This window comes from Homalodisca vitripennis, chromosome 7, assembly GCF_021130785.1.
Source record: "Homalodisca vitripennis isolate AUS2020 chromosome 7, UT_GWSS_2.1, whole genome shotgun sequence".
NCBI lineage: Eukaryota > Metazoa > Arthropoda > Insecta > Hemiptera > Cicadellidae > Homalodisca > Homalodisca vitripennis.
Window position 1 is genome coordinate 90963888 of NC_060213.1, and position 72089 is coordinate 91035976.

A 72089-nucleotide genomic window follows, 5' to 3' on the forward strand; every position below is an offset into this window, starting at 1 on the left:
GAGTCCACAAAGTCATTACACATGTTAAAATAAATTTTACTATAAAAAAAAGCACAGAAAGTTTATTAACATATGAGTAAAAGTACTTTATACAGTTTATCCTAGTTCGCCAATGGAAATTTTAGACGTCCAAGCACACTTTGATCTCCACTTATACTTTTAGATATAATATATATCTATGTGATATCCGAATGTGATAGATATAATATATCTTTATTAGGTCAATATAAAGTTCATTTCCTTAACATTATGACCATAACGTGATGAGTTATAACTTTATTACCAGAAATACATTTTATAGATCATACGAATTTAAATATATGTTTCCTTTTAGCAAAATAAACTGTAATAATTTCTAGAATTATTTTATATAATAAGGACAAAGTAATGTATTGTGATACTATGAAAATACTTTATCTATTAATCTGAATATTAAGTAATGATACATTTATATTAAAATTATTTGTACACTTGAAACGTAAAGCAAGTAATATACACAGATGTCACTTTGTGGTTACCTAACGTTATAATACTGCTAGCCAATACGTCTAGTATCTCTTACTATCTACAACCACCGAGGTGTACATATGCCAAGAATTATCAACTGCATTTCTGTAGGTAGTTACAGAACATACTTTCCTAGATAAATATATTTTCAATCATCTTCCATCCAATTCTGATTAAAAGTTATGAATAGACATTATTTTTATATTTTTAATTAATATTCCCTAACTATTTAAAGTTGTTCGAATCTAAATTGAAAGTTTAATAAAGTTTTATATAAATTCATAATTTTAAGTAACATATCAATGTTATGAATATATTTATAAGCTCTGATTTCTAAAAGCCCTATTTTATTCGAAATAATTATATCTAATTTAATGCTGATTATTTACAGAGGTCTTGGGTCTTTTATGTGGCTCAAAAGATCTTTTAAATTATAGTTTTATGCCTATCTAATAATTATAATATTAAACATATATTGTATACTTTCATTCAGAATTACGTTATAGATCACATAAATACGCAAACAGTTTTTATACCTCTAGAATAAAGTATGATACCAAGGACGCTTATATTAATTTCTGATCTAATAGTTTCCACGGCCAAATCCACCTTTTTATTACTGGGACATTAAATGTGTTGTTACTAAGCCTGCTAAAAATAACGAAAGAAATGTAAATGGCAAATAGAGACATAATTATTTATATAAACATAGTATAATTTGTTGATTGGTAATATTCATAACGAGAGATAACATTATTAATCTACAGGTAATTGTACATCATTAGCATTAGCAACTAAATAAATAATCATAGCAAATGAGCAATAACTAACAGCTATGTTACAGATTAAAATTTTCAATAAATAGAGTAAATTAAATTGACAGCTTATGATGTTACTAATCCAACATGAAAATGGCATTGATGTTACTTAAACGTAATTTAAACATTTAAAAACTCATACACAAAATACTAAAACTGTAAACATAATTGTACGTTTAAAACTACTAATAATGCTAAAATTTAGTTAATAATACTAATAGTACTATTAACATATTAATAGCAAAACAAAAACTGTTCTATAAGATAATCGGTTAATTTGAAATTAAAATAGGGCCTATTTATGTGCTTCGTTTTTAAGCTTAGATTTAAGTTTTTATGGTCTTACAACTTTCTAACTAACAGCAATATTTCTGTCCTGGAGCGTGTAATTGATCTCGTTAAATACATTGCTTTCACAATTGTTTTACATAGACAAACAGATATATTAAGGTTTTTAAAAAATACAAAAATATTAAAATTACGTATTATCGCCTTTCCATGTATTTAAAAAGGAAATGGAAGTATTCTCTCTCTGCTTCTCGCTGGTGGTTCAGGATCTCCTGGAGAGTAACCAAGCAGAATGAACTTAAAGCCTTAATCTTTCCCATCTCCTTTATTGATTAAAATAAATATGTGACAATAATTTTGAATTATTTAACATATGCTTTTATAACTTAATCTTTGTTTAGCCTATTACTGTATAAGTACATATAAGTAATACATATAAGTACATATAAGCTTTCTTATCTTTCCCCCGAAACCCGGCCTCAATAATGCTTTCAGAGTCTGTCTGCCTAAATAATAAACGATAATTTTCATATTCTGAAATTCCTTTCAATAAACATTAAAATTATCTCAAATTTCATGAACAGTGGTAGAACTGGTAGTTCATCCTTAAGCTTCTTTTCCATTTTAGTAAGTAATGAATCTGTCACATTACTGTCTATTAACAGGTAAAACGCCACATTTAGTTTATTACACTCTCAGAATAAGAACAAAAAATTCTTCTAACTCCAAACGACTTTAGGCATTGAAGATATTCTATTCAATAAATAGCTGAAGTAACATTCCAACCCACCATAGTACAAAATATATTTCCTAGAACAAGAAAACTTTATTTTCTTTAAATTATGACTGAGAGAAGAAAAAACTGCTACCAATAGAATAAAGGTTGTTTTATAACGCTATGTGCATTGATCGTATAAATCATGGAAAATCTTATGTTTGAGAGAAAAAATTAGCATAACTAGGACACAGTATTTATTTATCGATTCAAATCCAAGAATAAGTTAAATTTCTTATTTTAAAATGTAATAATTTTAAAAAATAACCTGTATTGTTTGTGAAGATAAAAAAAGTTATTGAGGTTGAAATTTTCAGAAGATCCTCGGTATTGATTTTCACTCTACCAATCGCCTGCGAATATTAAAATGTAACGCAATCACGTCGTGTCTTGATAGAAAAACAAAGAATAAATATAAACCACGCTTATATTTATGAAATGCAGTTGCTACTCCTACAAGAGCTGTGCTAGTATCAACCGTCCAAAGTTCTACAAGATTGCATTATATTCTACTTCCTAGAACTTATACTATATTTATTCAACCTCCAGATGTCTTAAAAGGATTAAATTTAACAAAAATAATTCTCATAGTATCCAACATTTTCGATGCAGATCTACCACCCATAGAGACTGAAATAGCTTTGCAATTCATAGCATAACTCAATTTCGTTACTTTTTTCTTACTTTCATTGAAAGAATGTAACATTCAAACTCACACGCATCGTCACGTAAATAGAAAAACAAAAACTTCTAAGCAGAGCCAAGAAGAACATTGAAATGTTAAGTTTGCTAAAATGCCTGTAACTTTAATAAAAATATATCCACATTTAATTATGTACATATAAGTTACATAAGTGATGGGATATACATCTGATTAACGAGACAAAACTATTACGTTAAGGTTTACTTCATACAGCAAGAGCATCAGCGGTTAAGTGCTATAAATAACAATAGCAAACAGTAGCCTGAGGCTGTTTATCTCTGGACTGAAATGTCTAAGAAATAGAATAGTAATACACATCTACTTTAATAAATATCACAAAATACTTCAAATTCCTTTCAAATGGTATTTATATTATCACTTTCATATCTCAAGTCAAAAAAGAAATTTGCATCCTTATTAGTTTTATAAAACATTATTCTGGCTTTAAATTTATTTCAATTATACATACTTCCATCATAATAACGTAAAAACACAATAGAGTATCTATGATTGTACATAAACATTTTTGTCATAATTCAGACTAATCTAAAAATTTAAAGTTATATCATACTTAAATTAAACTCATATACGAAAATCCTTCGTAATATGCGTATCGGTATTTCGGATAGACATGAATACACACAGTTATTTAAGTTAACAGTTTTAAATAAACTTTCAGGAGTCCATAGAACTTTTAAACGATCCATTATTTCATAACTAAAATGTTCGGTCTCGTTAATTGTTATTTTTTATTAGTATTACAAATATGTATTGAAATTATAGTCTACGGATTCACAAGGTGTTACAAATGAATATATAGATTAATACACTTTGGTATTCTTAATTTGTTGTAAACCTTACTAAAATAAATGTATATCGGGTGTGTGTTTACTAAATAATAATTATTACTTATATTTAAAAGTACTTGTAATTTTACATATACGTAATTAAAATACGTTTTTAAGAGTTCTAAGGTTATTAGATATTAAATAATTACTTAAAGCATACAGTTGAAATAACTAGTTTTTTGTATGTTATTTAGTAAAGAAATGTTGAAATTTTTTAACATGACTTGTAAGAAACTTAAAATAAAAAAAAAAAAATTTTTTGCAAACAAACTTAAATAAAATGGTTTTTTAATGAAATAAATGGGCACTTTGTCACGTTCGATTCTACAACCAAATAAAGGTGGGCGGGCCAATGGCACTGATAAGATTGATTGCTTCCTTCCGTTCTATCAGTCGGTAGAAATCAATACTGACGCATGGCGTTTCTGGAGAAACATTGGGGTTATTTCAACGTTTGGTCGAACCTTGTAATAAACTTTCATGAGTTATAAGATCCATAAACGGCTCATTATTTCGGTGTCAGAACTTACATTCGGTCTCGTTAATCGTCACGTTTTGACAATAATATATCTACGTAACAAATTAAGAAACTATTTTATAAACAAAATTCCATGTAATTACTGATTTTCTAAAACGAAAAATTTTATTTTGTAATAAATATAGGTATTCTGAACTTGTATAAAAACCATACGAAAATAACAGCATATAAGGCATTTTAACTCTATAATAAATAAGTTAATGTTTAAAACTCTAGTAATGTTAAACACGCAATTTAAATATGCTTTACCAGTTTGGCAATGTTATTGTATAATTTAATAAACTGTTCCCAAAAGCATATAATATTACTTATATAGTTTAAATAAAAAATTTTATGATATTTTATTTAATTTAAAAAGTATTCCACTTTTCTGTGGATGTATATAACTCTTAATAATAACCTTTATTGCCAATAAACCGAAATAAAGGGTGTAATTATTACATTTTATAGGATATTTAGTAAATAAAAACAATGTAATACTTTGTTAAGTGGAATTTTACAACGTAACTAGGATTCGCGAGGCACTATGATAGCTGTGATGATTTATTATATTTGCTTCCGTTCTATCAGTCAATAGAATTTAATTAAAAACCAATTCCTACACTATTAACAATAGTTATTCACTACACATGTGATTTGTATGCTACTTAATTTGAACTTATGTGACCAATTTCGACTGCAGATTAAAAATGTAAATTACAACAAATGATTGTCATCCAATTAGTTTAAAACTTGATTATCAAAACTGTTAAAAATAGTTATTCACACATAGAAACACAACCTTTTGATTTGTATGCTACTTAGGTTATTTGAGGCCTGTTATAATTATAGTGAATTATTTATAGCAGCATATGATTGTTCTGATATAATTCAAATTGAAAACTAAATATAAATATTATCATACTGTAAACAAAAATAATTTGAGATCTTTGTATATTTTGGTATAAATCTATCAAAAAGTGTCCACATAGAATTATACACTCCTATTAGGTGTAAAAGCAAACATATCAAACACAGAGTGATATTGAAATCGCTCTTTAAATCATGAAGCGCCATTTCATGGAACATAACGCATGGCTATATATTTCAAGTTTGTCCATAAGCAGTTGAGTGCTTTTGAATAATGCCATTTGAATATAAAAATGAAACTAAAGTTATAAGGAAAAGTAGAATGTCTGCGAAGTTGGTGCATATTAACGACTTTCCGTTGCTTCTGACAGTTCACAAACTTCCAACTAGTGTTTTATTCAAGATCGGCTTGGCGAGAAAAAAGACTCCTTGTTTGAGATCAATACGAGAATTGTGTAAAGCCTCGTTTTAGTAATCCAGAGTCCTTTAACATAGAACCTAAGCAAATTTTCTTTTCTCCAATTTCTTCAAGACTTTCTAGCATACATTTTAAAAACCGTTATAGATAAAGACAAAATTTGCAGGAAGTCTCTTTTTCCATGTCAGGAAATAGCTCATGACTTATAGCTTCATGATGACGAATTTCTGTCAGTCCATTTCGTTTGGCTAGTTGTTAGTTAATCTTGTTTAACTGTAGGGAATATGGAAAATATTAGATTTGGACTAAGTATTTCATATTAACATTCCTTTTTAAATGGAGAAGAATGATTTTAATAGTAGTTGTGCAATTTAATACAAATACACACACACACACACACACACACACACGACAATTAAGTCTGGAACCCCTTTTTAATTTTTGAACCACAATAGAAAGAAATACCAAAGTTCAAACGTGCTTACTGGTGATAGTAACGCACACATATGCCCAATTACCGACCAGATATTCCCTTTGGGGGACGGTCCACAAGGAGTCAGACAAAATTCTTAAATAGCAGCATAGGTCAAGTTTGGTATCAAATTAAAGGTCTCACTTAGCAGAGTACAATGCCGCAAACCGGACTTCAAAAGGTGGATTCATTCCGTATTTTTAGCTATTTGAATTTTATAACAATTTAACAATGTAAATTATTAAGTATTACAAGTAAACACCAATTTTTTAAGTACCTGTGATCAAAGTAAGTGTTCAAAATGTTCCCCTCCCATCATCTAACAATGTAATAATCAAAGCCAGGAATCAATAATTATTACCAATAACACAATTACTGTTAGAATGTGAAAGTGGCAGATTGAGTCATACACAGCATCCACAGAAACTTAACGTTTGGGCAGGTATTATAGGAAATCTAATTATGGCCCCATTATTTATCAATGGTAATTTAAATGGTGAATCGTATCTAGCAATGCTCCAAAATGAGATAATTCCTGCACTACAAGCTGCTCTTGGTCGACAATTTCAAAGAATTTATTTCCAACAAGATGGCGGGCCACCACACTTTGCTCTCCTTGTTAGAGAATACTTGGATACAATATTCCATCACAGATGGATTGGAAGACGTGGTGCAGTAGATTGGCCTGCTCGTTCCCCTGCTTTATCTCCGCTGGATGTTTTTCTTTGGGGATACCTCAAAGATAAAGTTTATCGTACTAAGCCTCGAGATTTGGCTCACCTAAGAAATCTCATAGTCCAAGAAGCTCAAGATATTCCTCGTGACTACCTTCAAAATGCAGTGGATGGTTTTAAAACCGCCTAGGACAATGCCAGACGATGGGAGGGGAACATTTTTGAACACTTACTTTGATCACAGGTACTTAAAAATTGGTGTTTACTTGTAATACTTAATAATTTACATTGTTAAATTGTTATAAAATTCAAATAGCTAAAAATACGGAATGAATCCACCTTTTGAAGTCCGGTTTGCTGCATTGTACTCTGCTAAGTGAGACCTTTAATTTGATACCAAACTTGACCTATGCTGCTATTTTAAGAATTTTGTCTGACTCCTTGTGGACCGTCCCCCAAAGGGAATATCTGGTCGGTAATTGGGCAGATGTGTGCGTTACTATCACCAGTAAGCACGTTTGAACTTTGGTATTTCTTTCTATTGTGGTTCAAAAATTGAAAAAGGGGGTTCCAGACTTAATTGTCACCCTGTATATACACACATACGTTTTCTTGATCAATCAGAGGCAACGCTACATGTTGCACTTTAAAATGTTAGTATTTCTATTTAATGACAACCTTATATTTATTTCTTTACTCGAACACCAATGGTGAAGCGATTTTAATGTTTTGAATAATAACAAGTATTTAAAAATAACCTTTCTTCTTATAGCTGTTTTCAGTTTTTATAAGGTTTTGTACAAACATTTAATGAAGTCTTTTTATAACTGCAGATTCTGTAGTGCAGGTGAACTAGCGCTTATCGTTCTGGATATTTACTCACTAATTACAGTTAGAATTATTTCACCACCCATCCATACGATAACTTACTACATAATATTTCAACTTTTTTTGCTAATGGTTATTTAATGTGTTTCATATGTTAAAATTAATGATAATAAGAATTAAGTAATTTAATTCTTTTAAGAGCAATACTCAAGTTACAACTGAGGTATACTCTGTGGTGTAATAAGTGTCCTTAATGAGAGGTAAATTAGCAATATTCTGAAGTTTTAGGATAGCAAAGCCTCAACAGCAGAATTTTCCGCAGGGGTGATTCCGTAATTTCCGAGATATAGCAAATATCCGATTCTTTTGAAATTCATTGTTCTTCCATCGTGCTGTCTTGACCAAAAGTACTGTACTCAGCCTAGAACCTTGACATACATAATATTGAATACTTAATTTAACCCACTAAATTCCAGTTTAAATTATTTACGCCAACAAAATGTATATTTAAGAAAACTAAATTTTATCTCAATTTAGCTTTAAATAGTATTAGACCTTCATTGTAAATATCACCTTAGGTCGAGTAACTTTACTTTAGGTTTAGTCTGTATAGTAATCAATGTTTTTATGTAAATATATACATAGTAGAGAAAAATTGGTCTTTTATTGAAGAATTTACTCCAAATGAAGTTAAAAAATATTATTTTATGAAAGCCATAACTTTAAATAATATTGCACGTAATTGTTTTTAATCATATGAATTGTTAAATGAACAATGTTAATAAGTGGTAATCAAATTACATGAAACAAATAAGAATAATTGTAGTTAATGAACGAATTAACCAGCTGGCGTTGTGTCCTAATCCTCTTTGTGATTCATGTATCCAATTAGGTCGACGGCGTTTGGGTGGACGAACAGAGAGTTAGCTAATGAAATAATTACTGCTAAGGTTTAATGTGTTCAGATTATTTCATTATCCCCCAGGCAGGAGGAGGAGTTGCTACCATCCAACAAACCCATTTACTCATATAGTCCTATCTGATTGTGACCTAAGCGCCAATTAATTAACTAGTTAGGGGTAGTGTCTGCAAATTTTACTGCCAAACTTTTGTTGCTTTTACCGCTCGGTTCTTCTGGTTTTGGAACATCAAATGAATCGATATATAAAATGCTTTTAACTAGATCCTGAAGCTGAGTCACCTCATCATTGTGCTTGGTCCCATAAGGAACTTTTGTATAGCTTCAAATTTACATGATTCTCAGAATGGTTAATTCTGACCATTAGAATTAGGTGACAGTGAATGCCAACTGTTGAGGCACAATAAGGAGTAAGTGGACTCTATATTTTAGTTAAGCCACCTTGGAAGACTGGGACTTTATATCATCCTCAGTCTACTTTATTCAAAGCAGGTATTCCCTCGTCTTCAGGCTTCTGGCAAACTTTTTAGCACTAAGTGCAACTTTTACTTACTTCAACTGTCACACATCCAAGCAGACTAGACCTATCGATCAACATTGTAACATCAATATGTAGATTGTCATTTAGCGTTTGTGATGTACTACTTGTGAACGTCCATGGGATTGCCCATATGTAACTGATACATCGATCTTTGCCGTAAGCCGTTCAGATTTACCTAGAAGTATATGAGTAAGTCAGCTACCAGTTAAACCTACTGTTAGATACAAAATTCTAGACCGACAGATAATAATTTGTTTCTAATTTGTCCCAATGTGGTTTGAAAGTTCTTTTTAACAATAATTACTAAATACATTCGTTGATATAATCAAGTATTAATAATTTAAATCTGACAAGGATACCTTTGTATATCGAACTTAAACCTACCAGTATTGACTTATGTTTACAGTTTTACATCGTAACTTGAATATATTTTCATAACCGATATAGAACTTAAAATTATCTTGTAATCATGTTTAATATGATACCAACAATCCTGGACGATAAGGTGAATTGTTATTCCGTCTTTTGTATTATCCTTTAGCCATGTTAAATTTAATCTTTTAGTGAAGTATATAGATAATGGTTTGAATATTTGACTACGGGAGTGCTGTTTGATGTGAATATGTTTTTTCTTGTTTTGGCTTTAGCTCTGCTAAATATTTCAAGGGCTCCTAAATCAAATTTTTCTTAAATGTATAAAAGCAAATTTGGAAGGTTTCTTTTATATAAATCAAACCTATCTTCTTCTAATGAACCCCTTAAGGGCAAGAATAGTTAGAGGTGTACACGAAAAATTTGTACAAAAATTAAACTTTAGACTACTGGAGATGAAATAAAGGTTGTTTTCAGGATTTTTTCAAAAGAAATAACTGCACACTTTTACAATTAATAAAACTATTTTCTTTGAATAACTTAATGATACTATTCCTATGTTCCAAAATCCACATTTACTAATGAGTCAAAAAAATTAAAGTTAAATAGCTAAAGGATGTATCGCCAGGAAACTCGATGTTAAATAACGAATCCAGACAGAAAAAATATATCACTTGGCAAATTCTACCAAATTATTAAATAAATATTTCTCTTGGGTATATTATATAATTGACATTACTGTGTATTTTAATAGTAAAGCAAAGTGCCTAAATATATTGTGTAACTATTTTTTCATCCTTTATGATCAACTCAAGTTTATTTTTCTCATGATGGAGATAATAAATTGCAATCCTTAAACTTAGTATTCAAATCATTTTGCTTCACATAACTATGTGAAATATCCAAGTTACTGCTGTTCATTTATCAAGGCAATAAAAATAAAATAAAATAAGATCTCCCAAATAATGTCTTATCCGCTATAAAAATAAATTATATCTGCTTTTATTATCGCTATGAAACTCTAGAAAATAATTTAAGTATTATTTGTAATTTTTTAATTATTATCAATATGACGTTTTGTTTCATATTAATTGTTTTTCATTTTATATGTATTTTTTCTCAGTTTGTATAACTTATATAAATAAATGAATATAATCATACAATGAAAATTACCCCCTTTACTATTGTCAATGATACTGCTTTTTAAATAATAAATGTTTAATATTGATAGCTTTCATTGTTTTAGAATTATTTCTATAGTATAATGTTTTTTCGTTATATTGAATTATTCTGCACTAAACTACTTACTACTAACAATAGTAAACTAAAGCAAAATTGCTTTAAAAACGGGCAATTACTAACAACATTTGTTGGAAATTATTGACAACCTATAATTTCGTCTCTGACATTCGAGGACTGATAATCTACTGCTAACAAAATATTATTGTTTCAATAGATATAAATCAATATGTGGACATCAAAGTAAAGATACCCTAGATTTATAACTAAGTTTTAAGACATAGACCGTTTATCTTTAATGACATTGTTGTTTCATTAGACTGATAGTCGCTACCAGCCAATCTTTACAATATTAGTGAATAAACTACTCGTTTGCCTTTTGAAATTACAAACAATACAACAAACTAAATCATTATTGATATAGCATATTGATAAACGTGCTTTTTATATATAAATGTATGGTCAGAGTGCAATTTCTGAGTGCATGAGACAAATAGTAGTTAAATGTTTTATCTTAATTATAACTTATCTTCGAAAACTCTAAAATTTTAATAACTTGATATGAAGTCTCAACAATTGTTTTATTTGACTAAGGTAAAAAGTAGTTAAATATTTGAAAGTTATTTTATGTCGTATTTTGGAAATTCTTCACTTTTTTTCCATTTTTATTTTTTTTTAAACCAAGCTAGAAGCTTTCCCCATTGGTTACTACATATTTTTTTAACTCAATTTAATGGACAAATAAAATAAAAATATAATAAATTGTAACTGTGAAACCACCTACCTCAAATTTCATGATTATAACAAAGGAGAATTAATGCGCTGAGTATACATTTACTGATACGTAAAGATAAAGGATTTGTTAATTTACCTGTTCTATATTTTCCATCATCTTATTTTTGCAGTTACAATTCTATCAAATATCGATTCAAACTCTTAAGTAAATTTAACATTTTCGCTTGGGCTTTTTACAAGAAGATGTCATCAAGGATTTGTATAGCGCACTTTATCAAGTGTCCAAATAAATTGGAAAGCTTTCCAACTTGGGTTAACGTATTCGCACTATAAACCTTTCATAGAAATATTAATGAAACACTTATTACCCAAATGTTGTTATATAGGCTACGTGTAGTTTTTATGATATAAAGTTCTAGTATGCCAATTAATGAAATTTTAATTCTCTTAGTAATTTTAATAACATTTTCTGTGCAAATTATGTATGGATCCGAATTTTTTTGTCATATACTGTAAAATTGATTATAGACCGTACTTACAAATCATTTTATAAACATATGCCCATATACGTAAAAGTAAATAAACAATTTAAAATAAAGAACAACACTATAATGCTTCCCTATAATCAGTCCTGTGTTAGAAAATGGTTATATCTTCAAATTAAATAATTGTATAATATTGTTTGCACAATTTTCGGGTTAATTTATAGTCGTTAGGAAGAGTGTCAGAAAAATATTACCTCATAGTTAAAAGGGTGGCTATATGAAGCAAAAAGCAGAATGTTTTTGTTTTGAATATATAATAAGAAATTGTCAAATATAAACTGTGTTACTACTGATTGGTTTTTGGTATGCCAAATATTAAGCTGTGCATTACTACTCTTAAAATAAAATAATTGAGTGTAATAATAATTAGTGTTGTTTATTGATTTTTAATGATTAGCTAATTTTTGCATTTCAAAGTCAAAATTGCTAGGCCATAGTTGTGTTTGAAGCACTTTATATAATATTTGTTGCATTGTGCTATACTTTGTATATTCTAAGTCGGTAATATAAAGTTCTTAAACTTTAGTTTTTAAAGATCATAATAGATTGTTATTAAAAGAATTTATTACATTATTTATACTAATTGATGAATTGTTTGAATTATCTGTAAACGACTCAAAATTAGATTTAAACTCAGAACTATTAAAAACAATGTTCATATGAGTAAGGAACGTCAATGAAGTTTTTGAGCAAAACCTTCCAGGTAGTTATAATATATTACATTTTATCATTGGATAACTAATTTTTATAACTAAAGATATTAACAAATTTTAGATTTTTTATAGTTTGAATATTATATCAACCATTCATAATAAACATATTAAATACTAACTGTTATAGTTTCAAGATATGAGTGCCTTTAAAATTAAAACACATGTTTCTGTAATACAAAAATGTATATTATATAAACATAGTACAATGTGCGTATTGTAAAGTCCGTATGTATCTGGAAAATAATACAGTGACCTCTAAGTGTACAAATCTTTTTGATACATCATAATTGACATGAAGAAATAGTACCGTTGCATAAAAACATTTCCATCTACTAATAATTTACGTGTGTATTAATGTAACGTGCACTTAAAAATAACTGTGTTAACAAGGAATTCATTAACACCAGGCAAATTTGATGCAACATCGTAAAAGCTGTTAAATATCGCTAGCAGATCGTGCCAAGTCGTTGGAGACATCATAAAACTTGCCTCAGAACTGATGCAATGAGGGTGGAGGTTCTTTGCACGATATACGCGAGGACTTTCCTGGATTTTACGATCTTACATAATTCATATTTGGAGATAATTTTAGTTTACATTATTGTCGGTTCTTTACATATATATTGCGCATGGGTAATATCAGTAGTAGTACAAATGACTCATATTCACATCTCAAGTGGTACCAAACTATTATAGAAGTTAAAATGTGTTTTTTTAGAGATTACATCGGATGAAACATTTTTTCCATCAATCAAACAAATCTCTAATTTCAGTATATTATAATTATTTAAAAAGAAAAATTATGAAACTGATAATTATTGGTACAGCACTCTATTCACTGGGTTGATATTTCAAACCACACATTGCATAGAAAAAAATATGAATAAATAAAAAACATTGCTCTCCAAGAATGATTGAATTTTCTTTTTATTTGCGAATACCTAATGGCAACAGGTTATGTTCATGACCTCACAGCTATTTGCTTTCTCTAACTGAAGATTGATTATCTTATTAAAACATAGAAAAATATTACCAACAACACAGTGTAAAAAAATATGAAACTAATAACATTAATTAGTTAAACTAATAAAAATGCCTAAAAGTAATATTTAACTATATATAACTTTTTATCACGCATATACTCCAAAACCTGTCCTTTGTTTCTTGTGCGCTCGTTTTTTAAGAAAAGGGAAAACAGGCCGAGAAAAATATGTTATCGCATTTTTAACTCACTTAATAAAAATGCCTCTTTATAAAAATTTGACTATATCATCTAAATATCAATATAGAAACATATTTACCTAAACTACTGCGCCTGAAACTACTTTCATGAAAACATTCCTCTATCGAATTCAAGAATAAAGAGAATTCAAGCTTGTACATTGCTTGAAGGGTCAAGACTACAAGACTCAAATATTTTCTCTACATTATATAAGTTTAAATTTGTATTATATTTACAAATATACATTCTACAACTTAGAATTAAGACATAATAACAACCATCAATCCTTAGAGTGGAAATACTATTTAGAATTTAGGATATAACAATTTGAAATTACTTGTATTATTTATAAATTAAGTATTTAAAAACTTGTCAAGGTTTAAATTCTCCTTACAACATACTATACTTTTCAGCACATTGTCCGTGTCATTTTATTTTTCTTCATTAAAACTGCTTAAATTATCCTCATAGAAAATAATACAATCAAGGAATTTATAAAGAATTATCTTGTTAATTGTGAAATAATTACGAGTTTTTGGAACAATGGACTGAGACTCTCACCCTTAGTCTTTGAGTACGAACGATGACAATTAGAGTCTCCGTGGGATGGGAGTGATGGCGTGGGGTGTAAGAAGGTTATTCGTGGGATGAGTGATAACAACGCCCTGCTACGATATACGAAACATTTTTCTACCTATTTTTTAAACGTTTCGAAATTTGATAAAAAGGCAATTTAAAGTATAGTTCATAAATTTGTAATATACAGGGACATTACTAGTACTATAACTTCTTTAAGTCATCAGACTAAGGGGATTTAAAGTAGAACTACATGGATGTGTAATATAAAGGATATTTCTAGGTAATAACTGGTACACCAAGAAAGGAATGATAAAAAAAACGTAGATAAGGAAAAAAGTTAACAATAAAAATATTAAAACTATGAGTATTGTTTACAAATAATTCTAAAACCAAACTCTATTTCTCTTTGTAAAAATGTTTCATAACAGCCAATATTTTTAGAATTTCATATAAGGTTCCTTACCTAAATATTCTCGTTGCTAGTTATAATAACTATAGTTCATTGTGAAAGTATAACATAAACATTGTATCACAATTTGACCTTTAACCTAACAATTCTTGCTGAAAATGACCCACTCAAACATACGCGACCTCATTCATATTTCTCTTTTGCAGTTTACAGGTCCGGCAATACTATTTTGTGAATTTGTTGTGCTCTTAAATGTCACAGCGATTCACTATAAACACATCAACGGAGTAAAATGCCTTTCACACCAAAATGGTCTTCAACTGAGATTTGAATTTCTTTCATTTTGGTGTTTAATAACTTGAGAGATACTGTTAATTAATCTAACACCAACTTGAGAAGGAAAATTGCTGAAAGCATTCTTTCTGTATTTATGGACTCGAAAGTTGTCCCTGCCTCTAGTCTCATGATAGTGAATATCCCCGCCTGGAACCAAAGCGCACTTTGATCTGGAGTAAATAGTCACCTCGAGAATATAGAGACAGGACAAAATCAGTAACCCCAGCTCCCTTAAAGCATCTCTGCACATCTCTCTGACTCTCAAACTTAAAATCATTCTATTTTTTGGAGTCCAGTTGAAGACCAGCAGTATCTTGGGTTTTGCACAGTTACTCTAGAGTTTTATTGCATACCCTAGATGAAGATAAATTATGCCAAAATAGACCGTCTTCAATACTCCAATGGAGCAATACTGTGCCAAGTTGCGAAGAGCAAAAATACCTGATGGAAATTTCGCAAATGCGTGGTCGACGTGATTAACCTAGGTCAGACCCCGATTTAGGTACACTCCAAAGACTTTTGTGGATTTTGTTTCCTGGAGTGGAACGTCGTCTACAAACAATGAAGGTTTTGTTTCAAAATCTCCATCCCCAATGCAAATTTTATGAAATTTGATTTTGAAATGTTCAAGTTTAGAAAATGTGATTGTTTCCCTACATGCTATTTAATAGCCAGAGAATTAAAATAAATCCTTACTGTCGGCAATTATTGGTGAAAAATCATTGATCGAAATACGCACAACTAAATTCTTCGATATGAACTTGTTGTCTGTTCTGGAGTACGCACATTAAAAGTATTTTATAACAATTTCGTCCAATACATATTTGCTAAGAAACTTATCAAATCATTGTCCTAAGCTGTTATTGAGAATTGCCTACTATGGACTTATTTTACCATACAAAAAGTATGGAATTACACTGTGGAGTGGTTGTCGAAATTCGTATTTTCAAAGATTATTTATATTACGAAAGAAATCTGTTCGCATAATCAATAACTTAATGTCCCGAGAGTCGTGTAGAGAATCCTTAAGGAGTTAAATTTATGAGTTATTTATTTATTTTTGTCTGCGCTGTATGAGCTTGAGACAAGCATATTCTGTTGTGAACGTTGGTGAACGGTTGCATGACCTTGGTTATAATACAAGAGCTAGAGAAAAACTACAGAGTTACACAAAACAGGCTACAGCTTCATGGCTAACCCCATCAGAGGTATAATGGTTTTTTAACCACCATACTAATCATCAGTTATATAACAATGTACTATGATTAACAAATTTAAACAATTTACGTAAGTTTATAATGCTCTTGTACAAAAAACCCTCATTACTTGTTTGGTTTGTTCTTATCTAGGGACAATTGGCAATGTAGTCAAATTAAAAACAACATAATTGCGCCTTATCAGCCTTTATATAATACGCCTACTGTAATTGGATGCGGTTTGCATTACCAGGTAATTGCTTTTTGTTATACTATTCAATTACCGTAAAACTGTAAAATACGTTGTAATAATACTGTAAAAAGTACTCCAAGTGTACTTTGCGTATTATAGGAACACTTTTACATTAACTCAATCTACACATAAAATATTCTTGTATAAATAGTAGGTTTAACTGGGTATAATTTTCCCTTAAGCTTTAAAATGTGAGGAAATAATGATGTAGACTAATTAATTAAAAAAGGGATTTAAAAACGCATCAAGTTATATTTAATAATAATGTAATTATGTAAACTAGATTAATGTTTTTTATAAAACAGTAGATATAAAACTTAGATTTATACAAAAATTAACTTTGTTCATATATATTTTTTATAGTCTAATTTATAGGAAACAATTTTAAAAGAACTTAAGTAAGTTAATAAAACTATATTTAGCTTATTAGTAACACTTTTCTCAATCGTTAACCATATTTATTTAAACCTCCCATGTTTTTCTCATCTTAGAACTATACAATTTTTTTCTATATATCCTTTTACCAGAAGTACACTCGAAAAAATCAAAATTTTACAGAATATTTCATTATTTATATTAAATTAGCTACTCTACTTGTCACGGAAATGTATAATCACGGATATGTTTTAATAATCATGAAATAGCTCACTGAGGTAATTTGAACCCCTGAATAACTTATATCTTATTTTTTTACTTTTAGTTTATTTAAAGGATATTATTAACATTATTATGGTATCGTAGATATGAGAAAGGTTGTTTTAAAAGGCGCAGAGCCTTTTGGAAAGCTCTGTTGGCGTTGGAAAGCTTTCCCATTATGAGCAAATCTGTCTCCGCTTCATTGAGGCTTTTTAACGCATTTTAATATTTTGTTGAATAGTTCTAACTAAATTAGACTTATTTAACGATATAAATTGATCACATACAACAATTAAATAAAAAACAATTTGCCTCCAATTTAGTTAAAATATATGACAATATAGTTCAAGCTATTTATTTATTTCATTTACCTTAACCTACAAGTATGTGATGATGAATTCGTTTAAATCAAAACGTACATTGTGCAACACAAAATTTATCAAAAAGCGTTAAAAGGTTTATTATTGTTTATTTACACTAGACGGTTAGTTTTCATCCAATAGTTGTTGAATACAATTACGTAGGATTAAATATTTAAGTTATTTTTGGTCTTTTCAAATATTTGAAACCTAAATTAAGCTTTGCATGTTGTATTGTCTCGTGAAGCTAGCTACAAGCTAGTTATGTATAGTCTAACGTACGGGTCTGTACTTGAAAAAACTTACTCCTTAGCTTTTAGGTGAAATGAATTTGTTTTAGCTAAAGCTATAATTATTATAGGCTTCTTTCATTCATATGTTAAGCTAAGCTTCAGCAAAGTTTATAATTCCAGTGGTTGGAAATAGCATTTATTTTACCTTTCTTGAAACGATAACGTATGAATGGAATATACTATAGATTTGAAGTATTAGATTAAGCTTCACTACAATATATGTACGATTGAGTTTTGTAAATGTAACTTCATGGGGTTCGGCTGAGTATTTGTTAAAAAAAGATTCTCATTGCTCATGAAGATAATCATTGAACAAAGACATACACATATATATATATATATATATATATATATATATATATATATATATACATTAAATTGTATAAATGGCAATAGCCTTATTTAATTTCAATAAGCATTGAATCACAAAAAGTACTTGCTCCACCGGGAGTCGAACCCGGATCTCTCACTTGCCAGGTGAGAATTTTCTACCATTACACCACAGAGCGCTTACTTTTATAAATATATACTCTCTCTCTATATATATATATATATATATATATACTTGAGCAGACTTGGTGAAGTAATCAGCAGACACATTTTATTTTTGCGTGTATAACTCTATATATTGTTGTGTATAAGACGCCTTGAAAAAATACTAAACAATTGATTTTGCATAAAGATTTATTTCTATATAGAAAATATTTTATCCATGTAGGTGTCTAATCTTTTGTATGTGTAACATGATCTAAACATATAATTATAAATACATTTTTATTTATTAGAATACAAGTGTATTAAATTGTAAAAAAGTATAAAACATAAACATATGTAGTATAAATACCCTGAAACGTACTAAATAATATTTGTAATGATTTGATTGAAAATATTGAGCAATAAGGAAAATTTAATTATATCTTAATGAATAAAATAGAACGTATCTTTTGGTGAGGTACGTCACGAAATTGTTGAAAATAAACCTTAGATTATGAAATTAACTTTTTTTATACTTAGATAAGAATAATTTATATGATGAGAAATGTTCAACAATGATATTTCTATAGTAAGCTTAGTTGCTGCTTATTACTAAATAAGCTGACACAATTTAATATCCCTTGTCGTGGACGTATACATATATTTTCTGTTTCATTATCTCCTGTCTTACTTTTCACAGGAAATTTTGATAATAATGAAATATAGACTTAAAATTTTGGGTTAAACTTCAGTGAAAGCTGTTAGACTACACGTAAAGCCATGTACTATTACCTAATTTATATATATATATATATATATATATATATATATATATATAGTATATATATATATAATGCATATTATGAATGTTTGTTTTTGAAGATAGACTTATCTAGAGCGATTAAAGAGTACTGATTCTTTATTGTATTGTTCTTTAGTATTTGTGTAATTTTGATACAGTACAGGCAAACAAAGATGACCTTTTGCTTCCAGAAAATACCCCACCACCATTTTTTTAATAGGCGAAATACCGTTTTATTCCATTTTTGAGCATCTATAAAAATTTACTAATATTCTTTTGGAATATACTTTAGACAAAAATTTTTGCTTTCCTTTTATTTAAGTTTTTTAAATGTCTCACCCCAAAGTAAGTCATATAAGTAAGTACTAATTTATTTTGGGCCTATATCACTAATCATATCATAATAAGGACCATTTAAATGAAATGTTTATAGAAAAAACAACAACTGAGGGTTGACAAGGGAAACCTTTACAGCCATTACATAACGAAAAATTAAACCAATTAAATAATAAAAGTAAGCATGATGGATTAATTTGGGCCCTAATAATTTCCTGCCCCAATGCCAATATCATGTTGTAAAAGTTAAAAAAATTTGCTTGATTTAAATAACATCGAAAGGAACGTTCTAAAAATGTTTAGCTGTAGTGTACAAAACTACTTGATTATACTTGTTTAAATAAATAACAAAAACTGTTATGGTACTATCACCTTTTTGTGTAGTATTTATGTAAAGTTACATGCTTACATAAAACATCTTTTAAACTACAACATAGTAATTTATATTAATACATATAGATATCTTGGTTATTACAATTAATGAATTTCAGTATGAATAACGTTACAATTATCTAGATTTTGGACTAGTAAAACGTTTAATCTATCTCTCATTTATGTTTATTCTCATTAAGATTGCAAATATTTATAGTCAGAAGGATACAACTTATTACTGGATAGGGAAATGAATACTTAATTGCATAAATGTTACTAAATTCTTTTAATTTTTATAATCTAAAACTACGTCCATTTGCTTATATATCTGTAAGTTTTTCACAAATTTGAAGCACTGAGAATACCTTGGTATAATAAAACTCGTTAATTACAAGCACTGCAGGCTTAAATGTATATGTGCATCACCCTAATTAATATCAATAGGAGTTACGGAACCCGTTAACCCACATCCACAACATTTAAACGGATTAAACTGTCTGCATGTCAGAGGAATCTCTTCAATTAATACTATATGAAATTATAATTGGACATACTCGTATTTAATTCACTTTTACGAATATTGCTTTTACTTTAGAAATGATGTTTTAATATGTTTCTAAAATAGTAAGAATAATTATATTCTTATATAGGTTTATTCAAAATATCTTGTGCATACTTTTAATACATAAACTATCACAAAATTACATGTTAGAATTTCATATAACACTTCCCAATTTACTTACAAATATCTATATTCTGCTCTTTTCAGTTTGCCAACATGGTGGCTTATAAAGGTCATTTAGGTTCAATAATACTGAGCGAAGTGCAAAGGAGTTGTTTTAGACAAAATTAACGTCTTATCTAATTATGTACAGTAGATTTTATATTTAAATGTTACCTAAATAAAAATTGTGGGTTATGCTGTTAAAAAGCATTAAAATACTTAAAATTAAATATTAGGACGTATAATTGACTAGGCTTTTAGAGAAGTCTCTCCCACCAGCAGATGGTAAAAGTTCATTATGTTTGTGTCAGTTTGTATGGTCCATAATATATGAATGTTTGAGTAAGAGGGATGAACTTGGTTAGTAGACTTGATTTTTAATATATCTGTATTGAAGTTGAAAATCTCTTTATTCAAAGTCGCTCTCTGGGTCAGTCGTCCTTCGTATAGTGAATGCAAAGCATCCTATCATGTCCTTAATACTGGAGAGTGTTTAACAGTTTTAATTCTGGTTCAAATGAAGTTGTCACTCAAGTAATCTATGTACATAAAACCTTTACACAATTTAGGGTTAAAATTGATTAGAACATTTATTTACTTATGTCTATTTCTTTTTTTAATTACCTCATATCTCGTTTGCATATTTGTTAGGTTTATAATTTCACCGTAGGGAAAATCTATTAGAATCATTCATTCTCGAATTTTGTCGTACAGAAATTTACGTTGCAAAATGTTGGTTTTGAGTTACCCTAATAATATTAGTGCATAGTAAGTGTTATTTAAAATTAACCTAAAAAATAAAATAATAATACTTAACGAACAAATTATTCAGCTGACGTTGTGAACGAGCATACTAGTCCTATTTGTGATTCATGTATCCAATTATGTTAACTACACTAGGTGGACAGAAGGATGGTTAGTTGAGGAAATAATTACCGCTAAGGTTTAATGTGTCCACACCATTTCGTTATCCCCCGGGCAGGAGAAGGCGGTACACTGATCCAACAATCCTATAATCACATTGTCCTAACTGATTGTGACCTAAACGATATTAAAACACTAGGAAATCTCTCCTCGTGTCAATGATTGGTTTTTATTATCGCTTGATTTTTCTGGTTTTTGCCTATAAAAAAAAAACTCAACGAACAATATTTTTCAATGTATGACTGAAGCTGAGAAAATCTCTATTGCACTTAGCTCTATAAGGGCCTTTACGCTTGCTTAGAAATTAAAGGATTTTCAGGATGGGAAGGTTAGTGTTAAGGTCACATTTAAGTTATATTTTACCTGTCCACATGGAGTACTAGCGTATTATTTTACTGTACATATTATTGAATCATAAAATTAACATGAAAGTGAAACCAACTTCTACCAAATATAAACGAGTACTTGTAACAATAAGAAAATTATGCAAAAAGATGGTCAGCTACTCAGAAAATTTTAATAATATGCATATATTTAACAATACTGTACTTTAAAAAACTTGTTATTGTTTTCCAATATGATAGGCTTCATCTTATTTTTACAGTTACATTTTAACTAAGCATCGATTCAAACGCTGATGTAAACTCAACATTTCGGTTTGAGATTGTTACGAGAAGATCTCATCAAGGATTTGTATGGCGCACTTTAAGAAGTCTTCAAATAAATTGGAAGGTTTCCAACTTCGGTTAACGATATTTGCACCAACCTACATACAACGTGTTAATGAGGCGCTTATTCAACAAATGTATTTTTTAAATATATATTTTTATTTTTATACACTTTTTGTTTCTTTGCGTCAGTTTTTTTATATAATTTAAACTACATTATCTATTTAGATTTTTAATGGTTATAAATTTAAATTTATATTATATATTCTTATTTATGTACATAAAATATTCCCTAATGTAGCTACTAAGTTGGTACGGAAATACTAGTTAGGAATAATATTATATTAGGCATTAACATTTTTGGATAGTTTTAAATATCAAAACTCTTTGCAATGAATGGTGTTTATAAACAAAATAAATATCTTGTGGTTGGACTTACCGAAATAATTAGGAAATATCATAACACATAGCATCATCGTTAGTTTACAATAAATGTGCCTGTGTTTTTATTATATATATATATATATATATATATATATATATATATATATATATATATATATAATAATTTCAATAAACATTGAATCACAAAAAGTACTTGCTCCGCCGGGAGTCGAACCCGGAACTCTCACTTGCCGGGTGAATGTGCTACCATTACACCACAGAGCGCTTACTTTTTCCGATTCAATTATTTTGTATTTGGCCGTATCTGTCACATATGCGTTTAAATAAGCAAACTAACATATGATCGGAAGACCAAACACCTGTCAAACGACTTTTTATTTACGTTAAACTGTATAAATGGCAATAGCCTTATTTAATTTCAATAAACATTGAATCACTAAAAGTACTTGCTCCGCCGGGAGTCGAACCCGGATCTCTCACTTGCCGGGTGAATGTGCTACCATTACACCACAGAGCGCTTACTTTTTCCGATTCAATTATTTTGTATTTGGCCGTATCTGTCACATATGCGTTTAAATAAGCAAACTAACATATGATCGGAAGACCAAACACCTGTCAAACGACTTTTTATTTACGTTAAATTGTATAAATGGCAATAGCCTTATTTAATTTCAATAATATATAATATATATATATATATATATACTATTTTAACTTTCTACACGTTTTGAAGACACTCTAATAAATGTTAAATCGGTCTCAGCTCTTAATTTAGAAGAACACAGAAGACCTTGACTGTCTTTATCTACATTTTTAACGATTGTGTAACTACATGTTGTTCAGGGTCGATTATATATACATAGAAAAATGTACAAGCCAAAAATAATTGTCATACAATATGTTTTACGATCGTAAATGGATTATTAAGAGCACTAGAACTATTATTAATGATGATTGAATTTCCTGGAAAAAAAAATTGTCTCTAGATTTAAAGAAAATTCCAGATCCTAGCGAATCATATCTCGGCTTCTAAATTTACAAACTTTTCATCGTTTTAATCCCAAGTTGTATTTGTATAAAACTATAAATGTTATATTTAGTTAAATTTGGTTTGAAATTATTTGCATAGAATTCGTTCCAGGAAATAACTTTTTTAAAATTTATGTCATCGATGGATGGTTCTTCATAATAGAGAATAGTTATTTGAATAAGAAGAGTTGCTTCTTCGATTAAATGTTTAAGTATTTTATATATTAAATTATGGCTTATAATATATGGTCTTAAACAGTTTAAAATTTAATATGCATGAAGTCACTCTATCTTTATCTGAAAACATTATACAAAAGGGAACACATTAAACAATTGAAGAATATATATCGAATTTACTCTCGGTGTAATACCTAGGAATTATTTAATCTAACGTTTACGTTTATGTTCGAATTTTAATATTGGAATAAACTTATTGATGATATAATTTGCTTAACTCATGTTTAGTTTTATTACTACAATTTTACTAAGTGCTTTATACGTTAATAGAATATACATAAGTTGAGAAAGCCTTTCGTTCCAATACTTATCCACTTTCATCGCATAGAATTGAGACATGCAATAACGCTATTTCAGTTCACAATAAATTGATATATTTTCTTGAAAACATATCCATTTTGTAAGCATATACAGGGAAAATTGGATCCCTTTGTATATAATGTTTAAAAAATCACCCATTTTTGTCCGTAATGTATAGTATCAAATATGAATTTGTAGATAGAACTCATTTCTAAGAAATAAATGTTTGCAAATAAATGTGTGATCGATGTATGATATATTTAGTAAAATACGTTCAGTTTGTAATTTCCATAGAAGGTATGAGCATTTTCGAATATTTTCAGTAATACTTGGTTTTCCGTCATTAAAACTGCTTACAACATCGTCATAGACAATAATATAAACTAAGAATTTGTAAAGGATTATCTAGTGGTATAGTTGTGAAATAATTGCGAGTTTAGAAACAAAGGGCACACATGCTTACTCTAGGTATTTGAGAGCGAACAAGGATAATTCAAGGATAGGGTGGGATGTTGGTATGAGTTATAGGGAGGGTTGTTGTGGAAGTAGGGATAACAACGCCCCACTACGGTGCACGGGTAATTTTCTTGTATACCAACGAAGCTATTAAACATTGTCGTTGCTGTCATATTTGACTTCAGTATAAACTGGTATGTGACGTCGTTAAATATATTATATTGCATAGTGTCATAGATAGTCATTTTTCGTACGAATATTAGTTTTTAGAAATATTGCTATAGTCTTTGTTATTATACATGCTGCAAAGATTTTTTTTTAATAGGAATAATATATTTTTTGTTGCCACATTTATTTAAGATTGAGTGGATTTAATCTATAACTATCTGCATATCAGCTATCAGCTAAAAACACTGATAATATAGTGATTAAATTACCGTAAACTTACATTTCGCCCTCAACTAATAACTTGTAGGTCTTCAATAGTAATACCAATCTACAAACTTTAAATTATTTTAATACCGTTTAGGATACACGTGATTAGGATTAACCATGTGATAACTAACTGTAATAATCATTATTTTACATACATGTTAAGTTATTCATAAATATCTTGTGATAAATACATCATAAATCTCTTTAAATAAGTTCGGGTAAAGAATACGTTATATACCGTATATTCTTTGAGTAGCAACGAATTTATTAAATTAATAGCTGTTAATCGAGGTTTTATTAAATAGAAGTCCATGTAATATTTAGTAAAATCAATATTACAATGTAATATGATGAAGTTCTGTAAACCTATTTCATATAAGTAAGCATTAAACAGGTACATTTTAGTTTAAGTTCATATGTAATAATATAATAGATTTACCTGTATAGCGATGTGAACTTATTTATAATGTAGCGATGTAACCATATTTTATATTTAAAATAGCGTATTTGTGTGAAAAGTAACAACTCGTAGGATTGAACAGAGGTTGAAGCTCTTAAAGATTCATGTTGCAACTAAGAATATTTTACGTTGCAAACTTTCCGATCTTATACGATGATTTAATTTCTAGACAACAATATATGTATGGGTTTAAATAGGGTTGGAACTCATACAAGAGCTACGTTTTGTTTTAAATTTTTTCAATTGCCTAAAAAATCTAATACTTTACAGACATGTGTCTTTTAATAAGACAAAAACAATTCATTAGAAGATAAAAAAAACATAGGTGTTTAAATGGGATTGCAAACCCTAAGAAGAACGATATTTTTTAGACTTCCCAATGTCTAGCAAACGTTGGATTGCTATGCTTCTGACAGAATAACTAAACATTGATCAGCCATTTATAGGGACATTAGAAATGAAACTCTTAGAATGTTTCTATTTTTGCGTTTTCCGATTTCCAACTGTCCTATAAAGTTGAAATTTAAGACCACATACAGGAACACACACCTAATATCTTAAATAAAAATAAAAACAACAATTAACACCACCACAAAGCAGCACAACCAGCTTGGTTTTGAATCCCATGCGCAACTTATCAGTTGCATGGGAGGAAGTATAGACAAATAATGTACTATGGGGTTTTCCTGATGAAATATGATTAGAACTTGAACTTTAAAACAGTTTGAATGGAGATATATCATTCATAGGGGTTATGTTTCGGTTCTAATCCCTAGAAACTATTTTTTTAACTTTCCAGTTTCCCAGCAAGATGCATATTGATGTCTTATTTAAAAATTGAGCGTGTTAATTATATAAAAATATATTAACATATAACTCCGTATAACTATGTATCATTTAGTATGCATAAGGAAGTAAAATTATAGATTTAAAAGTAAAAATTATACAGCATGCTCACAAAGACCTAAATTCCATAAATAATAATGTTAAACAAACAATAGCTTTCAATCTCTGTTTCTTCTCTTGACTGAAATATCAGATCATTTGAGTATTGCAAATTCATTTTCCTAATTATCATCAAAGATGTATTATTTTTTTAAAGGTTAAGTTTTTTTTTTAACTCACAAAAAATAAGTTTTGGAAACATATCATACATAAACCCCTAATAAACTTATTAAATTATTTATTCTAACTACTACAGAACTTAAAAAAAAATACTACGGAACAGTCAATATTATACAAGAATGTTTATTGTCAATAAAGAAAACAAATCTGTAAATTTACATAAAATCATACTCATATCAAAATGTTTAGTCTACGAAACAATATATTAAAAAATTTATCATTAAATACAAAGTAATAGGGTCTTTTATAATTTACTTTTACCTTTCACATTTTGTTACTTTCAGAAGCTGTAAAGCCTTGAAATGAACCAATATTTAAAAAAGCCGATTTCAACATTTTTTCTCATTAATTTATCGCTTTGTCTTAGACTTTTGTAACATTACAAAAGATCATGTTTCGTTTCAAAGCAATAAAATTTTTTCATAAGTACATTTATTTTAGCCAAAAATGTGAATCTATTTTATATTACCAAATAAATGTCACTTTTTTATTAGTCAGTGTTTATAACTTAGAATAAAATATACCGTACATATGCTCAAATTAAAGAGGTTATTATTTAAATTAAATGTACTGGCTAATTATTATATCAAAACATTTTCACTTTGTAATGTGAGTTTTAAAAACGAAACTATGTTTGGGCGGGGCAACGAAAGAGAGAATATTGATTATTTTCTTCCGCTCTATCAGTAATCATGTATTAATATTCACATGTAACGTTTATTTCTATAAGTACTTTATATTTAGCGACCAAATAATATATAAATTATATTTTAATTATTGTGTATAATCTTATATTTTTGTGGAATATTTACAGTTTATTTGAAAATTTAAGGTTCGTATCAGGTTGTATTGAATTATACTGTCTAAATGTTTTCAAATGTTTTTACGATATTAGAGGAATATGTAGATATACTAGTAAAATTTTGTTATAAGTACTCTTTATACATATATTACTTGAATAAAGCATCGTGTCTACCTTAACAATATCGAGAAGTGCACCAAAGTTGAAGTTATCCAAATGAATTTATTCACACTTCGATATTTAAACACTCTCCACTATACGACTACACCTAGAGCACTATAACTCTTTGTCTGGTGATGTCACCAAAATTACCCGGTAGAAGATAATGAGACGATACAGAGAATGTTCAAGCGAGCTGGTGTTCATATTGGGTAGAGATACAAACACGGTTCCTATACAAGGTGATACTTTGCTCACCTGAATATACCTTAACTTAATTAAAGACGTCGAGTTCAAAATATAAAACATTTTCTCCCTCTAATCAATGACGAACTTGAATATACCCACTTATGGAAAAAACATTTAACTATATGATAACAGATCCAAGGCTACGTAGTTTGCATTCTTCTCGTCTTATAAGACAAACAGTCGTATATTTCAAACAACATGAGAGAAACATTTTGGTTACTCGTGACATTTAGATATTTATCTGCAGCTGCTTTCAAGATTAGACTCGCATCACTGTAGTCTTTAATTGTATTCTCTATTCTCCTTTAGTGCCTTAGTTTGTATCTATGTTCATTCTGGTGTCTTTTGGAGGCCACGCAATGGTTTCTCTCACTTCTTTTGGATTTTTCTTAACTTTTTGGGTTTTTTTTATTGAAATGCAATAATAATTAACTTCTTACAAATACTTTTACAATATCATATTATTTACAGTATTATCCTTCATACATTTGAGGTGTGTATTAATATAAAGTTATTATAATTATATTTACATATCTATTATAGGTATCTAATAAAACATTTTAATTACCGTGTTCCCCTTCATCGAAAATTGTGTTACATTTTAATTTGTCAATTTTGTATTCATTTCCCAATACTTTAGTTTTCCTCTAGAGCATGAAATATATGTATGTTATACAGGGTATTTTTATACTAAAACATATGTAATATTTGACCAGATGGTTGGTTAAAATTTACAAATTGTTTATCGTATTATTTGTATTTGAATTTATTTTACATTAAAAGCCAATAAACTTCATAACTAATTAACTAATAACTAAACAAATAGTAAGAATATTAATGTATCCAGTATTTAACAATCAATTACTTCCCCCCACCCCCCCCCCCCCCCACCCCCCCCCCCCCCCACCCCCCCCCCCCCCCACCCCCCCCCCCCCCCACCCCCCCCCCCCCCCACCCCCCCCCCCCCCCACAGAAACAAAAGTTGAAAGTTAATAGTTAGTTAAATATTTTAACATTTATTAACACTTATTTTATATATAATGAACCTTCAAACATTAAAATAATTTCTACACCCTAAAACACAAATTTTCTAAGTTTCTAGTGTAAGACCGGTATATCAAGAGGAATTTTGCATATGAATAGACAGATAACGATGCAATATATTAAGACCTCATGGCAATCTAAGGATATCTTAAAATATTTTTTTACCTTTTTCATTTTAATATATATGTTTTATAAGGTAACAGACAATTTCAAAATGTTTAAGATTCCAGAGCCAGACAAAACAGAAAAGAACTTAGTTCAAAATTTAGGTCATTAATGGGTAGCTATAATTGAGAAATAATACCCATGGCATTTAGGGCATAAACAGGCGATTGAATATAATTTCAAATAGTTTAAAATACGTCAGGGAATAATTCTAAACATTTTAGAATAAAAATAACTGTGTATACTGTAGAAAATCGCATTTAAATTTATATATACCTCATTGATAATCTTTATAACTCGTTGCTATTGTTACTAGTACATATTTGCTGTATTATACCTTACCCTGCCAGTCTTCAGTCTAAAAGCAAGAACACGAATTTTTAAATCGTAAAAATTTTAAAAGTTTAAGAGCAGCCACATTTCCTTAACTGTAAATAATATAATGATTTTTTTTACCTGAGATGGATGTAGGAGACAGTAATTACGCTGGCCCAGCATGTTACGTGGCTACTACATTATACATGGACATTCCAGTGTATTGTAAAGGTCCATTTGGCCTTTCATGTGCATTATACTTGCAAAACAGTGAATTGAGCTTCTGCAGCACCTAGATAACACACACCAATCCTGATTTTAAAACTCCGATTCAGGAAGTTATAGGATTTAATATTCTTTTACGTTAACTATTTTATATTGTAAACCTTTAATTGAGATCCTGTGCAATATTATTCATAAGACTGCTTGTTAACTACAAATTTAGTTAAATATTGACTCTAACTACAAAATAATTAACATATAAAAATGTTATAATGTAATTAAATAACTTGCTGATTTATTGGTAAGCCGATTACTATTATCAAACAACTATCAGAACGACATTACTTGAATATTTTGGGGTACTTAGCAGGAAGATTCGTTTATCGTTGGGAACATTGGAATATGTACATACTCCATGGCATTTGTCTGACCGTTAACGAAATTATTTGCAAATGTCTTAAGGATAATTGTGATGTAAGTGAAAATTAGTTATTGAATTAAATAAAATGTTATTTGTGTTAAATGTACCTAGTTAAATTAAAATGCAATACTAATCGTACCAGAAAATAAAATATAATCTGTTCTAGTTTCCATTTAACATGTTTATATACTTCTATTATGTTATAAAAGTATAGTTTATGAGAGTGTCTTTAACTCCATATTGAAAGTACATTATCCATGTAAGTCAAGACGGAACACAAAGTAGAAGATCGGAGCTTTATCTGACCAAATGGAGTATAAAAAGCATCTTGTCCTCATAAAAGAAAGGAAGCGAAAGCACCACCTTTCGCATTTACTTTTGGACAAGCTCCTGACGGAATATGTAACTTTAGCTAATATTTTAATTTACTCGTATTTCGTAATCGTAATAATGCTTATTTTGCTTACTGTCTATAGTATAGAAGCTTTTTAATATTATAGAATTTTTTTAAGTATTTGCTTTTATTTTAGTGATGTTTAAGGTATTGCGCAGGTATTTACGACGTTAATTTAGAAACATTATGTGGTGACAAACAAGTGCTTTCTCACAGAATTGCAAGAGTTCTAACGTTTTTATGTCAATTAACCAGTGTTATATTAGGCGATCTTCCTGTTTAGCTCTCCTTGGACTTTTATCAATTATGGTCTATATTTTAGTAGTAGTATTAACTTAAGAAGTATGAGTAAAATGTATATACATATATATAACTTATTCGGCAAGTGAGAGATCCGGGTTCGACTCCCGGCGGAGCAAGTACTTTTTGCGATTGAATGTTTATTGAAATTAAATAAGGCTATTGCCATTTATACAATATTAATGTAAATAAAAGTAATTTGACAGGTATTTGGTCTGCCGATCATATGTTAGTTTGCTTATTTAAACGCATATGTGACAGATACGTCCAAATACAAAATACAAAATACCTATTAGTTACAAGATGACATCTCAAGAATAGTTGAGCCAATGTATGCCTAAAGACAACCAACCTACAATTTCAGATGAATAGAGTTACATTTCAGAGTGTCGATTGTTGATAAGTAGAACTAGGAGCATATAGGTCACTCGATATGAGCTGAGAGCCTTGTGAAGAAATTCAGGTGCAGACGAGAGTTGGCAATATACCCCTGTTAAATTTTGTTCAACATAGCTACGGTACCACACATTACTACACTACATATATATGAGTAAATCTGAACTGCTAATTTATTCACACGTTATTCTTAAAATTTTAAAATATACTTAGAGTACAGGCAGACCACACAATATTTTACATAATTCAGCTTTATTATCTTTGTAACAGAAAAACTCCTTAAAAATGTACAAACAACAATGAGTCGTATGCGTAAAACTGAAGGAAATCCTCTCAAGTATTAGGTAGAAGTAAAAGGTAATGGTTTTGAAGGAAAAGGTAGAAGTAAAAGGTTTTAATTTTTTCCATATGTATAGTGACTACCTTATACTTGCAAGGATATCCTTCAGCAAAAATTAAATGAATAAACTGTTACCACGGTAGCACCAGGAGTAAGATTTTGCAAAAGGAGTCATGAGACAAGGTTCTATTCCATACCCAACTATCTTGTAAGTAATACAGCATTTGCTGGTACTCCTCTTACATGGGAGTTTTTCCAAATCCTTGAATTGTGCACTGATCCAGGCCAACTCACGTCAACACTAATGAACTTTTCACTAGCGTCACAGGTAGCTTGTACATTCAGAGTGGGTTTTCCCTTTTGGTTAATGCACTTGTTTTCGTGGAGATAACGTTTTTGTATACCTACGTGAGTACAATATACCGCACCAATTGCCGTTGAAAAGCGAAATTTTCTCTGCCACAGCTGTTTTGCCTCCATTATTTCATTGTTGATAGTAGGAAAACTTTATCCACTGGTTCGCTTGTGCAACCATACTGTCAACAACTTCACTCACCGACCGAGAAAACCGTTGCCTGATCAATACCAAGTTTCCTGTCCGATACCCTTTTGATACCTAGGGTCTGCAAGGTAACGTAAACATATTGTCATCTTATGAACGGATAATAAAGCTCCTCCCCGAGTTTCTTCAGTTTGTAACTAAAAATCTGTTTTGCAAGCCACTCCACGTTGACTTCATTAAAACGAAATATTTCTTTAAGATCACGGGGAAGTGTAGGTAACCGTGGCTTGTACTGTTTTACATCCCTCATGTCCACAACATCGGCCATAATAGTTTCATAAAGGAACTAATTAAGACACTTACATTGAATTAACATAAGATTTATAGTACCTTTCACTACAACAATGAGTGTGCTACTGACCACCACTCAGAATTTTCGAAGGATATGCTTTTTATTTCAAGTATAATTTAGCTGTTATGCATTTTCCATTTACTTCAAAGGATAAGGTTTTACTTCAACTTATTACGTATACAGGTGTAAGGATATCCTTCTATTTCGGTAAGTATAAGGTTATGCTATTTTTTATACATTCCGACTGAATGATTGTAGATTGTTCAATTTATCTAAATTCTACTATAAAAACTAAAATAACAAGTTAGTAGTTGATCGGGTTATAGTGATACTATAAATGATTTATTTTTCAAATTCTTAATATTCCATCTACCTTACGAACAGATAGAACTGTTATTATAAATACATAGTTATAAGACATTGTTATATACAGAACATGATATGGATATATTACGTTGGCTAGTCTTTAACAAAATATCTTACTCGAGATGCTAGAACATCTCAATTATGTATTCCTTTAGAATAAATGAATTTTTTAAGTAAGGGATTGGAATCATATATGGTTTTAATGTGTAGCATAGTAACACATTCGTTCCAATGAAATGTGCTATAGACTTTTAGCTGCAGCATCAGCGAAGTAGTCTGGCGAATTCGTAACTTGTGTTGTACTATATATGCATTCCTATGAGGATCACCATATAATAAATAACATATTTGGCTTCAAATCTTTTAAGTTTCCTTGTGTCAAATAACCATAAAATTTTTAAATAATTGGAAAGGGTGTATATTAACAGAACTTAAATTTTTTTTTATATTGAATCCCACTTGTAGGAAAAGGTATGTGTGTGTGTTTTTAATGATACTTTTATTTAAAAAAGAATATAATATAAAAATGTCTTACATACTCAACAAGCCGAGGGTGACTGAAGAAATTTTCACCACACTTTGGTGATGGTCCATCTCAGGTCGTGAAAACTTGTATAAATTAAGGTTTGTGAACAGCTGTTTCAAGTAGTAGTATGTGATTACTATTGTGCCTAAAACACAGAATAAACGTTCCAGTTACTTGTGTGTGATTGTCACCCACTTTATTAATGATGTCAACTTACTGACATTTCTAAAGTTGATTCGAGCTGTTCGATAAAACAAGTATTCTATTAAATATTGTAACATGTCTATAGTAAGGTTATCTTCTATAAACCAATTACAACTATTTTTGTTTTAATATAAGAGCGATCAATTGTGTTCTGAACTAATAACCCTTTATTTTTAAGAATGCACAAGTTCCAATGGAATTCAATAATTAAAACTCAGTATAAAATAATAGTAATTTTTAATAAATTTTAAAACCAATAATACAGCAACTCCAAGCTATTTTTTTATTTATTCTCAATTATTTCATATTTTTAACCCATCAAAAGTTCACAAGTCCAGTCTTAAAATTAAACAATCAATCAATCATTTCAATAATTGTGTGCTTCAAGTTCTCAGTGCTAATGTTTTCAAACTCAAAATAAAAATCTTCATTAAACTTCAAAATAAAATAATCTTCTTCAAATATAAAATGAAACAAATAATAAAATAAGACTTCTTCTCAAAATAAAAATCAAACAAATTAAGGTAATATTAATATTTAATATATGGAACAAAGACAATGGTCCAACCAGTTAAATTCAAAATTGTATCAATTTCAAAGTACTTATCTTCTGTAAATTTCCAATTTACAAATTATTGAATTATCCAGAATGATCCGCTTGGCTTTGAATGTTAAATTTAGGAACTTGTTAAAATATATATAGAATCTCACAACATAAAATAAATTTTCTTTTTCAGTAGGCTATTCCTGATTTAACCAATTTGAACAGGAAAAATATCTTCACGTAATTTTCTATTTAAATATTAAAATTCTAACTTTCACAGTACCTCACACATCTGCTGAAGACTTAACCAACTAACAAAAATTAATTATTATAGATCAATCAATTTAAACATTAAACTTTAAATTTAGAAAAATAATTTTAATCTCAAACTCAACCTTCCTACCGAAAAATCAATACAGCAAGAGTAGGCTATCACTTTACACGAACTCTCTTAAAGAATCTCCCTGAAAAACGTGGTTGAATCCACCGGAAGGATCTAGAAGTCCACTCCCACCCATCTGATTCAACCTAACATTGGCCAATCAAATTTGAGCAAAACACAATGTCTGAATTGGATGGTACCTATCTCAAGCACCCAGACCTGTAAACCTATGCTCAATACCTAGATACAAAAGGAAGCTTCTAGGCATTCCTCGAACTCGAATAGACAAGAAATTCAGCACTGCTCAAAGGATAACAATTCTTACAATTCAATTATTATGTAAGTTTACATTTCTCCTAATAAAAATATAAATATTCCGATAAATAATTAAATAATATAGGAAGCATCCTATAAATATGCAACATTTATATTGCCCCCTCCAGTGTATTTCTTATTTTTGAAACTATGTATACAGTTTTTATTTGAAATAGGAAAAATTAAACATATATAATTTTACTATCAAGAAGGCTACTAACACAAATAAAATCATATATGATTGTTCATAAAATAGCTAAGAAATAAGAAATAATAATTTTGTTTTTCAAAAGAAAAATAAAAATAACCACTTTACATTTACTCACAAACTTTTTTCAAGCTAGTCACAACATCCACAGGGTAAAGTTCATTTATATTTGAAGAAAACTCCTAATAATAAAAGTCAGCAAAGTAATATCATAATAGTATGTGTAATTATGGGTATTCACTTTAAGCTTTGTACAATTTACAAATATCTAATGTAAAATATGTTTATACATATTCTGCACTACATTAAATATAATACTTTTATTTTATTTATAAAGTGTTTCCGAACCGAAGCTCAGAAGCTTGAGAGAGAAGTTTACTGTAACACAAAGAGGAAACAAGATAAAGTGACCCAGCCGACTCTGGATTACATCGATGAAGACAAATTTACTTTATTTACCGGAAAGAATTAGTGAGGAATGATTCTTGGAAAATTTCATTTTATTCAATTTACCGGATTTAAGTAGAATATATTCTCGGGCCTCTTTTAAGCTATTTAGTACTTTATCTTATTAGATATTTCGTGTTTAAATCGTATATAATTATTAACATAATTTCTATACTTAGTATTATATACTTAAAAAACTAAACCTTAATATTATAAATAGGAAATTTGTAATTTTAGTTTTCAATATAATTAAATGTCACGTATAAGAAAAAGTCTTGGAAAATAGGTGCATGGTAATAATATACAAAATGAGGAAAACAATTTTAGAAAAATATTAAATTTGACTGCACAAAAAACATAGGGAAATTATTCCTGAGAATATGAAGGGGGTCGAGGTAAAAAGGGAATATGTGTGTTATTTTTCAAATTAAAGAGAACTATTGCTACTTCATTCTTAGTTTAGGAAAATATATGTGACAGACCAAGTTTTTGTGCATTTAATGAAACAAGGTCCACAAGTAAAATATTAAACCACAAAGAGATTTGTCCTTGAAAAAAACTACTATGTTGCAACAAAGGGATCAGTCCTCGTCCTTATTTAGATTTTCCATGGTCCATACGCCACCAGACAGATTGGGATCAGTCCTTATACGCACATTAAGTTTCCTTAGTTTGTTGCTTTCTTTATGGGGATAAGTTTGCTAAAATAATTATCTCACAGATTTCAATAATTTTGTTCTGTTATGGTGTCATGAAGTGTTTTTATAATTCAGATTTTATTTAGGTTGTGATTATGTTGAGCGAGGTGGTAGGTAGGTTAGGTATATAGGTAATAGGTTATAATTACATGGATATGGAAAACAGTGATGGTGGTGAAATTAGTAGATGATGAGTAAAGGAAGTAGAAAAAGAAAAGCCTCGGGAAGAATTTCTGGTTGTAATGAAAAAATGTACACATATCGAGTCATAACTTAGGAGAAGACAGCCTCTGCAGATTAAAGTGTTTTGAGGGAGTACCATATAGTGAAAAGAAATCAATCCTAAATGCCTTTAACTTGATTGATAGCTCTGACGAAGAGGATTCACTACTTATCCGGATTAATTTCTGTTTTACCTGTTTGCTCGTCAACGGAATAGGAAACCAGAACAGGAGGCAGGGCTAAATGAAGCTACTTACAAGTACAGAGTAAGGAGGAGAATTGAAGGTAAAACAACATAGTAAGACGAGTTCAAAAATGCCTTTGCGCCATTTCATGGAATTAGTAAAAGAGAGTTTCTTTTGGCTACTATATTTTGTGAGGTACTGAAATGTACAGTGTATTTTTTTTATTATCTTGGGTCGTCCATTCAAGATTTATTGTGGGATTAGTTTTCCCGTCAACAATGCTTAACGGGATCGATAAAACAAGTTCGCCTCAGCTATCGTGCCACGACATGTTCGCCGCTTGACGGGTTGCGGCATGAACGATAAGTCGCGCATTGCGCTCCAACGCAAAACTCGTCAGACGGACCGGCCAGCAGAGGAGCGAGAGGTGATTCTACACAATCCTATCACGACGATAAGACGTACTGCGCACCGAGATCTTAACCTCACTCCTGCCGACTTGTTCGTGAGATACGGACGTATCGAATACTTCTTGCTATTGGTAATATATTACTTCAATTACTATACTTATCTTAATTAACCTTTCATTAATATTCTGTATCGTTTTTTATATGTTGTGCCACACGAAATTTAATTTATAAACGCATTATTTCTTGGTATTCTTTTCCTTTACTTACTATCTTACTTAATCTATGTTCGTGAAATACGGACCTAACCTTTAAATTTAGGAGTAGTGGTTCTTTACTTTACTTGCTATCCTTACTTAATCTATGTTCGTGCAATACGGAACCTAACCTTTAAATTGGTTATTGGTATTATTGGCTCTTTACTTTACTTACTATCTTACTTAATCTATGTTCGGTGTAATACGGACCTAACCTTTAACCAATGCCTTTTGCCAATGGCGCAGTGTAGTGGGTACGGCGGTTATCGCAAGATAACCAGATCAAGCAACGCCGAGCGTGGCTGCTGCTTGGACAGTTGACCGCTGAGCGATCCTGTCCTTGCAAGCGGCCCGCCTGCCCGGCCATTGGTGGTGGTTCGGAAGTCACCTTTAAGCCGTTGGTCCCCAGGTTAAGTGTTTGAGAGTGCTTCTTAGCCCTAACTTCGCCTGGTTAAAATAAGACATTCTTTACTTTTTACTTTACTTTACTTTAAATTTGGTATTAGTGGTTCTTTACTTTACTTACTAATCTTACTTAATCTATGTTCGTGCGATACGGACCTAACCTTTAAATTGGGTATTGGTGTTATTGGCTCTTTACTTTACTTACTATCTTACTTAATCTATGTTCGTGCAATACGGACCTAACTTTTAAATTGTTTTATCGGTATTATTGGTTCTTTACTTTACTTACTATCTTACTTAATCTATGTTCGTGCGGTACGGACCTAACCTTTAAACTGGTTATTGGTATTATTGGTTCTTTACTTTACTTACTATCTTACTTAATCTATGTTCGTGCAATACGGACCTAACCTTTAAATTGGTTATTGGTTCTTTACTTTACTTACTATCTTACTCTTAATCTATGTTCGTGTAATACGGACCTAACCTTTAAATTTGGTATTAGGGTTCTTTACTTTATTTACTATCTTACTTAATCTGTGTTCGTGCGATACGGACCTAACCTTTAAATTGTTTATTGGTATTATTGGTTCTTTACTTTACTTACTATCTTACTTAATCTATGTTCGTGTAAATACGGACCTAACCTTTAATTTAGGATTAGTGGTTCTTTACTTTACTTGCTATCTTACTTAATCTATGTTCGTGCAATAACGGACCTAACCTTTAAATTGGTTATTGGTATTATTGGCTCTTTACTTTACTTACTATCTTACTTAATCTATGTTCGTGTAATACGGACCTAACCTTTAAATTTGGTATTAGTGGTTCTTTACTTTACTTACTATCTTACTTAATCTATGTTCGTGCGATACGGACCTAACCTTTAAAATTGGGTATTGGTGTTATTGGCTCTTTACTTTTACTTTACTTACTATCTTACTTAATCTATGTTCGTGTAATACGGACCTAACCTTTAAATTTGGTATTAGTGGTTCTTTATTTTACTTACTATCTTACTTAATCTATGTTCGTGCAATACGGACCTAACCTTAAAATTGGTTATTGGTTCTTTACTTTACTTACTATCTTACTTAATCTATGTTCGTTGCGATACGGACCTAAAATTTAAATTTGGTATTAGTGGTTCTTTACTTTTATTTACTATCTCTTCTTAATCTATGTTCGTGCGATACGGACCTAACCTTTAAATTTGGTATTAGTGGTTCTTTTACTTTTACTTACTATCTTACTTAATCTATGTTCGTGCAATACGGACCTAACCTTTAAATTGGTTATTGGTATTATTGGCTCTTTACTTTATTTACTATTTTACTTAATCTATGTTCGTGCAATACGGACCTAACATTTAAATTGGTTTTTGGTTCTTTTAACCTTACTTACTTACTATCTTACTTAACCTATGTTCGTGCGATACGGACCTAAACCTTTTAAATTTGGTATTAGTGGTTCTTTTACTTTACTTACTATCTTACTTAATCTATGTTCGTGCAATACGGACCTAACCTTTAAATTGTTTATTTGGTATTATTGGTTCTTTACTCTACTTGCTATCTTACTTAATCTATGTTCGTGTAATACGGACCTAACCTTTAATTTTGGTTATTAGTGGTTCTTTTACTTTACTTACTATCTTACTTAATCTATGTTCGTGCGATAACGGACCTAACCTTTAAATTGTTTATTGGTATTATTGGTTCTTTACTCTACTTGCTATCTTACTTAATCTATGTTCGTGTAATACGGGACCTAACCTTTAAATTTGGTATTAGTGGTTCTTTTACTTTACTTACTATCTTACTTACTCTATGTTCGTGCAATACAGACCTAACAAATAGATTTATTGCTCTGGGTCTATTATTATTTCTCTTACACTTTTCTTACTTAATATTTGTAAATACGATACTGACTAAACATTATATATCGTTCTAAGTGTTGATATTACTTTTGCTCATACTATTTTACATAGCATACAGTGTGTTGCGATTTGAGGTAGCTTTTATTTAGATAGAGATCTAGGTAGTTACACTTTTTGTGTTTTCTTTAATTGATGATAGTAAATATCTTATTTATCGACATAATTTTATTTCAAATTCTTAATTTGTTCAATGCCAGTTGGGTAATGATGATTTACTTAATGCTTTCAACGTTACCACCACCTTAGGTGATATCAATATATCTGAACCCAACTGCCATACATAATCCAAAAGAATAAAATTTAGACCCCTGGATCGAATCCCCGCTTGATTGGGCTCATCTAGGGTATGCGATACGTGTCATTCTTAGCAGTAAAATGGTTGTGTTGAGAAATGACACGTCACATTTTTGGCGCCCGAACAGGGACGGATATTCGAACAGACTCGACTGATTGTTTACATTACAGTGATCGTCACGTAAAAACAACCGATAAAAATTAAATATCTTAGACTCATATTTTATTTTAGTCCTACCGTATCTACATTGACACATCATGTTTCCATTGAGCTTTCTCCGTATCTGGAGGCTCTTATGCCTTCCTGTTTCATTCAAATATACTGCCTACTGGTCGTTCGAAAAACTACTGACCCTAAGAGTGAGGATAATAAGTCACACTCGCAGACTGGAACTTTAACTACAGATTGTTGCTGTTACTAGTCCTCTTAAAGACGCAAATGTTGCTACCACAACGACTAAAACGTCTACTGCTCCATCAAGTCAAGTCCATTCCGGTACAATACCAAAAGTATTGGCCGTCACTACTGAATCATTAGCCTCAGGGAAACAAAAACACGATGAGGGGAAGTTCCTAAAAAGTTGGATGGATTTATAATCTGAAGAAGCCTGAGTTGATTGAAGAAATGTCAAAGTATGGGTTACCAATCGAAATGAAGATCTACGCTCTCGTTTTGTGACTTTCTTAAGGAGCCAAGGATTAGTTCGAACTCCCTCTACATATACAAAGAGTTTAGATAATACACTCTTAAGTGCTGAAAATACTGAGGTTCAGGGTACTTCAACTATTCCTGCTACCTCTACTCTTAATACCAGAATGGAAGATTCCTCCCAACTTGATCTTGCCAGTTTTCGAGAAATCTTGGGTCTTTCTCCGAGCGCTAGTGCGGAAACAGTAAAAAAGAGTTTTAGTTAATTTAAAAAATTATGTCTTCATCCGAAACCAATCATATTCAGCAAGAACCTTTACAACCGGCAAGCCAAAGTCCATATACACTTTTAAATCCTAATACGGCCGTTACTTATTTAGCTCCCCGCGAATCCTATATTTACAACTACGGTACCATTAGATAACGGAGTTCAAAGTAACGAGTTGCGGGATACTGCCCCCTTTAGTGCTAAAAATTCGGCCCATATATGCAATATTGCCAGGAAATGGAATCTGCATTACGAAGGAAATGGAGATCCAGTATCTTTATTAGAGCGACTTAACGAGTTAATGAATGTTACGAATATATCTAAAGAAGAAATCTTAAGAGCTCTTTCCCGAACTATTACGAGGAAAAGCCCTGTTGTGGTTTAGAAACCATAGAGAATTTTGGAATAGTTTTGAGGATTTTCAGACGTCGTTTGAGATGCAATACTTACCACCAGGTTACTGACGCAATCTTGAGGATGAAATCCGCCAGCGTACACAAGGAGAGGCTGAACCATTTCGTAGCTTTATTGTGGCCATAACCACACTAATTTGACGAAGAGGAGGATATAAACTAGAAGAAAAACTCGATCGTATTTATTGCAATATGAGACCAGAATATAAACTAATTATGAGAAGAGGGAATATAAATTCTATACAGGATATGATTAAAGAAGCCGAATATTACGAAAGCTATGAAAGAGAGCGTCTTCTTTACAAACCTCCACCTAATCCGGCACAAACACTGGTCCCAGAAACTGCATACTATTACAAAAATAAGCAGGTAAGCATGGAAGGAATGATACATCGCCAGTACAACCCCGCTCCCAGGATATGGACAGATAATGGAAACCGGGGACAATTAAGGCAGTCAGTTAGACCCAATTTGGTTCAAACAGTGCAATATTCACAAGCGGCTACTTTACAAAACGATTCAGAAACAGTACAGGCTTGGCGAAGGTAAAAGTCAAATTCAGGTCCAGGACCTACAGTGAACCCTCCTACTAGGAATATCCGTAGAGAGGCTGTTCCAGTTTGCTGGAACTGCGAAGAAACTGGACACAGATTCAGTGAATGTACTAAACCTAAGAGGCTCCGATGCTATAACTGCAAAAGGGAAGGTATCAAAACAACGGACTGCCGATGTAATTCGGGAAACGCCTGCCTTGTGGATCCCAGACCAAGGGCGTCAGCTGAGATCCCGATACCATTTTCCCAACACGACCTCCAACGGGAAACACTCCTGTGCCGAAGAATTAACAAACTACTCGGGTAGTTTCGGACTTAAGAAGCTACGTGATTGTCGACCGTATGTAACTGTTAACCTTCTTGGAAAAAAATTTGAGGCACTGAATTGATACTGGTGCTATGGAGCATAGGAGGCGAAGATTTAGTGGAACACTTAAAATATAATTCTATAAAACCCCAAAATACAAATATACCTTTGCAAATGGCCAATGGCTTTAAAACCTATGTGAAACACTCATATTTGGTTAACTTGGAAGTTAACGAAGCCCACATTGAGGCAGAACTCTTGTATGTTCCAAACCTTAACTACGTCCTTAGTATTGGGGATGGATATAATAAAGGAATTAAATCTAGTTTACATAAACACACCGTCTTCCAAACGTGAAACGCAAAATGACATCGATAATATCAATATAAACTGAATCGCAAACTTGAGGGCAGATGAACATAAACGGTTAGGCTCATTTCTACACAAGGAATTAGCATTATTTAATGAAGTTAATGGACGAACTAATCTAGTAGAGCATATTATAAAGTTAAAAAGCGATATTCCGATTAAGCAGAGACATTACTCTTTGAATCCAGCGATGCAGAAAATAATGGACGAATAAATAGAGTCCATGCTTAGAGATGATGTTATTGAACCTTCAGAGAGTCCGTGGAGCTGGCCAGTAAATTCTGATAAAGAAACCGACAGGGAAATACCGGTTTTGTGTGGATATGAGAAAAGTAAATGCTGCTAGTGAGAAAGACGCTTACCCTCTGCCAAAAATAAATAGCATTTTGGATAAATTACGAGACGCCAGGTATATTTCAACACTGGATCTTAAAAATGGATATTGGCAAGTGCCTTTATCCACAGACAGCCGTCCTATTCCCGCATTCACGGTTCCAGGTAGGGGATTATTCCAATTTAAGGTAATGCCGTTTGGACTTCATTCAGCACCAGCCACATTTCAGCGACTACTGGATCGAGTGATTGGACCCGACTTAGAACCAATGGCCTTCGCCTACCTAGATGATCTTGTTTTAGTTACAAAAACGTTTGATGACCATTTGAAGCTATTAGAAACCGTATTCAAACGTCTGAGAGCAGCCGGTCTAAAAATAAACCCTGATAAGTGTCACATTTGCAAAACGGAGCTTAAATACTTAGGCCATGTGGTTGATAACCAAGGAATTCATACTGATCCAGATAAACTAAGAGCCATTCTTGAATTCCCTACACCTACATCTGTGAAAGGCCTTAGAAGTTTTCTAGCGTTAGCATCGTGGTATAGGCGATTTGTACCTGATTTTGCCAAATTATCGGCCCCTCTAACAAAGTTATTAAAGAAAAACTCTAGATGGGACTGGACAGAAAAACAGACTACGGCTTTTTTGTTAATTAAACAGCGATTAACTTCTCCTCCTACACTAGTGTGTCCAGACTTCTCAATCCCTTTTGAAGTACATGTTGATGCATCAAATGAGGGACTGGGTGCTTCGTTGATTCAAATTCAGAACGATAAAGAGGTAGTCATTGCCTACGCCAGTCGACTTCTTTCAGATAGTGAAAGAAAATTTTCGACAACTGAGAAGGAATGCTTAGCATTGTTATGGGCAGTACAAAAATTCAGACCGTATTTAGAAGGCTATCACTTCATAGCGGTGACCGACCATCAAGCATTAAAAATGGCTCATGAAACTCCCGGAACCTTCTGGTCGTCTCGGACGGTGGGTATTAGAACTGCAACAACATGATTTTGAGATTCGTTATAGAAAGTGTGCTTCAATAAAGTAGCCGATGCCCTGTATCGTTACCCAGTACCAAATGTTCCAATTAGAAATACAACTTTGGAGGAAAACAAACTTCCTGAAGTAGCTGTAAATATTGTTTGATAACATGTTAATAGAAGAAACAGTTGAGTGAACCCGTACTTCAAGGAAACGATCGGCATCGGACATGGTATCAGAGAAATGTTAGCCCAAGTCAGTAAAACACCCTAATAAATACAACTATTACAATTTTAGAAGACGGTAGACTTTTAAAGAAAATAAATATTAAAGGAAATATAAAAGGAGATTTCACAACTGAGTGGAAACTATGTGTACCCCCAGAACTTCGACTTAAAGTCCTACAAGAAAATCATGATAGACCAGAAGCGGGCCACTTTGGAATACGTAAAACTATGCTCAGGCTCTCTAGTAGATACTACTGGCCTGGATGGCAAAATTACGTTAAGAAATATGTAAGAAAATGTCCTGTATGTCAAAAATTTAAAGTCGAACAGAATAAACCATACGGAAAAATGTATTTTAAAAAACCTGAAGGTCCTTGGGTAATGATCACAGTCGACATAATAGGACCACTTCCTCGTTCTAAAAGAGGAAATCGTTTTGCCTTAGTCATTCAGGACTACTTTTCAAAATGGGTTGAAATTGGACCATTGAAAATGGCGACGGCCAAACAAGTCACACAGAACATCAAGGACCTGGTGTTATTGAGATATGGTGCTCCGGAAAACTATCAGGTGTGATAATGGGACGCAATTCGTGTCGAAACTCTTTAGGGATTTGGCTCTTGAGTGGAACATTAAACAGGGAATTCACTGCTCCGTATAGTCCTCAATCGAATTCAACTGAGCGTTATAATCGTGTGTTGAAAACTATGATTGCACAATTTGCGAATTATGATCATCGAACTTGGGATGAGCATTTATCTGAATTTCGCTTTGCAATGAATTCAGCGGTTCATGACACCACCAAGTTTCTCACCAGCAATGCTTACTCTTCGATGCGAAATTAAAATTCCAAATGCCATCCATGGAAGTTTAATCACCACCAAGCATCATCCGCAGGACAGACCACTGAAGGATGTTTATTCGCAACGGACCCAAACGAGGTCTGATCTAATCGAAAGGGTGAAGAGAAATCTGTCGTTAGCATTCAAACAACAAGCAAAGTATTACAACCTTCGCAGGCGGGAGAGTAAGTTTGAAATAGGTCAAGCGGTGTTGAAACGGCAACACACTTTATCTTCAGCAGCGAATGCAATAACCAGCAAGTTGTCAGCAAAGTTTGATGGGCCATTTGTAATTTCAAAGAAAATTGGTGCTAACATGTACGAAATAAGAGATGATAGAGGAAAATCATCTGGAACAGTACACGCTAAAGATTTAAAAATCATTTTATGCTTAGTAGTAAAATAGTATTAATTTGCTTACTGTGCTTTTCTTCATACTAATAAGGTGTGTGTTTTACAGGGTGAAAATTCAAGTAGGCTTCTGCTTGCTGCTTGGTTGCATGTGCTGGTCTTCTAGACTTGTAGACAGACATTGTTGCTTTGCGCTTGTGCATGAAACTGTGCTTGAATCATGGATGTAATAAGAGGTCCACTTAATGTTTCCGGAAAGTGCGTATGCTTCATTGCTTAGGAAGGGTGCTATGGTAAACGATTTGATCGTGTCGGATTCTTAAGGTTAATAGAGCGGAGAAGCCTCTTACAACCAAATCTGCCCAAGGTTTGGTCTTTCGATACATTCTTTTTTGTAGCATGGATCCAAGGTGGATACCCCCGAGTTAAACGCTGGACAAAGGGAATTAATATTCTTCAAAGAGACATTGTTTTCTTTCCAGTTCACATCCCCGAGGAACAACATTGGGTTTTGGTTGTGGCCAGAACCAAAACTTAATGTAATTCAAGTATTTGACTCACTGAATAAACCCCGACCAAAATTGGTTGAAGTTGTCTTCAGCTACATCAAAGAGTTTGCTAAAAAATATGAATTTTCCCATCGAGGAAGACATTTGGTTGTTTCAAAATAATGCCCCCTTGTGCCCAGCAGAATAATAACACAGATTGTGGTGTATATGTTTGCATGTTTGCAGATCAAATTTCCCAGAACCAGGCAGTGCTAGGGGTACCTTTTGACCCCTATCTCTACCGTCGATCCGTGGCTTCGACTTTAAGAAAATCTAGCCTATTAGGGAAAACTGATTTTACAGGTAAGGAATCAGACAAGGATTTCCCTGCTGTAATTACAAACCCAAGAGATTGTAGACTTCCCTCTGCTCAGCCTGAAACGTCAGAACTCACAGTATGTTTCCCCGAAGGTCGTCAGACTGTAGTGACGGCATGCTGGAAGCCCTCAAGGGAGCCATCGACAATAATTATGAGGGAAACGAATCCTCGATTACCTTTTCAAATCCGCCTGATAGGGAAGTTAAAAACGCAATATCTACCTGCAATAGAACCGAGTGTCTTTCAGGCCATGAAATGGATGAACTAAGGAAGGAAAGTGGTCCAACGCCAAACACATCGGATCAAGATGTTAACATCCAAAAAGAAGCCGCCGCCGAGGATGACTTTGGGATGGTTAATGAATGCGATGTGACCTTGTCGAGAGCATCTTCTCCATGCCTTTCCATCATGGAAGATTCGGAATGGGTTACAACGAACTAGGAATGGATTTCCAAGAAACTTCACTTAAGACAAACTTAAATTCCAGCACCAATTGCATTACCACAATACGAGACACTCCACAACCAATCCAACCACCACCACCGGAGAAAACTGAAGCCCCAGAAGAAATAAAGCACGTCCTGGATTGCTCATTGGACGTCAGAAACTAGCAGGCTGCTTCAAACAAACAAAAAAGATATCGTCCAAAAAGGATTCGGGTATTCAATCCGGACGGCACTTTTGTCCGAATAGATGTGCGAAAGTTGCCACCTGAATTGCGCTGAATTGGTTATTCCAATAGTCAATTTTTCCAAGAAGGAAATGTTTTTATTTTTATTAACCGAAGATTAATATTTTGTTTTATTTAGTTCAAGGCAACTGAACTTTCTGCAGTGAAGTGTGTCTCTTTGAAAATTTGAAAACAGTTTATTTTTTTTAGTTTTAACAAAATTATTATAAAAGGTCAGCCATTTTAAGTTTCGTTTTCATGTTTTCATTTCAAATTTATTACTACATTTATATACATTTATCAACATAGGGTGTTCTTTTTGAGTGTTCTTTTTATTGTTTCATATCATGTTTATTATAATTTAGTACACAATTTTGTTGTGTTCAGAAGAAAAGAATGTTAATTTGTTTATATTTTTAAGTAAATAATTCCTTTGTTAAATTTAGTTTCTACATCTTACTACTATAGTTTTACACTTTAAAAACAGAAAATTGTTGAATTGAACTAAGAAGATGTTTAATTTTGTTCGCTTTATTCTCTTCCCGAAAGAAAGAGGGGGGTGTGAGGTACTGAAATGTACAGTGTATTTTTTTTATTATCTTGGGTCGTCCATTCAAGATTTATTGTGGGATTAGTTTTCCCGTCAACAATGCTTAACGGGATCGATAAAACAAGTTCGCCTCAGCTATCATGCCACGACATGTTCGCCGCTTGACGGGTTGCGGCATGAACGATAAGTCGCGCATGCGCTCCAACGCAAACTCGTCAGACGGACCGGCCAGCAGAGGAGAGAGAGGTGATTCTACACAATCCTATCACGACGATAAGACGTACTGCTCACCGAGATCTTAACCTCACTCCTGCCGACTTGTTCGTGAGATACGGGACGTATCGAATACTTCTTGCTATTGGTAATATATTACTTCAATTACTATACTTATCTTAATTAACCTTTCATTAATATTCTGTATCGTTTTTATATGTTGTGCCACACGAAATTTATTTATAACGTATTATTCTTGGTATTCTTTTCCTTTACTTACTATCTTACTTAATCTATGTTCGTGAAATACGGACCTAACCTTTAAATTTAGGATTAGTGGTTCTTTACTTTACTTGCTATCTTACTTAATCTATGTTCGTGCAATACGGACCTAACCTTTAAAATTGGTTATTGGTATTATTGGCTCTTTACTTTACTTACTATCTTACTTAATCTATGTTCGTGTAATACGGACCTAACCTTTAAATTTGGTATTAGTGGTTCTTTACTTTACTTACTATCTTACTTAATCTATGTTCGTGCAATACGGACCTAACTTTTATATTGTTTATCGGTATTATTGGTTCTTTACTTTACTTACTATCTTACTTAATCTATGTTCGTTCAATACGGGACCTAACCTTTAAATTTGGTATTAGGGTTCTTTACTTTATTTACTATCTTACTTAATCTGTGTTCGTGCGATACGGACCTAACCTTTAAATTGTTTATTGGTATTATTGGTTCTTTACTTTACTTACTATCTTACTTAATCTATGTTCGTGTAATACGGACCTAACCTTTAATTTAGGATTAGTGGTTCTTTACTTTACTTGCTATCTTACTTAATCAATGTTCGTGCAATACGGACCTAACCTTTAAATTGGTTATTGGTATTATTGGCTCTTTACTTTTGCTTACTATCTTACTTAATATATGTTCGTGAGTAGATAATAATATGGGGTTCCTGGCGCACTTTCGGAGCCGACCGAAAAGCAATGTAAAATACTGTTCAATGTACCATAAAGGAAGCTGAGAAATAACACAGCAAATCTCAATGAAAAATTAACCGAATCTACAGTCGTTCGTCTCCAAAAGCGATCGGTACATTACTATCTACTCTGTGGAATGAAAAATTAACCAAATCTACAGCTGTTTTGCTTCTACTTTCTTAAGCTGTGCTTTGTAAAATGTTGTCAAATCTGCTACGAATAAAGGAAAAATCTTCGAAATCTTAATAAAATTTAATCAATTTAAAACATTTTTACTAAAAACATACTGTACTTTAATAAAAAACTTTTCTACTAAATAAACAACATGAACTCACCAAGCTCTCTTCAGTTTCTAGCATTTCAAAAACTTACAAAGAAAGACAATTTTAACGAGTTTCAACGAATTACCAAAAACATTTTAAAGAACAGTTGATACTTTCCTTAAATGATACAGAAATTCAAAGAACTTGTAAAGTCTTTTGCAGAAAAAATGTCTAATGGAATGTTTTACTATCGGCAAAAAAACTAAAAAAGTAAGGGATTACATATTTAATATAATTACGAAAGATATTGAAAAGAAAGTAAAAAATAAACAAACAGAGAGTTTTTCATCGTTTTTTTATGAAATTTTTCCCATATTATACGTCCTTTCAAGATAATCAAGACTTAATTGATGAATTTCTTAGGAATTTTTGTAAGTATCAAGATTTATCAACACAATTCATTAAAGAGCATTATAGAATTTTTCTTATAGAATATAGCCACATTTTGTGTGAAACAAAAAGGTATTACTGTAGATAATATTCCATGTGATTCCTATGAAGAAAGACACCAACTATGGTTATCAAAACAGTACTATGACGTGGGGAGGGACTGCAAGTTTTAGAGTTAAGACTTTATTCTACAAAGTTAATTGTTACAATTTCTTTATCTTTAATAGTCTTCTTTCCAGTAACAACCAAGTGTAATTTTTCATTTTTGTTTAATTCTTTAATCTTTTTCTCATCCAAAACAGTCAAAAAATCTGTTCGGCAAGTGTACTTTACAATCTTCCAACTCGGCAATTATTGTAAACCCGAATTTATCTTTCATTTTCTCCAAATTCAAGATTCTATGTTTCTTCCTTTCTTCCAATTCATTTAACTTCTTATACTCTTTAAACTTACATTCTCCAATATCATTTAACTCTTTCAAGAACTCCATTTAAATAGAAAAAATTTAAAGACGGAAAAAAATGAAATTTGCTAACAATCACTCGAGAAGTCGAGGGAATTGCCAACATCTTCATTGTTTGACGAGGTTCTTCATTTACTTTCTCCAAATGTACTATAAAATCATCGAGGATTTCTGGCTTAAAATCGTAGACAAATTCAACATCCAGATAATGAAAAAATACAGGTAATATCTTTTCATAATAAACGTGTGTATCGATACCTACAAACCTAATGTATTCTTTGAAAAGGAAAATAATTTTGTCAATGGTTCCAAGAGATAAGTAAAAATTTTTATTCTGTTTTCTAAATTCTGTAACAAATTTTGTTTGTTTTTCACCTCCGTATTGTAATTTTGTAAGCAGATTATTCAAATGTGTTAGTTTATTTCGAAATTTCCTAGGTTTAGGTCTTTCGTACAAAATTAAATTACAATCTCTACAAACTAAATATTTTTTATCAATAATTTCTCCTCTATTATAACACTTGTAACAGTTGGCATTATACTCTTCCATTTAAACAAAAAGATTTTTTTATAAATGGAGATTATGGAACTAACTCTGCCGAGATATAAATTTTTCAGCGCAAATGTTTGTGTTTACATTTCTACAACAGAGATAAATAGAAATAATTTCATTCTATTGTACAACTATTTAGGATATTTTGTCTATGATTACAAAGATTATTCCGGAAGAAATCGAGATTTTTCATCAACGAAAGAGTATATTTTTGAAGTTTTAGAAGGAATGAAAGAGAATAATATGAACATCATCAATTATTGTAAAAAGACAAAATGAATGATTGTGTCTTTGGTGTAGTGTTGTTAGTGTGCGTGTTTGCGCTATGGGGAATCACATCACATTCAACTTCTACGGTGTCTATTGTTTAGAGACTTGGCCCTGCACTGCTACTGTCCAACCAAGTTAATGGTTAGGAGCTGTAATTCGGGTCTTAGACTCTGGAATTTTTTTTGTTCCCAAGTCTCAATTTTCTTTGGTAACTACTGTGTAGAAGTTGATGGAGAGATACAATTAGGGAATTTGTGTCGGGTGTTTTGTAAGTGTAATGTTGTATTAATGAACGATGTGAATGAATGTAATGAACGAATTAAGGAAGAGAAGGAATTAAGGAATGAAGTGGAAAGGTGAGGAAGCAAATGGCGCGCCAACCACAGTTGTCATTACTCGGCTTGTTCTATAGTCATTACACTATGGCCACTCGTGTAAAGACTTGTCCCCAACCACTGAACGACAACCATGTCTTCCTCAATAAAAAGCGCGCCTGAAGCTCTGGGATTTGAACCCAGAACCTCAGGCTTTGAAGGCAAGCGTCTTACCAACTGAGCTACGGAGAGTCTCGAAAGTTATAAGCTATATCTCTGCTATATAAGTTGTTCAATTAGGATTGCTAGTTTACAAATTTATTAATAATTTTATATTTAAAAAAACCACTCAACCGATTTTAATGAAATTTGGTACACATATAGTAAATACTTAACTCTTTCGACTTAAACTTATCCATAAGGGTGAAATCATCCCCTATTTCTATATAAAATTTTCAAAAACTACCCCAATCATCCCTTATCTTAAAACTCTTATATCTCGAGAACTATTGGAGCTTTTTTGCTGAAATTTGGTATATAGGATCAGTAAATATTAAAGTATTTTTTAAAATCATAACTTCCGGTCCAACCCTTAAGATGACCTTGGAATAGTTTTTTGTTAATATCATCCCCATTTTTTAAGATATTCTTTTGAAATTAAAAATGAATACTTATTTCAATGTCTTTAACAATTCTGTAAAGTTTTAAAATTATCCGATGAATAATAGTGAAAATAACGTGATTTTTACTGAATTTCTCTAATATCGTTCTTAATCACATCATAGGCTAAAAATTTCTCAGAAACCACAACCACATAACAAATCGCGTTTGTAACAGCTTTTTGAAAATCCATATTGATAATTATATCATTCTTTGAACCAGAAATATTTGTCAAACTCTTTGTTGTATCAATGACATAAATAGGTCTATTCGCTAAAAATTCTTTAGGATTGTAATACATTTCCTTATTATTACAGTAAACTTTCTTAAAATCTTGATACATCTGATACATGATTCTGAAAAGACCTCCGGAAATGTTTTAATTTTGTAATTCATCTGGATAATAAGAACCGTTCAATTTTACTCTGATATTTTTTACATCCAAACTATCAAACTTTGAAGGATTTTTTTTCTTGATTATTCTGTCTATCTGTTTGAAAACCGATGATAACGAACTTGGGATTGAAGATATTTCTATAAATATTTGTGATATCGAACGAATAAGTTGTTCCGGAAATACCTTTTTGTTCAATACATTGCCAATCTAGAAAATTAAACATAATGTTTTGACTTTTTGTAATTTCATCAATCAACCTAATTTTACTCGTGGTTTTATAATCAATCATTGGAACTCTAATAAAAAAAATCTGTAATTGTTATTTTTCCATCAACAGGCATAACATTTCCAGTTGCAGTCTTCAGAATCACATCATCGTCTTCTGCTCTTATAAAACTTAGATAAAATCCTCCTTTATAGATCGGAATAGTAACATTTTCAAAAAAATCTTAATCCAAAATGAGATAAATTTCCAGCTGCTTCAAAAACACCAAATTTAAAATCTGATTCAAAGCCATTAGAAGTTTGAGAAATAACATCACTTTTTGAATACGAAATAGTTCCTTTAATTGTGCTTAATTGGCCACAGTTTTCGACTTCTTCTATCAATTTATTGTGTTTTCTTACTTCAATCTTAGAAAATAAAAACGGTATAAAATTATCGATTAATCTAACATTATCAGTTCCAAGATATGCTTGACCATCTTGTTTTGTTAAAGTTCCAGAAATATAAAACTGGAAGTTAGACGAGCAAAAGTTATCTCCAAAATCAATATTAAACTCAGTTCTTTTATTCGGTTCATTCAAATGTTGTTTACTAATTGGATAGAAATTTTTAAACTCCGCCCTTTCAATATCACTAGCATATTTTTCTGTAGTCCGCCATTTAATAAGAGAAAATTTAGAAATTTTAAACATCGTGTATCATTTTTTCATCGATCTAATGTACGTTTTTATAAGAAAAGATATAAATTTTAGTTAAAATAATTAAAAAGATTAGAGTCATTTTTAATGATCTACTTCGTCATATTCAGGATTCTCTTCCTTAAATTTTGCGTTCTCGGTCACATATTTCAATAAAATCTGCACAGGATAGTAACCGCTATCTATAATATTGTTCCAATCAACTGTATCTTTATTTTCATCCAAAAACTTTATACTCAAGTGTTGATAGAGACAAAGAACAGACATATGATCTTTTAATTGATAATGTATATTTTCTTGAATGAACTCTGATGATAAAGTTTGATATTTAGCAATGTTATACCAATTCAATTTGTTTACGTATAATCTCATCATATCTTCGGATAATTCATATTTTTGAGAAATGTCATCCCAATGTTTCTTTTTTTCAAATCTCTTTCGTGTTGCATTATAAAAAGATCGAAAGCACTGTAATGTCCCGCCATCTCTATTTATTAAGAAAAAATTTCAAAATCAAGTTTTTTATAAATTGGCTCTTTTTAGTGTTACATTAAGCACATTTTCCAGATATTCTCTTAACTCCATTGATGTTTGCATAGTATTTTATATCATTTGTTGCAGTTTTTTGCCTTACACCTCACACAGTATATGAGCGCCATTTATATAAGGAAAATTAGTCATCATAGCTGCCTAATCCATTAAATCTGTTATCAATATTTTCAAAAGTTTTATTAACATCTTCTTTAAATTTATTAAAGTTTTCTTCTAGTTTATTTTACTTTATCGAGATATAAAGAGTATCGATCATCTATTCTTTTAAGTAATTCATTATTATGTGTTACATTCTCAGTGAAACGTGTACCTAAATTTTCAAAAAAGTTTATTTTCTCATTGAAACGTGTATCAAAATTTTCCAGAATTTTGTTAATTACTTCACCAACTAATACATTAACATCATTTTTATATGTATTAAAGTTTTCTTCTAGTTTATTTACTTTATCAAGTAATTCACCAACATCGTCTACTGATCTTCTATTTCTGGCTTCTAACTTGTCATAGACTTCTGTTGTAAAATCTTTAACATGCTGTTTATGATTCTCATAATTTTGTTTTAGTTCATTATAAACATTTTAATAGGATCTTCTAATTGAATCATTACAACAACATCAAATGGATTAATTTCCTTTACTAACACCGCTAATTTCTTTTTCCTTTAAAATCTAAGGCATTTTTAACATTCGGATCATGTAAATCAACAATATCAATGTTTTCTGATAATTTTTAGAGGTTTTTAAAATTTGTTCTTTAACAACAACATCATGTTTGTCAATACCAGGTCGAACACCGACAATTCTTTTTTTATTAGCCAAACTAACATAATTCTTTTCAACTTTGATCGCTTCAGTAATTTTATTCAGCTTTTTTTCGATATGAGACATTAAATTGGTAAATAATTTTTTTTACACCATCATCAACTTCTCTTTCCAATGTTTTTATTTTATCAGCAACTTCAATTTGAACTCATGAAATTTGCAAGTTTGTTATCATATTCTGCTTTAAAATCTTCAATCTCGACAGCAAACATATCTGAAATCTGGAAGGTTTTGTAATAAATTTTCTAACTTGTTATCAAACTCATTTCTCAAACTATCAAAATTCAAACTATTATCCTACATTTTGAATAATTTGTGTTCCAAATACGTCAAAAATATTTTGTGAATCCATATTTATTAAGCAATAATTTGTTAACAACTTCTTTAAAATCTTTACCAGTACTCAGTTCATTCAACACAAAAAACACATAAATGACCGCAAATTGGGGGATCTTTATAGTCTTGAATCTGAGAATCATTGTAGTAGACGCTTGATTTTTTCAAATATTTAAATAAATTCTATAGGTGGTTTTGTCCTCAATTCTTCCATACGAATCAAAATAACATGCATTCTTATCATTTTTATAATAACAAATCCAATGCGTTTCCACTTCCCATAATCGAGTCTAAATTCACAATTCCACATTCAAATTTCTTAACTTTTTCAGGTAATGTATCTCTCATGAAGATTCCTCTAAAATGTTTAATATTTTTGCAGATTTCTTCCAATTCCCCGAATGTTAAAGGTTTAAATTTTTTTTTCAATGTTTGATTTCACGTAATTCAAAGTTTTTTTCATCTAATCCAGATCCTGTAACATCTTCTAACTCTTTATCTAACCAATTTAAAATGTTTCGAACAATAGGAATCACATCCATTTTAACGATTGGAGCAGCTTTACGAACATAAGGAACAACATTTTTAACAACTGGAATATTTTCTCCAAAATCTAATAAATCTTTCAAAAGACCACCATTTTTAAGTTCTTTCAACTGATTATAAGAAAATTCTATTCTGGTTCCTTTATTGTTTTTCTTATGTTTTTCGAGTTTATTGTATTGTCTATTTGTTAAAAATATCTTATCTTCGCCATTTTTTAGTTGATCTATTTTAAATTGAATACTAACGGGTATTTTCTTCTTAAAAGCGGATTTTATTTTTTCTTTCTGATTTTTTGCTGAAGTTTACGTTCACCTCCATTTATATAGTTAAAATTTCAAGTTCTCTTCGATTTCCCATTCCTAGTTTTCTCTTCAAAAAACATTGCTCCAGCTGTTGGAAGCGCAACAAATCTTTCACCTAAAACTAGCATCTTTTGATAAAAATCTATCCATTGCCTTTATCTTGCAAAAATTTATCTGCTATATGTCTGGAATTTGTGTCTCTATGTTTTTGCATAAAAATATCGTGTTCCATAGCAGCTTGATCTAATTTATTTATACCAGGATCTCCTCTTTTTAGTCTTTTTTCGAGTTTTGTGCCAGGCCCCAGATACTGATAAGTTGGTACGTGTAATTCAAAAGGTAAATTGTTGATAAAAATCATTCAAAAGTCCACTACCCTCAATCATAGATGAACTTATTGCCGGCAAAACTCGTTTTAAATATTTAATTCGATCAGGTTTTTCAATCATTTCATCAAGTTTGTTCGAAATAAAATCTTTAATCGCTTTCTTTTCGTTCAAAAAATTGTTGTTTCCAGCCTTTTCTTGAGCATAAATATAATTTATAATTCCATCGAGTTTTGTCAAATCGTCGATATATCTGTACTCAATCTTATTATCACTGTATTTTCTTATACCAGATCCTTCGATTCGTTTTTTCCCAATTTGGTTTAATCAAATTGAGATATTTTTTACCTTTACTTGACTTTGGTTTCTTAGTTGATGGATCATTATTTTTGTAAATTGAATCAGATTTCCATAAAATTTCAGTATACTTTTTCAAGTCTTCTTCAGAATATAAACCGTCTTTTGGAACATCAGTGCCTGTTAATAATCTCCATAAACCCTGAGTTCCTTTATATGTTTTATCTTCAATAATTATATCATTATGTTCAAAATTAACGGGTAAATTTCCAATCATAAAACTTTTCTTTTTTTTAATCCCAATACAAACCAAATTTATTCATCTTTTACTCTAGGAAGGAATTTTTTACCAATTTTACCAATTATTATATCCGTTGTTTCCAGGACTTATTGGTTCAACTATGGTAGAGTCTTCAATGATTCGAGGTCTAAATGGTGTTGAAGATGGTAATTTTGGCAATTCAAACTCTTCTACTTCAGATTCTGGAATCGAAATATCGGCAAATTGTCATACAACTGGAACCAAATTCATTAAATTTTGATTATCGCTTTAAAAACTTTTCAATTTTGCCCTCAACATTTTTTATTGCAGAAGTTTACAGGTTGATTAATTTTTTGAATAAGTTCTTGTTCTTCTTCATCCATTCGAATCTGTTCTTTAAATTCTTTGATTAATTTCTTTTCGATTTGATCAAGTTTTTTCGCTTCTTCAGAAGTTACGTTCGCCATTTATTTAGGAAAATTTTGAAAACGTGGAACGTAAAAACGTGAACGTGGAACGTAAAAACGTGAACGTGGAACGTAACAACGTGAAACGTGAAACGTAAACACGAACGTAAAACATGAAACGTGAAACGTGAAACATGAACGTGAAACATGAACGTGAAACATGAACGTGAAACACGAACGTGAAACACGAACGTGAAACGTAAACACGAACGTAAAAACATGAACGTGAAACGTGAAACATGAAGGTGAAACACGAACGTGAAACGTAAACACGAACGTAAAACATGAACGTGAAACGTAAATACGAACGTGAAACACGAACGTGAAACATGAACGTGAAACATGAACGTGAAACATGAACGTGAACGTGGAACGTGAACAGATTTACCGTTTTTCTGTTATTTTCATAATGTAAATAAAAATTAAAGATAATATAAAAATAATTGTAACAAATATTTTATCAAGTAGATTTGTCAGACCACTGAGCAGCAATTTATATTAGAAAATTTATTCAGATATTTACCATTTTTTTTTAGGCTTCAAATTTAGATTAATAGTTAAAAATCCGTAGTCTTCCTTCCAAAATTTTATCACATAACTCAATAAAGTGGTTAAAAACTCATATCAGATCCCACATAATTGTTATAAATCTTTCTCGAATAGTGATCATCTTGCTTAAAAATACACCAACATATTCAGGTTATTTCTTATAACTTGTTTATCAACCTTTGAAAAGCATTGGGAAAGATAGATACAAGATATGTTTTTGTGACGGGACATTACGAAATATTCCTTAATAACGTCTTGATTTTCTAAAATACAAATCATCGAAAACGATTAAAAAATTTGGTTTACATTCGCTTAATGGAACTATGTCCTCAGAAGCATTATAAAAATGTGATATTTTTTTGTTTAAGTTTTTCTCAATATTTTCAAATCTTTCTTGTAATTTTTTATAGGCGTCTTGTTCTAAAGATTTACTAAAAACATACAAATTGGAATAAGGAATCAACCTATTGTAGATAAAATTCAATAATAAAGTTGTTTTTTTCCACATCCACTTGAACCAACAATTAACAATCTGATTGGTTGATCTTTCTTATTTTCTTCAAACGTTTGAAGTTTTATCTGATCTTTTTGCTTTAAAAATTTCTCCATTTAAATAGAAGATTTTCATCTTGAAGCAACGCTTGCGAAAATGAAGCTGTTCAAGTTGACTTCAGAAAGCTCTAAATTAGTTTTAAACTTGGAACATCCTATTCATTTAGAGGAAGAATCAAATTATTTTATCGGTTTAAGCGGATTTTATTCTGACAACTTTTGTAATAAATATTAGTGAAAGTTCTCCTTATTGTATAGGATTTAGTGAGAAGAAACATAACAAAATATTATGGTTTAAACAAAGGATATTATACTTTCGATCAAATAAAAAATTCCCTTAAAAATTATCTGAAAACATTCAAACAATCAGATAAATCTTTTAACTTTGACGAAAACAAGTTTTGAAATGCAAAAAAATTATCTCTCTAATAAAATTCAAATAAAATCACCAGTAAGAATAATGTTTTCAGCAATTATTGTAGATTTGTTAGGGTTTGTTCAAGAAACTATTGAGCCAAATCAGGTATATTTAGGAAATAAAAACGCCAAAATTTAGACCGTTCGATGTAATTGAAGTGCACTGCAATCTCGTTGAACCTAGTTTTGAAAATCATACCGAACATTTACACAAAGAATCTGAAATTTTGTACACTTTTTCCCAAATGTTGCTTATGGATCAAAAATCAGTGAAAAAACCGAATGAAATCGATTATATTCCAATTAGAAAAAATATTAAAAGAATTCAAAAAATCGTTCTAACTATACAAGACTCTGAGGGAAATTTATTAAATAATGAGAGTAAAACAACAATATATTTAAGATTGTCGAAAGAATGATGAATCAAGGGGAGCTATTGAATAGCTTACCTTCAAATTTTCAAAGAAAACAACTTTTGAATGTATAAATTACAAGAGTCTATGCCATAGACCCTTTCAAAATCTTCATCCTGACACTGTTTTTATCAATGAATCTGGGCTTTATTCTCAAAATAATAATTACTAGTTAAATTTTTTTTCTATCTAAATGGAGTCAGTTGTGAATCTACTCAAATTCAATAATAAAGAAATTTTAAACATTTGTTGACGAAAATAATGAATTTTGGTTTAAGGCGAAAGATGTTGCAGAGGTGTTAGAATATAAAGATACGAAGAAAGCAATTAAAGAACATGTCAAAGAAAAATATAAAAAAAGCTTCGAAAACATACATTCTGAAGGTAGGGGTGATTCGCCCCCGCCTTCAAACTTTCAAAAAAACACTGTTTTCATCAATGAAGCAGGCATATATTCTTTAATCTTGAAATCTAAAATGAAAATAGCAGAAATGTTTCAAGATTGGGTTTTAGAAAGAAGTTTTACCAAGTATTCGTAAATTTGGTGTGTACAAACTTGAAAACGAAAATAAGCAGTTAAAAGATGAAATAAAACAGTTACAAAATTTCAGGTCAAATGAAATCCTTCAAAATAGAGAATCAAGAATTGCGAATGGAATTAATGAAGAGAGATATGATATGTAAAAATTTTGATAAGAAAAAGCACCATGTTTTTGTATTAATTAAGAAGAATCACATGTGGGAATGGCCTTATTATGTTATCAGAGCTCAGAAACGAGAAATACCAAACCGATTTAAAACATCTAAAAATAAATTATCCTGAATTAGAGATTTTGTTCATTGATGACGAACCAAATTCTATCAATCTGTATAACCAAATGAAAGAATCTTTGAATATTTTATACAACGGAAATCATTTTACTACAAATATGGCACAATCTCGACTGATTTATAGAATATCTAAATTACACGATGAAAATGTTTCTAAATTTTACTAAAAACTCTCGATTTATTATATTTTGTTTGTAAATGTTTAGCATAACTAGGTAACCATCGTAGAATTTTTTTTTCATATTCACATGCATTTCGTTTTTTATAACTTTCGCTGAAAATTTTTTTTTAGCACAATCTTTGCAAAAAGCATCTTTTCTATCTTTACTATACTGCCAGTTATTAAATTCAGAAATATTTTTAATTTCTTTACAAAAGTAACACTTTTTCCTCTTCTAAAGTTAATTTGTTCATTTTATCATATAATTCCTTACAATAACAGTCTTTTCTATTCTCTTCTTGACACTTTGTACATTTCTTTTGAGACTCCATTTATATAGAAAAAATTATTACACGATGAAAATGTTAAACTCTTAACTTATGATATTTGGTTTGTAAATGTTTTTGATAATTATTTAACCATTTTATAGTTCTTTCCACATTCACATTGAGTATCTTCATAATATAATCTATGAAGATTCTTCTTTACACAATCTTTACAATATGAGTCTTTCTTATCTCTACTATAGTGATCACTATTAAACTCTGAAATTTTTTTTAGTTTCTTTACATTTAAGACATTCTTTATCTTCCAAAGTTAATTTTTCTATTTTATCATATAATTCTTTATGATATTCCCTTTCAAAATCTTTGCAATTATAATGCATTCCATCTTTCCTATTTTTATCTTTATAAAATTCATTTAAATCTTTAAATTCTTTGCACTTTGTACATTTCTTTTGATGCGCCATTTATATATAGAAAATTTATATTACAGTTTTGACTTCTTCAATTCATATTCATTAAAACTTTCCGGTTATTTCTTTATTATTTAAATCTTTTATACTATAAGTTACAGGATCTGTGTTATTAATTTGATAAATCACAAAGATTTCTCTTGACCAATTGTTCTTATATTTTGTTCGAAAATGTTTGTTTTTTTACTATCAATTCTTACATGATCATTGACTTTAAATTTAGTTTTCGTGTGAATTTCAGGTGGAACATACTTGAAAACGGTTCTCTAATAACTCCTTTTTCTGCATCCTTATCTACGTCTTTCGGTTTCATTTTGATTGTGCTGTGAACTGTATCGTTATAATTGTTTACGATTTTTTGAAGAATATCGATCCATTTAAAGTTTTTATTAATCTCAAAAATTACTTTCATTCTCTCATTTTGAGTTCTGTTTATATCTCTCTACAATACTTGATTTCTCTTCGTTTTCAGTATGATAAATCTTAATGTTGTATTTTCCTCAAAACATCGTTAAATTCTTTATTTTTAAACTCTAAACCCTTATCTGTATGAAGTAGGTTAGGAGGTTTGTGATTGATCCTTATGGCGTCTTTTACTATATCTTCGAAGGCTTTTGAAACATCCTTGCCGTTTTTTCTTTTGATAGCTCTTGACCAAGCATATTTTGAGAAAGTATCAATAACATTTAACATATACTTAAATCCATCATTTTGATCTGAATAGTTAGAACATTATTACTAAAATCTGCTGCCCATAAATCGTCAATTCCTAAAGTTATAATTTTTCTCTTTTTAAACTTCTTTCGTACCGGTGCATGAAATTTCTCTAGCTTCAATCTCGATTTCTTCCTTATTCTTAGATTCTTTCTTTACTTGTTTTTCATAAGGATTCTTTATAAATTTACTCTTATTTGTCTTACATTTTGAACATTTTGCAGCAATTCTATACAATCCATTTTGAGTTTGAACGATTTTTTAATCTATATTTTTCGTTTTCCTTTTTACACTTGTGACAGTGAATTAAATCATCTTCCATTTACATATCAAAGTTTCCAAGTTTATTTAATTCGTCTAATATATCAGATTTTGCTTCATTTTATATAGCCATACGGTACTGTATCGATCTTATTTTCTAGGACAATTCTCTTATCATCTTTAGCGTTCAGTGCCAGCTTGTTTATGGTAACAGTGTACAACTCATGTTTATAACTTTTGATGACTGTCATCTCCCTAAATTCTTCTTTATCTTCGAACAAACATCTCTTCAAGTTTTCGATATTTATTGTTTTATTTACAACGCTTCTCTTAATTCCTTTACACCTAACTGGGTTTTTATCTAGATATTTGTACGAGTACATCTTAGACCTTAAACCACAAAATTCTTCTAAAACTTCGCTATTTAACTCATCTTTGAATTTCCCTATTACCTTCTTATTTTTAGTAGTGAAACATTCATGATATCTTTTGGATAATCACTTGTAATCAAAGTCATCTATATTTTCTTTAATAATTTTAAAAGGATCTCGTTTCAATTCTAGAAAATAACTGTCTGTATCCATGTAACACAGATTCAAATCTGGATCAAACTTCTTTAATTTGTTATAATAAAACTCGTACATTAGCAATTTTGAGAGGTCGAGAACTGAAAATCCTATGTAAATCGGTTTGTTAAATTTAACCTTTTGTTTGTACATGTGACTCGCTATACAGTTGTCGTCAAAGATGTTAAAGCATTTGAAATTTGTTTTTCTTAGCTTGTTTCATTGAAAATTCTTCATTTCCAAGCTTAATATCACATCTGTTTCTCACATTTTCCATAGATTTTTCCAAAACACTGAGTTGTTCATCCAGCTTATAAAAGTCCTTTTCAAAGTCGCTTGTAGCTTTGGTTCTCATGTTTTGTGTTAAAATCAATGTATTCTTTCATAAAAGGCTTCTGATCGAATGCAATAACTCTATTTCACATGTTTCAAAATACATACCTTGTTCCAAATAGAACTTCAAATTTCTCGAATGAACAACGTATTCAGTTTTATCCAGTAGAGTTGTGCAAAGTTTGTTTTTAAAATGTTTCTGGAGCAAGAGGTAAATCCTTGTGATGTTCGTGTAAAATTTGTTGGATATCCCAAGATCGACTTCGAGAATATAGCCATAATCTTCGTCGCCAGTGAGTTCCAAAATTGTTTCTTTCCATTCTGCAGTTGTGTAAGTTTTTGGATCCATCCCACTTGATATCACTAAACGGCAGTTTTTGCATTAGGCCATACCCATAAAGGTTATTAGCATCGAGATAGAGTAAATAGTTTTCGGGCTTTGTCTTATCGAAATCTTTCAAATATTTGTTATTTGCTTTCACATATCGCTTAATACACTGAGAAATGCCCCCCGCGAATGCCTTTTTCAATCATCAAATACATATTTATAATCGTTAATTAGCTGAAGCTCAATTTTCGTTAATTTTAACATTGCGTCCCATGCGAGACTGGGAGCTGTTAGATAGTGTGCCGGATCGAGTTTATAACAATTAAGGCAAATGTTTCTGAAATTTTCGAATATATCAGCAAGCAATAAAACATCTTGGATATTGTACAAATCAGAGTAATTTCCAAGATTTTTCTCTTTTTAATTTGTTCCAAACATTTAAGTAGTGTTGAAAATCTTTCTCAGATATGCTCTCATCTGTCAAAAGTGAATAGAAATCTTGAATTCTCAATTCTTCTGTGTAATCAAGTTTTTCAATACTGTCGATAAATTCATAGGGAAATATTCCTTTTCCAGATAGAATTTTAAAAATCTCGTCGTCGTCATTTGGCTGTCTTTCTATTATCTCATTCAGTCCATCTTGTATAAAATGATTTGTATGTTTGAAGTCTTCTCTCTTTAGATTTTTAGCTAACTTTTCTATAGACGAGGCCATGAATCTGAACGTGTCTACAAACGAAAACTTGATGAATTTTCTTGGCTTATCATCACCTTCGAATTCATAGCCATATCCAGAATTTACAGAATAATTTATATATTTTTCATCGGTGTTTGCAATCAAATCAACATTTCCATATTGTTTAGCCAATTCTTTTATGTACAAATGAGTATCGTAATTTGACATATTGTGGCAGAAAACGGGAATATATTCTGAGGAAATTTCAAATTTAGATTGCAACATGCATGAGCTGCGCCTCGAAACTTGCCGGTTAAATGACAATGATCTCTCACTTTATTATAACTCTTATCTTTCCAACTATCAGGAGTAAAACCATACTGAATTGACCCAACATCATAAGCAGACCATTCACAGATATGACAAACGTTTGAATTTTGATACGAAATTTTCTTCTTCTTCTGTCAATTTCATAGGTTTCATTTTCTTAGAATTATATTTCTTCGCTATGTATTTTCGATAATTTATTGAGTTACTTCAAACAATTTTGTCGGGACGTTTTTCAAATCTTCTTCATTTTTGGCACGATAACATATCGGTTTGTACATGCGATTGGTCACATTCGACACTAAATATAGAGTAAAACCATAAGGAATGTGCCTCTGAATCTTGGTTGTAGTCGATCTTTGTGGATTGTTCTTGCATGTCGGAATTTTTTCTAATATGCTCTCAAAGTCCATATAAATTACGTACGGATGGTTAAATTTCTTTTGATAATTAGTAAATTTAGTTGTTTGACCTGGAAATGGCATAATTGGCTTACAAACTTCATGATTTTTACAAATTTCTAAGTGATCTGTTAAATCTCCAGATTTGTAAAAATGGCATAAAACATCTTCTACACAAAAATTTTCTTTCTTTATGTTTAGACAACTGCGAAGAAACAAGCTTATTTAAATCGGTTATCAAAACATAATGAGATTTATCATCTTGTTTAACATACAATAAATCAATGTTTGTTTCAGCGTCATATTTTTTCAGAAATTTGTAACGGAACAATGTTAATATTTTCATCAAAACTGTAGACATTGATAGACATTGTTGGATACTTATACTTGGAATTGTAGCTTCGTTTTTCAAATATTTGTATATCTTTCAGAGACATTGGAATACTCAAAACCTGAAAATATTTCCTCATTCACAAATTTTTCGTATTGCTTTACACGTTCACAGTCTCTTTCTGGTTTTTCAATAGCACATCTTATTGAGTAAATAAAGCAAAAATCATCTCTATTTTTTATAAATTTATACAAGCTTTTTTATCTTTGATATTCTTTGGTAAATCGATGTATGATCCTGCACTCATCATTTCGTGTTTGTTAAGGCTCAAAACTAGTTGTTTACAACTTTTAAATGTCCCATCCCCCGGAAACTTTTATTTTGGATTATTCGTTTGTTCTCGATGTGTTAATTTATTAAATTGCTTAGTAATAAAGTCGTTTACGTCAAAGATTTTCGTCTGCTTTGATAGTTAAAATACATTAGACATGTTTGCGGTTCACCATTCACTAAAGTTCGTTCGTATTCACATTCCAAAGAGAGATTAGCCCTTCATATTTTTTAACATTTTCTTGAAATTTCTCGATTAAACTTTTAATTTCTGACCGCATAATTGAAAGATATTTGTAAATTGACATGGAATTGTCGTTCAAGTTTGTTAAAATGTATTGCTTGAAAAAGACCGTGTATTGAGGATAAAACTTCTACATCAATGATATTTTCGGATTTTACTTTAAGAGTTTTATCAATTTCTTCGATCGTTTCAGACTTGGTTTTATCGTTAGTACCGATAGCCAACTTTTCAGCTATTGAATGAAGTTTTTCATCATTAAATAGGTCGAGATTTTTTCTTTTCAACTTTGAAATTTCTCTTTAATTCACGTAATTTCTCAATATTAAAACATGTTTTCGTGATCGGCAATTTTATTTTCTCTAGCCCATTGTCTTAAATAATTTAGTTCATTATCGTAAATTTGCTTGTTTTTTTTTCGTGACTTTTAGAATTATAATGGGCGATCAAAGTTTTTTCTTTAAAATTTCTTTTTTGTCAGAACGGACATGATATTTTTTCGCGCTCCATTTAGATAGAAAAATTTATTTAACTAAATGGTGCTTGTAAACCAAACGATTGCGCCTCTCACGGGCGTGATATCACTACGGATATGACGCAGGCGAAAGCGATTATCGTGATGGTCGGTCTGTAGTAGCACACCTCGACTGTCATTGAAAGATTTTTTCCTTTATTCGTAGCAGATTTGACAAACATTTTACAAAGCACAGCTTAAGAAAGTAGAAGCAAACAGCTGTAGATTTGGTTAATTTTTCATTCCACAGAGTAAGATAGTAATGTATGTACCGATCGCTTTTGGAGACGAACGACTGTAGATTCGGTTAATTTTTCATTGAGATTTGCTGTGTATATTTCTCAGCTTCCTTTATGGTACATTGAACAGTATTTTACATTGCTTTTCGGTCGGCTCCGAAAGTGGCGCCAGGAACCCCATATTATTATCTACTTTCGTGTAATACGGACCTAACCTTTAAATTTGGGTATTAGTGGTTCTTTACTTTACTTACTATTCTCACTTAATCTATGTTCGTGCCGATACGGACCTAACCTTTAAATTGGGTATTGGTGTTTATTGGCTCTTTAACTTTACTTACTATCTTACTTAATCTATGTTCGTGTAATACGGACCTAAACTTTAAATTTGGTATTAGTGGTTCTTTACTTTATTTACTATCTTACTTAATCTATGTTCGTGCAATACGGACCTAACCTTTTAAATTGGTTATTGGTTTCTTTACTTTACTTACTATCTTACTTAATCTATGTTCGTGCGATACGGACCTAACCTTTAAAATTTGGTATTAGTAGTTCTTTACTTTTTTACTATCTTACTTAATCTATGTTTCGTGCAATACGGACCTAACCTTTAAATTGGTTATTGGTTCTATACTTTACTTACTATCTTACTTAATCTATGTTTCGTGCGATAACGGAACTAACCTTTAAATTTGGTATTAGTGGTTCTTTTACTTTACTTACTATTCTTACTTAATCTATGTTCGTGCAATACGGACCTAACCTTTAAATTGGGTTATTGGTTCTTTACTTTACTTACTATCTTACTTAATCTATGTTCGTGCGATACGGACCTAACCTTTAAATTTGGTATTAGTGGTTCTTTACTTTATTTACTATCTTACTTAATCTATGTTCGTGCAATACGGACCTAACCTTTAAATTTGGTATTAGTGGGTTCTTTACTTTACTTACTATCTTACTTAATCTATGTTCGTGCGATACGGACCTAACCTTTAAATTTGGTATTAGTGGTTCTTTACTTTATTTACTATCTTACTTAATCTATTGTTCGTGCGATACGGACCTAACCTTTAAATTTGGTTATTAGTGGTTCTTTTACTTTACTTACTAAACTTACTTAAATCTATGTTTCGTGCGATACGGACCTAACCTTTAAATTTGGTATTAGTGGGTTCTTTACTTTATTTACTATCTTACTTAATTCTATGTTCGTTCAATACGGAACCTAACCTTTAGATTGGTTATTGGTTTCTTTACTTTACTTACTATCTTACTTAATCTTTGTTCGTGCAATACGGACCTAACCTTTAAATTGGTTTTTGGTTCTTTACCTTACTTACTATCTTACTTAACCTATGTTCGAGCGATACGGACCTAACCTTTAAATTTTGTATTAAAGGTTCTTTTACTTTACTTACTATCTTACTTAATCTATGTTTCGTGCAATACGGACCTAACCTTTAAATTGTTTATTGGTATTATTGGTTCTTTACTCTACTTGCTATCTTACTTAATCTATGTTCGAGCGATACGGACCTAACCTTTAAATTTGGTATTAAAGGTTCTTTTACTTTACTTACTATCTTACTTAATCTATGTTCGTGCAATACGGACCTAACCTTTAAATTGTTTATTGGTATTATTGGTTCTTTACTCTACTTGCTATCTTACTTAATCTATGTTCGTGTAATACGGACCTAACCTTTAATTTTGGTATTAGTGGTTCTTTTACTTTACTTACTATCTTACTTAATCTATGTTCGTGCGATACGGACCTAACCTTTAAATTGTTTATTGGTATTATTGGTTCTTTACTCTACTTGCTATCTTACTTAATCTATGTTCGTGTAATACGGACCTAACCTTTAAATTTGGTTTTAGTGGTTCTTTTACTTTACTTTACTATCTTACTTACTCTTTGTTCGTGCAATACGGACCTAACAAATAGATTATTGCTCTGGGTCTATTATTATTTCTCTTACACTTTTCTTACTTAAATATTTGTAAATACGATACTGACTAAACATTATATATTGTTCTAAGTGTTGATATTACATTTTGCTCATACTATTTTTACATAGCATACAGTGTGTTGCGATTTGAGGTAGCTTTTATTTAGATAGAGATCTAGGGTAGTTACACTTTTGTGTTTTCTTGAATTGATGATAGTAAATATCTTATTTATCGACATAATTTTATCTTCAAATTCTTAATTTTGTTCAATGCCAGTTGGGTAATGATGATTTACTTAATGCTTCAACGTTACCACCACCTTAGGTGATATCAATATATCTGAAACCCAACTGCCATACATAATCCAAAAGAATAAAATTTAGACCCCTGGATCGAATCCCCGCTTGATTGGGCTCATCTAGGGTATGCGATACGTGTCATTCTTAGCAGTAAATGGTTGTGTTGAGAAATGACACGTCACAATTTTTCAAATGTATACTTATTTTATAATAATGTAACAATAAAGTAATTTCCCCTTTGAAACTACATGGTCTAGTTATTTATGATCATGAACTAGGGAATGAAAGAGATAATTCCGTTGTGCATATCCCTTTATTTCCAATAGTGTACGTGCAATATTTCATAATAACTTAAACAATAGGTATTTAAAAAAATCGAAATCTTTTTTTGCGTCAGCATTTTTTCATATAACTTTATAACACATAAAACCTGCTTCAAACTCATTAGTTCACGTGGAAACTGTTGTGAAGTTACGTTTAGACATAATAATTTGATTTTCCTGAAAAATTATCAGAATTGGACTTATCTATTTTTTTCCCCCAAACCCATAATATATAATTTAATAAAAACCCTACTTGAATAGGATTTAGAAGCCTGCTAAAAACTAAGACAAATTATTTGGTTTGCTCGTTGTAACATCACCGTAATAGAGGAAAAACCTTAGCATGTTCTATTATAGAACTTTTCACATTTATTTTGTGTTGAGATCATTTTCATTTTCATCGAGGTATACCGAGATACATGGCATTCAGTGAATTCTGTTTTTCGATGCTAGACCTAACTCTCTCTCTCTCCTCCACACACACACACACACACACGCACGAGCGCGCGCGCACACACACACACACACACACACACACACACACATTAACTTAATAATAATCTTAATTTTCATTCAGATTTTTTAATTTTCATTTATAATTTTTTATCCACGAAAAAGATATTTTTGTAAAATAAATTAAGCTAATTGAATAATGTACTATTAAATTAAGAAATAGATTAGTTTTTAATATACTATTGAATTAATAAAAACATATTAGTTTTAGTAATATAAAATATTATCTAAATGTGCATATGTGTAAGTACTTAGAAATAATTAGTCTACTACAGTCAAAAACCGTCTTTTTTCCACCTCCATTCTAAGTGGAGTGAAAGTTCCCACTTAGAAGTTTGTACATTACTTCTGAAAATGACCTACTTTAGTGATGAATCTCTTCCACTGTTATTAAAACAGTTTTCGAAATAACGATGTATCGTGTAAAGTATATTATGTATAGATTTAATTTAAGGATATAGTACTCATAGTTAACATAAGAATGTTTTACTGTTATACTACTATAACCCTTATATTTTAATTTTTTTTTTTTTTTTTTTAAGTAGTTTGCTATATAAATTAAACATAGAGGAAGAGAGGTATTCATAAAAAATAACGAGTAATTAATTTTTTGTTTGTTTGTATTTTCAGTTGAGCTTATTACGCAATTACATTTAGATATTGAATTAGTGAGATATACATAACACCAAGATTATATGCAACAGTGGGAAGAAAGCAAATGACGCACTTCAAAGCAATCTACATAATTACTCTGTTACATATGTATAACACTCTGTACTGCAACGACAGAGTAATGACAGGTTCCATCAGGTTATATTTTATGTAGCTTACTGGATATGTGGTTTGTTACGAATGTAAAAGAAGACTAACGGCGAAAATATTGTATTAATTGGTTTAGTAAAATGCAGATAGTAATTAATCTGAAGAAAAGTTATGTAAATAGTTAAATTTTTACGATAGGATTTAATCTGTTTTTAGATTGACGATATAAAACGAATACCAATTACTTTTAACAACTGGTTTTGAAGCACTTAAATAGTATGAATCCCTGGCAATATTTCCGTCTAAAAGATTTTGTCAGCCATCGTTTATGTTTATTTATTTTTATAAAATTAAATATTAACGAGTTTCCATTACGAAGCATTCCCAATTGTATCAATAACAAATACAATAATAATGCAGGCAAATATCACTATTTTACATTTTAAGGTTGCAGTATTAATTTTTTTATATTTATTTACCACGTATCTTTTCTTAGCCATAATGGATACATATGAAAGGATTTGAAACATATCTTAATGCTCTGGAAAAATCCACTCAGTGACAAATACAATCTTCGATTGCAGATAAGGAAGTTTCAAGCAACATTTCAAGACTCTAGGTCCACAGCTCTTTCTCGATATTTTGTGCAGTAGGTTGAGCAAACAATTCTTTTTACAGGCTTCACTCCCTCTCAACTATTTAATATGTTGAGCAAAATTTACTAATATTGATAAATAAAGAACAATTTTAAACTTTACATGTTTTAAGTGTTTATTTATGATCAGCACATAATTAACAAAAATATATGTTCCCAATAAATTTTATTTCAAATTATTATAATCACTTATTATATGATTCCAAGCATATTTTAAACATAATTCAACTATAAAAGTTTTACCAACAAATATTTTATAATTCATTAGGGTATAAAATTTGAAACGACATAATTTCCTGACACATTATATTACAGTGTTACCAAATACTAACACTTATTTGTCTTTATTATATGGTTACACATTTTGGCTTTGACTAATAGCCGCTGAAAATCCATGATCAAATGAACTGCAATATACTTTCTTTGCTATAATTTATAACCAGCCCTACAGAAAATCTTAAATAAATTCAGGTTTAAATTGCTCAAATGAATCTTGACGAAGCGTTACAGTCTGTTGATGACATAAAAAAAGGATTTAAATAGTACATAGTAAATTCACGTATATTGTGCATCTGTATAGTATGAAAATTTTTTACTTTTACTATTATTTCATTTGCTTGTCTCATTGGTGATTTTTACACAAACTGAACCATCTTACAAAAATATTTTTTATAAACAGTTTATATCAATCCAGTTTTTAAAAATATTTGAAGATAAAAATTTATGGATTTTTAGTACACCTTAAACAAATGCATTACTAAATATCGGCGTATTTATAAACATATTTCCCGTTTATATGTGTTACCCAGTTTGTGTCAATTACCTATATAGATTATAACATAAACAATTTAGTGTTAGATTTTTAAACAGATAAATAATATTGTTTTGGAATTTTTTGAATATTATTTATCAAAATTGTTAAGTGTTAAGTGTGCAATTAGCTTAAGCCAATAAGTTATATTCAATGGAGTCTAAAAACAATATTATTTTTCTGTTTAAATTTAACACTGCACAATTTCTTTTTCAAAGGAAACCAAATTTTAGTTTAAATTACACTTTATTCTACTCTTATTAATATATACAGTATATATAGGCGATAGCAAAAAATATTTCAATTAAAGGCTAATGAAATATATACTTTATTAACAATTATATGATTATACTTAATCTAAATAACTAATGTATTATCCCGTTGCTAATATTCATTAATAGACTAATCGTAAAAATATTTATTTCATATAGTTGACTGTTTCTTTATCACAAACAAGGGGAGTACAGATTGAGCTCTACCTTTCTCTAAAGGCTAAACAGGGTTCTCTTGTGAAGTTGTCCTGCATTCACAATTCCTCCCCGGGCTCGGACCCACTTTCACTTTCTTTTTCCATTTTCCAGTAGTTCTTGTTACAATGAATAATTTGAACCTGTTATGTTGGAGAAAATAACCACCTCTTACTTCAATGCATTACGTTTTCTAAATAATAAATAACTTCACTTTAATTTAGGTTTAATAATGCTATATAAAGTTAATTTAGCAGTGCTCCTGATTTAGAATGTTGTGTTGATGTGGGAATGTGCAGTTATAAGATTTAATACTTTCTAGGTAAACAAGAAGTTTTTTGTAAAATTTTAAATATTCCATACAAAGTGTAGTGACGGATTGTAAAGAGTTTGACAGAGAAAAACCCTGGACTTTCCAGCCATCCTAAATATAATGATTACTTTAGTCAAATTTGAAAACGGATTTACCACAATGAATTAAAACGATATAATTTTTTTATCTTACTTTTTTTACATTATACGTACTTATGACACAAATACTTACACGCAATGTTAACTTAGGGTTAGTGAATTAAAATCTCATTTGAATATTTATTGATCAATAAAAAAAATTCATTGTTTAAATAACACCACTTATTTTCTATTATTAAAATATATTTGTAGTAAACATAATCAGTTTTGAGTATACTTGGAG